Source organism: Schistocerca nitens, chromosome 3, assembly GCF_023898315.1.
Source record: "Schistocerca nitens isolate TAMUIC-IGC-003100 chromosome 3, iqSchNite1.1, whole genome shotgun sequence".
In the NCBI taxonomy this organism is placed as follows: domain Eukaryota; kingdom Metazoa; phylum Arthropoda; class Insecta; order Orthoptera; family Acrididae; genus Schistocerca; species Schistocerca nitens.
The window spans coordinates 536908952-536981040 of NC_064616.1; positions in this window are offsets into that span (position 1 = coordinate 536908952).

Consider the following 72089-nt stretch of genomic DNA (forward strand, 5'->3'; position numbering starts at 1 on the left):
TGTCATATAACTTGTCGAGCCAATGGCAGCACGGCATCTCTTGCCGCAATTGTCTCAAGTGTATCTGGCTGCTGAGGCAGGAGCAGTGGTAGCACTGCGAAGATTTTTCTGCGTTAATCTGTCTAACAAGCCTTCATCACGCTTCGACATTCCAGATGATATATCATCACGCCACTCTGGTCTCAAGCTAACCCGTGTCTTCCATCTGTTTGTGTCGATTCCAAAGCTCTCGATATCTCGTTTACAGGAGTCCTTGAACCTCAATACAGGACGTCCTACAGGTCTTTTGGCTATAGAGATCCCTCCAAGCATCACCTCAAGTGGTAATCTGTCAGCATCCATCATACGGTGGACGTGTCCCAGCTAGCGGAGACGTCTCTGCTTCAAGATATCTGAAATACTGTTGCAGTTAATTTTAGATAGCACTGCTTCGTTGGTCACTCGGTGCTTCTACGTTACTCCGAGGATGGATCTCAGGCACCGCATGTGGAAAGCATTAATGCGACGTTCTTGTCTGGCATAGGTAGTCTATGTTTCCGATGCATACAAAAGAATGATGAGGACGCAAGTTTGATATACAAGAATTTTGGTGGTTAAAGAATGTTTGTTGTTCTTCAAAACACGGGTAGAGAGTTTGCCAAAAGTTGTCGCAGCTCTTCCAATGCGAGCATCAATTTCCTTGTCAACAGACGTGTTTGATTCTATAATAGATCCAAGATAGCAGAAGTTATCCACGATTTGCAGAGTAGTGCCATCTAGTGTGATATTCGGCTTTGTGTTAGCACCCTGAACCATAATTCCGGTCTTAATGTTGTTTACACTCATCGAGAATAGGTGGCATGCTTGACTAAATCTTGATACTAGCTCTTGCAGCTCTTCTGCGGAGTTCGCAACAGCCGGCCGGAGTGGCCGTGCGGTTCTAGGCGGTACAGTCTGGAACCGGGCGACTGCTACGGTCGCAGGTTCGAATCCTGCCTCGGGAATGGATGTGTGTGATGTCCTTAGATTAGTTGGTTTAATTAGTTCTAAGTTCTAGGCGACTGATGACCTCAGACGTTAAGTCGCATAGTGCTCAGAGCCATTTGAACAAACTATTTTATGAGTTCACAACAAGTGCAGTATCATAAGCATACATGGGTTCACGAGCGACTATCTCGTAGCGCTTTGTCTTACTGTTCAGAGGACTGACATTGAAAAGCCTTCCATCTTTCCTAGTATGCTGATGTACTCCAACATTGCAGTTCTCGAAAGCCTCTTGGAGCAGACCCGAGAGGAAAATTTCAAAAAGTGTAGGTGCCAACACACAGCCTTGTCTTACGCCACAGTTCATATATCACGATATGCGTCACATTTATATATCCATTAGCCCCTTGGAGGAAACAAATATAGGGCCAGGCGGTTGTATTGAAAGTTCGAATATCGTCTTTCAAGCCTGCATACTCCTATTCACGAATACAGCTAAAACAAGTATTGTGGGGTGTTTCCTGAGATTTTGTTGTTTTTTTATGCCGAATCGGTCTTTGTCCGTCGGTACTTATTCACACGTCACGTATTAAACATAGTTAAAAACTAGAAGTTATAAAAACGCAATAAATTAATCTAGGAAGTGACATGAAGACGTATAACATACTAGACTAAGAGCGATTATAAAAAATGAAAAAAACTGGGAATTATCAGAAGACAAATGCAAAATTGCAGAACTGTATATTACCAAGAAAAAAAGGATTGTTGCCTGTAGGAAAGGGGCAGAGACTTCTGAACAAAAAAAGAGCAGCTCTATGAATTTCAAGACCTCAAATGTCAAACTAATTCTAAGCAATAAAGGAAAGACTGAAAGTCTGAAGGAATGTGTAGAATGGCTTTACAGTGGAAATTAACTTAAAGACAATACTATGCAAAGGGAAGAGGAACCAACTGAGCAAACATTGGGATATGTGATTCTGCGAGGAAAATGTGACAAAGCTCTGAAAGTCCTGAGCCGAAACGCTGCTTCTGGAGCACACGATATTCCCTAAGAATGTTTGAGATCCTTGAGAGAGCGAGCTGCGAAAATACTATTTCATCTGATGTGCAAGGTATATCAGACAGGTGGATACGCTCAGACATCAGGAAGAATGTAACAATTGCAATTCTGAAAATGGTAAATACCGGAATGTCTAAACATTACCTACCTATATTTAATCACACATGATTACAAAAAATTGCCCCTCCCCTGTGGCCGAGCAGTTATAGGCGCATCAGTCTGGAACTGCGCTGCAGCTACGGTCGCAGGTTCGAATCCTTCCTCGGGAATAGATGTGTGTATGATATCCTTAGGTTACTTAGGTTAAAGTAGTTCTAAGTCTAGGGGACTGATGACCTCAGATGTAAAGTCCTATAGTGCTTAGAGTCATTTGAACCATTTGAACAAAACGTTGATGTGAATTAATTGTAGAAGAACAGAAAAATTGCTTGACACCACACTTGGGGAACACGAACTTACTGTGCTAGACAAATGTCAGAACAGACTAGCCCCTACTGACGTTACGACGTATCTTACAAAGAGAACATCACCAACGTGACCTCATATTTTAAGGAGAAGAAAGCTACCTTGAGAGATATCAACCCCAGGGGTCGATCTCACACGAAAAGTTTGGTAGTAACAAATACAGTACCCAATTATCACCTTCTGAAAGTGCTGGATTTATACTTTCGTGCTTTGCGATTGATTTACAGTGAGGTAACACATTTATGAACTACTTTCTTAACATTTGTAAGATGCTCTGTTCACTGCGTCAAAGTGAGCAGTTCCTAACGTGTTGCTGATACCAGACAGATTTTTGTCTTGAACATACTTATGTTGTGATTCACAAATGTAGTGCATATGAATGAAACGATTGAGTCTCTCATTAAGTAAGCAGCGTATCAGTAACTGATTACTAACATCACTGTCACAGGTTTTTTTGTTTTGATTTTAAAGCTGGCAATACTGAAGTGAACAAAATCTGTAGGAGATGTGCTATTATTCAACACGAATGGCCTTACGAAACTGTAAATCGAAAATCACCAATTTCATTTCATAATAATTCTTCACTTCTTTTGGGTTATTCATTTTGATTTCGAGGCACATATCACCAGAGCATCAATACGAGAATATTGGTAAAATAATACTGAACTTAAGGTTGACATAGCACATACCCACATTAGTAACTACATTTAGCGTACAGTAATACAGGAACTCGAACAAAATTTCAAAACACGTAGGGCAGAATTGGTCACGTCCTCTCTCGACTTCAACATGCCACAACCTTGATAAATCATGGGATCCGGCACTTGGTGTAATAAACTTACAAATATGCCGTCATAGCGCAACTCACAATGATATATCGACATGCCAACACAGATCGACTGTGGAGTCATAGATGTAATTCGCGCATTGTTCACGTCTCTGCCGCCGACCAACGTCTCTGGCGCATGTGCATCTATGGCCATATGCGCAGTTGCGCGGTACACAAATATAAAGGGAAGAAGCGAGCAGTGGAGCGGCAGTCTTGCGGCTCACTCTGAAGATAGCTGAACGTTATACAGCCGAAATATTAGAAGAAGAAGAAGGAGAATTCTTGCGGTTGCATACCTGGAACTTAATGGAACAGTATTTGCGCCACCAAAACCTGAAGATTCGCTTAGGAGAATGTCCGCTGTAATGCGGTTATTCACATTCTCGAGGTAGCGGGAATAATACAAGGAGCAAAAACTATCTACAATTTGTGCACAAAGGAGACCGTCGTTATAAAAGCAGGATGCCTGAAAGCATGATAACGTCTCAGAAGGGAGTAATAGAGGATCGTTCTTTCTCTTGCATTTTATCCATTGTGTACATTCAAACCCTAATAAATAGTACTAGGGAGAAATTCGGCGAAGGAAATAATGTTCAGAGAGCAGAAAGAAAATCTTAGCTGCACGAGGATCACTTTTGAAATGATGTTCCCAGATGACCACAATCAAAAGTCAGTCAATGGTAATGGAATACAGTCGAAATACGTCGGGTGCTGCGGACAGAATTAAGTTGGGAAACTATACACTAAAAGAGATCAACGATTTTTTGCTGTGTGGACTCTAATTTACTTATAGTAAAAAAATTATTGACATGAAATATAAATTGAAGTATTGAGAATTTTCGCTGACAATTTTTCTAATAAGTTTAACCTAGTCTGGAAGAGAAACTTGGACGATAATTACCTCAGACAAGAAGACAAGGGCAGCTACCGGAATGGGGAGCTACAAAGTAATGCTGAATAACAAATGGGTAGACCATGTAACTAATTTGGAAGTACTGAATTGTATTTGTAAAAAAAAGAAACTTCTTATACAGTTTCACCAAAAGGAAGCATCGATTGAAAAGACACATCCAGGCTTCTAGGAATCGTCAGTCTGGAAATTCAGTATTTCGACACCATAAATGTCCAGAGTGTGCGGAAGATACCAGATTTCAGGCATTTCCTCTCAACACTGCCAACACAGTGGCTGGCAGCTTTCATTTAACGACCGCGAGCAGCGGCGCTTGCGTAGAGTCGTCAGTGGTAACAGCAAAGCAGCACAGCATATATCAGTTGGAGCAATCATTGTTGGACATAGGTCAGTGGGGCGAAATTCGGCGTTAATCGGTTATGGCAGTAGTTACCCATGCGATTAACTTTGTTAACAGCAGGTTGTCGCCTGCAGCGCCTCTCTTGGGCTTGTGACGATATTGATTGGATCCTAGACTACTGGAAAACCGTGGCCTTCTCAGATGGGTCACGATTTCAGTTGGGAAGAGGTGTTGGTAGAGCTCGAGTGTGGCCACAGAGCCAAGTTTTGAACAAGGCTCAGTGCATACTGACGGTGGTTCCATAACAGTGTGAGCTGTGTTTACATGGAATGGACTGGATCCTCTGGTCCAACTGAACCGATCGTTGTCTCGAAATTGTTATGTTTGGCTACTTGAGGACCATCAGCTGCTATTCATGGACTTCAAGTACCTAAAAACGATGCGTCTTGGTACTGGGCCTCAATTGTTTGTCTCTGGTTTGAAGAACATTCTGGACAATTTGATGGAATTATTCGTCAAACCATATCCCCAGATACGGAACGTAACTGAGAGTTCAATTTGTGCATAAAATCATGAAATGATGGACGGCTATAGAGGTAGGATTTCTCAATATTTATGCAGGGGACTCCCCACCATATTTGAAATCCATGCCACGTCTGGTTCATGCACTACGCTGGACAAAATGAGGTACCTGTGTGGTGTTATTATAAATATATTATAAGATGGATGTACTAGTACTGCTTTCCAAAAGTGTTATACAAACGTGCAAGTGGTATTTGTTTGCTGTTTGCTGCTTAATGGAATCCTTAATGAAAAAGATAACATACCATTGTCCACCTGTAGCTGAAACATACATGTGAAAGTCCGCTGTATCGGATTATAGATATTCATCCAAATTCACAAAACGCGTAATGAATAGTAATGAAGATGAAACAAACACAATGATTTTAAATATTTTGCGTGGATAGGCATGGTTACATAAGAAGCACTTCAGTTTTGGCGAAATAGTGGGTAGAGGGACTATGAGTATATAACACATACAAGGAGAAAAGTGAGGCACACGACAGACTGAATATTGAAATCAAGTGTCTCATTATGAGACATTTTCAAAGAAGCAAAGGTAATTGTAGTATGCTTTAAATCACTATTACATAAGATGATTACTCTCAAAAATTGCAAGTTTCGAATATTCCACTATACGCATCTGTTCACATTAATGCTTGTGTAGGAAAAATGGGCAGTCTGGTACTATCGCCAGATGGTCATTAAACATCAAAAATCTAGTATGAGTGATCTGTCGGTTGTAAAGGAACGTGTGACTGCTGATTGAATTATGGTGATTCTTTTCTTTATGTGCTGTTGTAGTCCATCCTCGTAAGCACAGAAACTATTCACTCAGTTACTGTACACAAAATTCACCATTTTCCGTTGTTACTGAAAACCGTTTTCCTGTAAGATAAAAAAAATGACACACACGTTTTGTATAACTAACTAGTATGATATGTACATAAACTTGTATTTGCTATTCTTTCACTAATACATTATACATGTTTTCAACATTTTCATTATTTCATCTTCGTTGGTCTTTCCTATAGTTATATAATCTGCAGAATAATTCTCGCACAGAGTTGAGGTCAGCTCCCCATCTCACACCTGTTGATATCCTGGATGAATTTCTGCTGGTGACAGAGCATCCAAAACAACGAATATAAAGAAACTAAGACAGCATAACTACCTTAAAACAGTTCAACGTGCCTAATTTTCACACCATCTTAATAGTGTTATATAACACTGAGCAACATACACCTTTAACACGTAAAAAATATTTTGTAGGTATAAAAACTGCAACAGATTTAGACTACGAAATCCCGCTTGTGTATGCCTACTTGTGATTCATGAAATGTGGAAGACTGTGTATTTCACTGTCTACTACAGCCACATCACTCTTTAAACGAAATAATATATAATGATGTCGATAATAACGAATTAAGCATGTATAGGTGAAACAGGAATAATGTAACACATCATGGTTAAACTTTTCCACTGATGTCTCTTAATTCTATTCCTCGTTTCAAAAAGCAGGTTATTTCCGTTTAAAAACCACTGTTTTCTTGTGACATGCAAGTCCCTTGTTGCAGAAAATTTGGAGGCCAGTATAAAAGAGAGCCCATGAAGGACTCACTTGGTTGATACCAAGATTATCCAAGAGATGGAGCTGGCGTCTCCGCGGGAAAGGCGACCTCTACTATCAGCCTTAGGCTCGCTCGCCAGCAGCCTACCGCTTCATTTGACCACGTCATCGAAAAGCCAGCGGTGACTCGCGTCATTCCCGAGCTGTCCATTGTGTAGAGGAGACGTGAGCTATTGGTTAGAGCAGGCCTATTTGTTTGATTTGCAAACTGACTACAGACATGGATCTTTTCTCTTCCTTGCTAAGTTTTTTTGGTAAGTACCATTACTCAGTGAATAATTTCTTTCTACTACTATCATTTTGATTTGAGCTTCCGAATTATTGGTTGCTTTTCATGGCTTATGAAATGTTTTGAATCGATTTCTCAGACTACTGCAGCTTATTTCAGATTCTCAAACCAAATTTGGTATGTAATGAATTTATTGGGTCCCAGTGAAGGTGAGCAACTATCGAAATGGTTTTGAAATTTTGGTGGCTGGTAGAATGCTCACAATAAATCTGCTAAAAATATAACCCTGAGACGAATTTTTAAAAAAATTTGCAGGTGATGAACTCGTTGATACCTTACAACATTTTTCGCCGTTTTAATATAGCTGAACGGTCATAATTCAATGTGGTCTAGTCACCTAAAGGATAGGCCAGTTTATGGTCCCCTATTACGAACAATGTTTTTATTTACAGTTTGTATTGACTGCTACAGTCACATTGTGATAAATTGTTAGGAAAGTGAAAAACGTTACCCAACTGTAATTTTGTGTTCGTACTTACAGACTTCCTTCTGTTTCAGTTTTTACAGCTGCACTTAAAGAACCTACCACAAACTCTGAGAATTTCACACCCATCGTTCCTGGATATAAGCTGTCTGATCGTCAATTTGAGTAAGTACTACATGGCATGTACCTACCATTTATGGTTCTTCTGCTAGCTTCATTTGAATCTTACTCAGTTTTGGACAGGAATGAATGGACTTTGAGATTAAGTGTACAATATAGATACTAAGCAAAGGTCTGTGTAAGGGTAGAGAATTCGCTGTATTTTTATTAGGTATGATTACCATGTTGGTTGTAGTCATTTTATTTTATTTATGATTTGGCATATGGCTAATAAGCAATCCCAGCTAGAAAGTTACAACCTCCTTTTAATATTAATCAGTGTTTAAGGTTACAATGTTTTATAATTTAATAACAACAGAAAATGATTTATAATTACTATCATACATAAAGTCATCACTATTGTTTGCTTGTCTTGTGTGCTACGACAATTATACCATACGATTTTCACTTCTGTTTATTACTAAAATTATCAGCCTAATCTTATAACGAATTTCTCATCAAATTATAGTTAATTGTTACAGGGAAACTATTTCTTAAAGGAAACTAAACTGATAGCTGTATACATACTACAAATAACAAAAACGCTCTAAAGCTACACACAGGCATTTGCTTCACTTCCTGCCATCTTAATTGACAAGACGATATGGGTGGTCCCATACATGGGATACTCATTACAAGAGTTTCTCATGGTTTGGTGCATTAATTCGAACATATACTACTTTATACTCTCAAACAAAGACAATGCCACTAGGTTTGACAGTCATGAGGGTGATCTATAGTTGTAGCTACCTCTATGAAAATACTCTTATGTCTAAGTTGTTCAAAATGGCACAGAACTATCGAAATTTTGTACTACTGTAGTATTATTTTTCAGCTACATTCTGTTTTATATAGAATGTTCCAATACCATTCGATAAGGAAATTCGTTTCCTAATTAATGAAGCTTCTTGACTGATTTTAAAGTTATCATTATGACACCACTGTTATTTATTTCATTTATTTAATAGCTATAATGATGTTTAGCTGCTGTGACATTTAAGTTAGCCAATTCCTCTCAAACATTACTAATAATTTTACTTTTCTGGGTTTCAGGAATGCTTCAGACTTCCGCCAAGTATCCAGAGTATCACTGACAGTAGATAATTACACAGTGTCTACTGACATGGGGGGCTTCACTAAACAGCATGATGAACTTGATTTCATCAAGGAGACTACTGTTATTCAGACCACAAACACACTGAGATCTGAAGCGGAAACTGTGGAACATATCCAACTGTATACCACACACACATTTCTTGCTGGAATGGGACACCTCAGAAAAGGGTACGATGAGTACAATGTGACAACAGATCAAGCTAAACTGGGCACACTTACCCCTCAATCAGAGCGCAATACAACAGTAGGGAATGACACATCAGTATTACAGTTGGAAAACATGCTCTTGTATGCAGCTACCACTCTTCTCAAATTAACCACAATCATGGTAATATTATTCGGTGCTGCTCTAATCACAGCATCCACGTGGAGAATATGGAGCAACTATTTTAGATCGCTCCCTATTGAGTATAATATTAAATACACAATGCGGTACAGTAATGGAGAGTTCCTTAGTGTCGAATATCATGATACAGTGCAAATGCTTAAAATGCCCCCTCCATGAACTTACCCAAAACACACCCAGAAACAAATATCTCCTCTCCTCTGGTCCATCACACTTAGTTTTTGATTCCTTTTCACCTTTTACCCTTCTTCCCGTATCCTTACTGTCTAAGTGATCCATTACTGCATATGTCAACATGCACACATCCCCTCCTCCCTACACACACACAAGAATTTACGAAATTCGAAAATGCTCTTCAGTTAACAACAGTGTCATAGTGGATACAGCTATGTACAAATTGACCCTTGTATCACAGAGAACAATTATACTTTGAAATCTGTATTCTACTAGCAAATTTAGGTGTATGTGAAGTGAATTATCATGTGAAGAGTGTAATTTCCTGGTGGTATCATAAGAGCTTCTGAGTATTATGTCTTGTCAATGATACCACATTCACTTTTGTAAATTACCCTTGTCCAGTTTATGAAAACTGAGAATATAGGTAAACTATCAATATCTGGTGACTATGAGATTGTCACACAATGTGTTTCACAAAGCAAATAATTGTTTTTCAAAAGTGGCTCAATATACAGTTTTGTCAATAAGATCACTCTTACTTTTATGTTGAATGTAAGCAACTTTTGTGTAGTTACAGATGCAAAATTTAGTTTATTCTTTGTATGAATATTATAATGTCATATATATTACTAATAACTTAGGTGGAACATGATAATGATTGCAGTATGTTTTACAGAATAAAAGATTGTTTTACAAAAGCACTAACCCAGGTTACCTGTTTTGCTTTGATATTTAATGTATACAACATTTGTGTAGTTACAGTTATGAATTTGTAGTAGATCTATATGAAAATAAATAACTTTTGAATAATATCTGTTGACTTAAGTTTCATAGTCTGCCTTCCTCTTGCTTTTGTTATTTGACTGCAATTCTTATTAAATGTATTAAAATTCCGTATGGGTTCTAACAGAACAGACATTATGGATGTAGTGAACATTGCTTATGAACGTACTTAAATAATGAAATTTATAATTTTTCTCTGATTGTGTGTGGAGTGGACATCACACAAAGTTCCAAATTAGCCTCAAAAATGGTGTTACTTACCAGGGATCAGTGAGGGGAATGGAATGTTAGGCCATTGATGGAATGAGCCAGAAAGGAAGAAACCGTTGTCATTTTATATAGTGCATATCAAGGTAAGCATTGTACTGCATGAAACTTATGTCATCAATCCCTGGTTCATGTAGATGTTAATGAAGTCATCATAACTATCTACATCCACTAAATGCACTCTTGCTGAATAACTATAATGAAGAAGTGGAACCATATAAACATCTGTCTAAACACTGTAAGCTAAATAATAATTTAATTATCTATCCTGGATTGTAGATACGAGCTGCAGATGTTTCTTTTACTGCAATGGGGATGATGTAAGTAACATCCACTTTATTGATTTGCTGACATGTTAATTTACTTATAAAACAATTCTCACTGTAAATTATTATATTCCTTCTACTTTTACTGTTATATACGAGTATATTACAGTTTTATGTTAGTGGTTACAATTATCTGTGAAATGTGTTTCTTTGGCTTATATATTCTATTCCTCATAGGATGTTTAATGCTTTACCTGAAAGATAAATGTTGGTCTTTCGCAACTTCCCTTAAACTTTATTTTATGATAATAACACTTAAGCAAAGGGATCAAAGATTGTTTCAGGAAGCCGGATTAGAGGAAGTTTTTGTCTTGAATGCACATCAATAACCTCAAATAAAAATGGAATGACAGCTGTAACGTAATTCCAATTGTAGGTAATGCATATATTACAGTGTGTCTACTGCAGTTTATGTGATTTAACCTGCATGATAGTATTAGCTTTAGCATGTGATGTTTGAATAAATAAATTGTTAATATCATGGGGCAAAGCTCAGTGCATACAGATCCAGAAACACAACACTACCAGACTAACATTTTATTATAATATTATGATGTAACGAACCATAAAGAATAGTGATACAATTAAATTACTAAGAACACACAGCTGTCTTCAAAATTTTGTATTGAGCAATCTTATGCTGAACGCAGCTGGCAGTGACTCTAACGTAGGTAGATGTATATTCTAGGAGCTCTCCAAATCTGAAATTATTCTCTGGCTTTCCCAATAATATTTGTAATTGAGAAATTTGTGTGGTATTTCTTTTCACAAAGTATATCTGTAATTGAGAAAATAATATGAGATTAATTTGTGAGGTTTCATACTGAGATTGGCCATATTGCTGTTTAACAATGTAGAAAATTTAGCTGCTGAAAAACGCAAATTCTTGTGCAACATTTAGTATTAACTTGTAGCTACTTATTAAATAGCAGCTCTAGGGTTAAGCATACCTACTCCAGAGAGAGAAATGTCATTCAGCTCTATGATAACGTATTAATTACTAAGGTTAGATCTCTCGTAGTGCATTAATGAAAACTGTGAACTATAGTCCTAATAAACTAAAGACTGTACCCCTTCTTGCAAGCACACAATGTTCTTCGTTTTGTATTATTTCCGAACGTGTTTCACCGAATTTGTGTTATCATTACTAGATGTTCTCTTTTATTCTGTCTCTTTCTACGTTTTACTTTAAGTGTATCCTTTGGCTGCCAATAGAAGGTAGCAATAAGTCTAAATTAGCACGGAATGTCAACATGGCTTCGGGCACCATGCCCTGAACTGTATATATTATTTAAGTGCTAAATGTATCGTTACAACTTTTTATTTAAATTAACTTTTCCTACTAAGGATTTGAAAATTCTGGATGTTATTTTCATTCTGTGACTTAATGCACTTCACACTGCAGATTTACATTCCAGCCAAAACAATGAAGCAACATTCATAACTTGTCATGACTATTACATAAATTCTCTATAAACGCAAAAATAATAACAACAACAAATTTATCAGGCAAGTAACAAACAAGATCTACTCAGGACAGGTCGGGTGTAGCAGTGATGATAGCCTTTATTAATACACACTTGTTGCTGATTTTTGTCGCCAGCCACAGGACACATATTACGCAAAAATTGAAAGAATGCAGAAAAAATCTGTTTGAGGTGAAATGGTAGTGGCTAAAACTCTTTGGAAACTAAACAAATTAAAGAATATTTTGTACTAGCAACAAGCGGTCTACAATTAATTCATTATTATTATCTGCAAGCACAAGAACTTAGCTCAAAACTCCATTTGGGTAGAGAAAAGTCAAGTGCCAAGTTTTGAATTTTGAATCTCCATTGCCTTGAGAGCCTACCATTAGGTAAATTTCTTTCCCTTTCCTCTATAGTAATTAAGAGTTTCCTAATCAAACTCACTATTTTTATGCATATGTTTTGTTCACTGTTGTTGCCTCACAAAATATATTCTGCTATGGACTATACCATCGTATTACTGAAAATACTTGAGACAAAAATTATAAATATACAAGAGCCTTATTAATTTGTATGGTGCCTGTAGCCGTGCGGAGTAGCCGCGAGGTCAGGGGCGGCATGTCACGGATTGCGCAACCCTTCCCGCTGAGGTTCGAGTCCTCCCTCGGGCATGGGAGTGTGTGATGTTCTTAGCATAAGTTGGTTTAAGTAGTGTGTGAGTCTAGGGAGCGATGACCTCAGCAGTTTGGTCCCTTAGAAATTCACACGCATTTGAAAATTCTTTTAGGTGTCTGTAGAAATTGAATAAAATATGATTCTGGTGCTCCTAAATGAATGGAAAGAGACTATGACCATATTTATCTCTGTTCTCCATTCACACGTAGTGTTAGTCCGTCAGAAATGCAACAACATCGTCAGGCGAGTGAAGAGCTAGGTATCGCAACACCATATTCCAGATTATTTGCATTGGCGAAACGTCAGGCTAATGTACAACCCACAGGTATTATGAATGTGCACCATAGATAAGAGTCAAACTAGGGAGTGTCATGCAGATGTGACACGTTGCATTTGTCCACGATAACACTTAATAAAGCAGGCCACCACTTTGTTATCAATAGACTAGAGTCGAACAAGTATACATTAATACAGAAGGAAATGTTGCAGTTGGGGTCGTCTAAAGGTCCCAGTTTTCCCCTCCCTTCAGGTCAACGACGATATTCACATGCGTCTCTAATATCTGCATCTGGTATGTGTGCCAGTGACGTAACATTCATGACGTGTTCATTAGAAAGTACGAGAAAAAAACAGAAAGTATCTGCATACAGAGACTTCAGACACATTAATCAGTATGAACTTGCAAGTGAGACGTTATAGTTTGTGGGACCATTTCTGTTTCCCTGTCTGACCCAAACGGAAAATTTCATGGATTTCTTAACAAAAACAATCAATTATAAGACGAATAAGCTCCCCTACACACCGGAAATAAACAGAAGCAAGCCTGTCCCGAGGTAACTGATGAACTGCAGAATTGCTGCACAGCGAGCGTAGGAACCACGCCATACACCTGAATGGTTGTCATCTGACCGTTGTTCAACGTTCGTTATTGCTAGTACTTCTAAACAAGGATTACTATCGATACTCTTCCAACCGCGAGTGCAGTGAAAACGAAGTACTTGACAGAAATAGAAGTTTACAGGGCAGCAGCATTTGAGGTTTGAATGCACAAAAACGCTGCTGATTGTGTACTAACCTCGCAAACAGAACAGGTCTGTTTTTTCTGCTGTCGCAGTACACACCACACAATATTTGTTAGGATTTTGAGATGAACGTGCCTTCGCTTCAATTAGGAAAATTTCACAAATCTTTGAAGCAATACTAGACTAATAGACAGTATGTTACTTAATGCAGCTCAGACTCGCAAATGTTCTGAAACAAATTTATAATTTTAATAATACAACTGGCGAAGAAAATCTCTTTGTCTTGTACAGCTCTCCGGGCTATTTGCATCATCAGTCACTAATCAATTGATACCTAGAACATCAAAATCTCTTTCTACTCGTACAAAATGTTGCATCTAATACTTGTGGGATAACTTATCCCATCCCAGCAGCTGTGTAATACAATCGGAGTAGTATCCGAAGAGTATACCCTCGGATTAGTATCGAAGATGGAGATATTTAGGGAACGTTCTTCTACGTGGCTTGCCTCTCAGGCAGGCCTCTATAGTGACATATGCGTTCAAGTGCGCCAACTGCTCATCTGGCAGCCCCCAACCACTGAACATGTACCTCAGTTCTCGTGAGTCATATTTGATTTACTCGTTTTTGAAAATAAACGAAAACAAACTAACTGGGACAGAGGAATCTGACTGATCAGATAGTATTTTGTGCTACTTCCTTTAGATTACTATTAAATACTTATTCTTAACCTGAGGGGTTAAAAACGTCCATGTGTGTTTATGTTGTTTATGGTAACTCTGTTTCCTTTATAGCAGGCTAGTATGGAGATTCACGTATGACGTAGCCATTCCACACGCTTTTAAGCTGACGGAAGTGTCTAGCCAGTCGAAGACTGTTCACAAACATTCGAGACGTGTTCTGTGTCCCCGTGTGACTACCTCAACTGTACGACTTGTGGCCGCGTTATTTTCGCACACTCCTTCTCTTGGCAAATCATCGCCTTCCATACATTACTTAAAAACGTCAGCCTGCCTAATGTCATCTGAAGCGCCACCCTTATTTTCATTTAAGTGCAACGTAAATAGTGAATTCACGTCGCCTTGTAGGCCTTATATGCCTGTGAGCTATTGTTGTTATTACCAAATGCAAGCAAAAAGAAAAACAGCGAAAGATAAATTCATACACTACTGCGTAGTGTAGTTGGTAAGTTACAATTTACTCACAAAATGCTGCCCATAGGTTTCAACCGTACGTGTGTTAATAGTACTTAGCTCACGAGTATATCCAGTGAATTTATTTGTATTTGTTTCATGCGTTAACCTAAGCTCTTCTTTTTCTACTGCAGATCTGCGGATGGCCACTGTAGGCCAAAATCTGTTATAATTGTGTCATAAAAAAGTGACTGCTTCAAAAATTAAGAGAACTTGTAATAAGTCGATCTCCAGTTCTTTAACGAATGTAGTTTTTCCGAAATATATGCCAAGTTACAGATGAAGCTTATTAATTCATTTGTAAACAAGTAGTAGTCAGCAGTATTCAATATTTAACATTCTTCATGAAGTTTATCAAAATATTAAAAATTATTATACATTAATTTTTCGTTTTGATGCAGTTTAACATGAAATGCGTACTAGCAGTTCTGGTAGAAACAACAACAACTCCTGCATTTTCACTAACACTCACTGAATTGTAAATTTCTTACATCTTATGGAACAATTTTTTTCAGAGTGTCTAAGTGCTTTTACTAGAGTAGTCTTAATGAAAAAACTCTGTTAATTACTATTTTTCTGTAATACTAACTGAATGGAAAGGTTCAATAGTTTGAACTATGCTTCTATATTCTGGTCTTATTCTACAGTATATCTTCATTTAGCTTTCTTAAATTGACAACGGGTGTTCTCAGCCGGTATTGCTGAGAAACGGCATCAATTATATAAATTTTATTAATTTTCCAGTCTTTTCTATATCCAGCTTCAGCTGTAGCCCTCAAGTGATAATGATCATAGCTGCAACTATACTTTACTTGGCATCCGGTACACTTAGAGTCGTGAATGACGAGACAGTAAGCCATTCCATGTTTTGGAAATGGTTCATTCCCACTATTTCGTCTTTCATATTGACGACCGAGGTATTCAGTTTTGATCTTAATATGAACAAAAAACAAATGGAACTTTCCTGGAACTCAGTATGGTTTAATGATGAATTAACTCTTTTCTTACATCCGAATTCACCATATTCCTGTTATAGATATCAAATGTTTTTGCAGTACTTTTCGTGCCAAAATTGACTGCAAACTTCTCCGCTGAAACATTACATGAATTTGCAAACATAGTCTAATCTTATATGTTTACTTTTCCGTAGAAATATTGGAACACATGATGTGATACTGACCCAATGACTTATGTTAGAAGCTTGATTAAGGAAAGGCAAACCTAGGTTTCTAGCATTTGTAGAATTAGAGAAAGCTTTTGACATTGTTGACAGGAATCCGTGCGGCTGGTCCTCGGGCATGGGAGTGTGTGTTTGTCCTTAGGATAATTTAGGTTAAGTAGTGTGTAAGCTTAGGGACTGACGACCACTGCAGTTAAGTCCCATAGTGCTCACAGCAATTTTTTTGACTGGAATACTCTCTTTTAAATTCTGATGGTGGCAGGGGTAAAATACAGGGAGTGAAAGGCTATTTACAATTTGTACAGAAACCAAATGGCAGTTATAAAGAGTCGAGGGCCATGAAAGGGAAGCAGTGGTTGGGAAGGGAGTGAGACAGAGTTGTAGCCTCTCCCCGATGTTATTCAATCTGTATATTGAGCAAGCAGTGAAGGAAACAAAAGAAAAGTTCGGATTAGGTATTAAAATCCATGGAGAAGAAATAAAAACTTTGAGGTTCGCCGATGACCTTCTAATTCTGTCAGAGACAGCAAAGGACTTGGAGGAGCAGTTGAACGGAATGGATAGTGTCTTGAGAGGTGGATATAAGATGAACATCAACAAAACCAAAACGAGGATAATGGAACGTAGTCGAATTAAGCCGGGTGATGCTGAGGAAATTAGATTAGAAAATGAGACACATAAAGTAGAAAATGAGTTTTGCCATTTGGGGAGCAAAATAACTGATGATGGTCGAAGTAGAGAGGATATAAAATGTAGACTGGCAGTGGCAAGGAAAGCGTTTCTGAAGAAGAGAAATTTGTAAACATCGAGTATAGATTTAAGTGTCAGGAAGTCGTTTCTGAAAGTATTTCTGTGGAGTGTAGCCCTGTATGGAAGTGAATCATGGACGATAAATAGTTTGGCCAAGAAGAGAATAGAAGCTTTCGCAATGTGGTGCTACCGAAGAATGCTGAAGATTAGATAAGTAAATCATATAACTAATGAGGAGGTGAAATGATAATTAATGGACACCCTAGCTGCAGACAGGAATTGATGTACTTCATTAGGGACATGTTGAAAATGTGTACCCGACCCGGACTCGAATCCGGGATCTCCTGCTTACATAGCAGACGCTCTATCCTTCTGAGCCACCGAGGGCACAGAGGATAGTGCGACTGCAGGGACTTATCCCTTGCACGCTCCCCGTGAGACCCACATTCCCAACATGTCCACACCACTACATTCGTAGTGCGTCGGGGCGCTCTCTGTAAAATGGTTATAGCCTGTTTATTAGTGTATGAACGAGGTTGAACTTGTCCAAACCTGTCGAGCAAGGTATCCCTGAATTATGTAGTCCGACAGATTCCCGCCAAATTAGTGGCACAGCTTGAGTCTGTATGAACTCTACTCTCACCACCCCCAGTCTAATTGTAATATCATTCGTTGGTGTCTGAGGTCATTGTCTTGTTCGCGTGTGCTTCCAGTTTTTATTTGTGGAAATGAAGTGTGGCAACAACATCGGCGGCAAAACCAGCGGCGAGAACCACCTGAGGCAATGGGAATTACCTGGTAAGTTAATATTCAAATCAGCAACTGTGACTTCTTCTTCCACTAATTTCGTAGTATTAAGCACATTTCGCGTTATTGTTTCATCATACATTGAGATATTTTTGGATGAATGACTGATCAGTCAGTGAATTCCTGCTGTTGTACGTGATTTCGAACATCAAAAACGATAATTGTAACTTTTTTTCTAAGAATTTCGCAGTATTGAACACATGTCGTCTTATTGTTTCAGTACATTTCTAACATGTAATCGGTGAGCAGCATGGAGAGCTGCATCAAACCAGTCTCAGGACTGAAGACCACAACAACAACAACAATCGGTGAGCTGGTTGCTGAAAGCCAGCAACAGTACCAGCATCAGCACTATAATAAGTGTACAGTTTACCTATTTTTGTTCTTCCTAGTACTGTGTATACGTAATACTCTCTGTTTTACAATAAATTCATCCTATATGTAATATAGTGCATATTCTTTGTTGTTATAGACGATTTTCTGATAGAAGAAATGTCGAGGATAAGCAGAGACAATTGCAGATATCCTGTAAATATATACTAAAAAAATTTTTTTCCTCATTGTTCTTGTGTGTGTCTACGTTATTATTACTAAACGAAATTTAAATATGGGTTTAGGTGATATCACTAAGATGAACATATGACTCTTCCCCTAATTCAGGGAAGGACGAAATGCCAGAATGGGTGGAGGAGGCGGAGGAAGACCATCATTAGGATGAGGGGATGCTGGATGACCTGAGAGAGATGCAAAGGAGCCAGAGCAATATAGACAACACATACTTACTCTGCTTAAAAAGTAATCAGTATTCTTTCTTTCCTTGCAGCAGTAACAGCAGCTACCGACGTATGGAACGTCATACTTAATTGTGTTCTTTATTCTCTCTCTCTACAACACCACCATTCATGCAATACGCCGAGGCGCAGGCACCAGGGGCAACAGGGCGAGGACCTGTGAGGCAGGCCTCGCCAGCAATGGCTGCTCGCACTCACTCGATACGCTAGCATCTCCTCCTCCTCCATGTTGTTGTGCTCGCCGATCTCCCAAGGTATCGCAAGTACTGCTCAACACCTCACCACAAGCTGCTTCATTCATCTAGTTGTAGTAGTAGCAGTAATAGAGACCATCCTGTGGCTACCTAGATGGAACTTAGGGAATAAGCTAAAGCACTCAGGCAAATACTACACCTGGACATCCATGCACATGTCTATGATCCAATAAATGGCAAGTCCAGCTATATTAACTTTCCTAAGGATGCAAATGACAAGATATCCTGCATTAATGTCGAAAATAAAACCGATCAGGCTTGTTTTGTATGGTCAGTTCTGGTTTGCGAAGGAAATTACACTTGCAGAGATCATCGTGAGCGTCGTGGTATAGACGCCTAAAAATACTATACTGTCTCCTGGGAATATAACTTCGACGATATCGAATTCCACGTTACACTCCAAGACATACCTAAATTGGATGCATGTTTATGGCCTGGAGAAACGCAAGTCCATGAGCAGAACAAACATACAGCAGTCGGTCTCCACTATTTCACAAAATTTGACAGTGAGCGTAAGATGCATGCAAACAAGCTCTCATTCTCTGATGAGAAAAATAGTGTTTGGATCAAAAACATGTTCCAACTCCTTTACTCTCAACTTAGTAACTACAAGTGTAAAAAGCAAGTTTGCTTAAAGTGTCTGAATTATTTTTCCTCAAACAAATAATCAGCAAACCATGAAGTAGACCGTTCTTCCTAGGACCCGGTACGTATTATTATGCCTTTTGAGAAAAACATATTCATAAATTTTCCAAATGTTCATCATTAGTAGCGATGCCTGTCTTCCAACTGTGAAGGTGATCCTACAGTCTCACACACTATATTTTCAGAAAAACACGTACAACATGCGGCAAGGCGCCAAATTTTATCGTTCTATTATTCAACTCTCAGCCGTTACAAATCTTATGTCGGTGATAGCTCTGCAGTTTGACTTCTAACTCAGCTTGAAAATTTTCATGGGAGGCTAATAAGCTTTACAGCGACAACGTTCCCATTACTAAACAGAAGGAGAATGAAGATTTCAATAGTAACGCTGTTGACTGTAATATTTATGGGCTTACGTTAGACTGAAAACCGGGATCTCCTCATAGGGACCACTGTTACTTTACTGGGAAGTTTCGTAGCGCAGCTCACAATACGTGTAATTTGAAAAAAACCTGTTACCCAGACACATGCCCGTGCTCTTCCATAATTTAAGCAGGTATGACGCTCACTTTCTTGTTGCTCACTTGGCAGGTTTCGGTATGTAGAATGATCAGGTCGATGTCCTACCTGAGAGCGTTGAGAAACATGTTTCATTCTCCAAACGAATTACGCCAAAAATTACGCTCCACTTCCTTGATTCGCTACGTTTTATGCAGGAACCACTCCAGACACTCTTTGGAGATCTACCGCGGGAAGATATGCATATCACTCGAGCTGTATTTCCCGATAAGGAAAAGTTTCAGCTTGCGAATGGGAAGGAGATTTTTTCATACGAATTTCTGGACAGTGTGGCAAAACTCAAAGAAACCTGGGTACCCGACATAACTGCTTTCTCCAGTAACCCTACAGGTGATGCCATAAGGGATACAGAGTACGAGTTATCGTAAGTGTCTGGTGGGAATTCATCTCCACTTAAAGAGCGTACGAACTGCTTTACATGGACACAGACGTGCGCTTGCTTGCAGACGTTTTCCAAAAATACCTGCGTCTAAGCATACCACTCATTATCTGGATCCCGCCATTTATTACACGGCTCCTTGGTTGTCTTGGAACGCAATGCTCAAGAAAGCGAAGTGCAGAATTGGACTAGTGACTGATGCTAACATGCTTCTTTTTTTCGAGATAGGGATCCACTGGGGATTTTGCTAGTGTGTCCACAGAGACGCCAAGGGAAATAATCCACGGATGGGTAACAGGTTCAGCGCATCCCTTTATTCGAGATACATCACGTATTGGGATGTTAATAACTTATGCAGGCACGCCATGCAACTATCAGTTCAGATTTGGAAGTTGCGATGGATGTCGTAAGTTGAATATCAGGGATTAGGCGGAAAAAATCATGGTTGGTATGACGACATATTCAGATGTGATGTGCGTGATGGAGGCAGACGTCACGTACCCTACTAGTCTGCATGATGAGCTTGCCGGTTTGCCACTGTGTCTAGAGCAACTAGTTCCGTGAAGAAGATACACCGCAAAACTGATGACAGCGGTGGGGAATAAGCGGAGATGAATTGTTCACTATCATAATCTCCAGCAGTGCCTCATCTAGGGGATGGAGCTGGTTAGAATCACTAGGGTTACCTCCTTCAAACTGTCCTCCTGGTTGAAGGACTATATTGATCTGAATGCGACACTGAGTTCTTCCGCGATGTTTGACTTGAGGAAGATTTTTATAAGTGAATTAATAAATTAATTGTCAACAAAACAATGTAGAATTTGAGGAAACAACGTGGAATTTTGATTAGAAATGAATGGAATGGACGCTATGGCGCAAGAAAATGGACTGTCAGACACAGCAACACTATTTGCACATCATCATCTTGAGTCAATGGAGAACAGGACACCCGTAGAATACCCGATTTTGAATAGCAGCGAACTTGAAGATTCAACGCAGCAATGAGATCGTCTCCTTCCCCTTCACGAAGATAATAGTACGCGTGTGGTGGAATAATCGAAGCGATCTCACCATATCTTGATTGGGTATCCCAGGATCATCCCAGTGAATTCCTTGGTAGAAATGTGATACCCACTTCGGATTCTTCTGTGTTTTAACACAATTAACATCCTTGAAAGACATCGGTAATACAATGTTTTCTGAGGATGTCTCTATTATACCGGCATCGTCTGTGTACACAACGAGAGCAAAATCGTAAATACCAACTATCTACACTCATCACCATATAAACCCTGAGAATCTGCAGTGATGTTCACACCTTAAGATACCATTGTGGAATGCTATGGGTATGATACAGACCCGATTCATTGATAAGCTCTTTGGACAACGCAGGTGAGTGTGCAGTAATTAATAACACAGTCGCGCAGAACTAGGACATACGCTGCATTGTGTTCTAGGAAATATGCCGAAGATTCAGATTCAATTCGTAGATCTACAGGTCCAGATTTAATGATCTCGTCTTGTTGTGAGCAAAGTGTTACGGTGACTGGCGAGAGCTCCTTCGAATTCCGTAAACTGAGTAGACATACTGCCTCTTCAAAGCTTGAAGCATGGAACCTGTGAGGTAACGGGCGAGTCGTCGCGCCCTGAAAATATTCTAAGTTCTGAGGAAGCGACCACGTGGTGCTAAACGTTAGCCGGACCAGAGGGGTGGCCGGAACACGTGATCCATGGGACTGCGTGGCTGGGAATTTCGCTGTGACGAGGACATTGTTTTGTGTCGATGGAGACATGCCAGGAGTGTCAAAGATCGCGGAATTTTGTGAAACCTTAGTGGCAGACATTACATAGTTCGTATCGAAAGCAATAGTAGCCAGATGAATCTTCATACCTCAAAAAGAAAAATGTGCATTAATATTATTTGAACGAGGATTCTGATGGTGTAATCAGATTTTCAATATCGTTATTAGTTTAAAGTTTAGTATATGATGGTAAATTGTACGAGTAACACCCAGCAACGAATTTCCAAAATCCGAACGGTTCATCTGATTTCTTCGATCTACACGTCTTTAGAAAGCTATTAGTGTAAACCTAAATTGTTATGAATTACAGGCATGTAACTTAAATAGTACATGAGTTATTGGAGGTCAAAGTAGCCGATTACTATCGATCGCGTCAGGCCAGAAGTACTCCACAGTTACACGGAAAAACGGTAACAGTATGCTTATAAAAATATTGATTCATCCATATCTTTAATATCCGATATGTACTATTCATGAAGAAACTGGTCAATTATTTACTGTATTCTAGAAAGCACAGACACATTAGGCTCCTGGCCTACCTCTTGCTTCCTTTCTTTTGATATATGTTTATTTATTTGTTTATGTATTTAATAATGTGTGTTAGAGCGTGTTTATGGTCAAGCCGTAGGAATATTTATTTAATTTCAAGTTATTTAAATGTAACTCCAGTAATTCGTATGTGTTTAGATATGTGTGTGTGTGTGTGTGTGTGTGCGTTGGCTTGAAGACATAGCGCGAGCGCTCTAGCCAATCACAGAGCTCGTGAGAGCGGAGACTGGACGAAGAGTTCCAGGCAGGAAGGCACAGGACACGGACAGTACCGGACAGGACACGGAAAGTGCTGGACGGCGCGGTGGACGCACAGTCACGGGAAAGATTTGGAGTGGAGCAGTTTATGCGTAATCGCGAGAGCTAGAAACATTTCGGAGTGCCGACGTGCGCTCTTGTGTGATTTCCGTAACTTCTGCAGTGAAAACGTAGCGTGCGTTTAGAAGTGAATATTTCGCCAGCTATGTTGTTGTTCATAACTAATTACGTGCAGTAGGAATCTATTGTTTCCATGATATTTAACTTATATTTTATTTAATTGCTGGATCATCGACACCAATAAGTGTTTTGCAGAAATTTACCGCATTCTCAAAAGTACTTCTACTATCGTACTCATCAAATAAAGTCGTTAAGATAGTTCCTGCAGATTTTATTTAATTACAATCTTTAGTTTATAAATTTCTGGATTAATTCGCAATTGCCAAGTGATAGGAACCTTCGACCATTCGATTGAAGTGTCTATTAATATTGTATACTGTAGACTCAGTAGTATTTGGCTTGTAATGCGGCAACTATGTATCCCAGCCCCTGAACAACGAAACCAGCCAGCACTTTTAATATTTCAACTCTGAGTAGGATGGTGTGTAGTTATTTTGAAAGCCCGTAAACCTCGCATACATGTCATATGCTAGACTATACATTTTCATTCCACTGCGGGTGCATATTACCATATGGGTACAGTTCAGATTTCAGATGGACTCGGACAGCTGATCCCGGTGGAGGTTCGAGTTCTCCCTCGGGCATGGGTGTGTGTATTTGTCCTTAGGGTAATTTAGGTTTAGTAGTGTGTAAGCTTTGGGACTGATGACCTTAGCAGTCAAGTCCCATACGATTTCACACACACGGACTCGGGCATTAGGTGACCTGCAATTATCAAATTTGGTGGAATCATTTGCTATATTCCCTCTTCTATTGGTCTACAACGCATGTATGATGAACCTGGGATATCCACCACGACTGTCTGCTTTCAGTTGGTAGCACTGTGAACTGGAAAACTTCCAATGAACAGGAAGTTAACGGTAAAAACACACCGGCAATCAGAACTTTTACAAGCTTAAAACCCTGCTCATCCGATTCTGTGATATGTGGTATTTTTCATATTATTTTATTGATGGTGGTCTCGTTCTCCTCTTGAGCTCCATAAATGTGTGAAGTGTTATCCGTCGCTCTCTGTACTAGAATAAGTTCCTGTTTAGCATTAAGAACAATTTGCCACATGTCCTCGAAGTATCCCATAAACAATTTTGTTCTATCCGCTCGCTCGTCAATGAATCTACCAACATTTTCTAAATGACACAAATCCGAGGGACAAGGAGAGACATGCGTTTTAAGAGTTGATGTTGTGCCTACATTGCGTCTACGGTCGATCTTCGTTAAGTTCATATCGTATGTAATGAAACAAGAGTGCTAAAGCATCACGTGTAAGGTTCGATGCTTCTTAAGCTGCACCAACCCTTTTCGGAAATGATCCTTCATGATGTAAGTAACTCTTGTATTGGAGGGTTAAACAGTCCAGGTGTTTGATGCCAATTCTTATTTAATCGTTCTAGTTAAATTTCGTTGATGCATAAGGTTATGCGAGAAGTAACCCTGGCGTATAATAGGCTACACCTGTCATATTGCAACGTGCTAGTTATATGGAACGACGTCATCGCGTGGCTTCAGACCCATTACTTTAATAAACTCGTAGTTTGTATTTGTCATCACCTTGACGTTCTGTTGGGAAGTGCCGCGATGAGCGTCGTGCACTTCAATTTGTACCTTACGCCCGTCCCTTCTACGTTGACAATACGAGGACGCTGCGATGGTTGAAGTTCGCCGCCGACTCTTTCGTTCCGGAATGTTAAATGTCGTCGATTGTGCCTCCAGCAAGTAGCGGCTGGTTTAAGGCCTCAATTGTTTTTGGGTCTCTGGAATTTCAAGTCACTGCTGGTTCTGCTTCAGTTGTAGCAGTGCAATGATTTCCTTGCCGCGAATGGCGACAAGTTGATAATCCTTGGTCGACAATATGCAGCTCCATATAGTCCAAAACCTGAACGCAGGTAAATAGCATTGGTAGGGGCACCACGATCTTATACCCTGTTCCCACTCATGGGGAGAATTGATCTGTTGTTAAGGTAAGAATGTGTTGCAATGTTACCCTCGACACGGATTGTATGCACAGCTTCGTGTATCCGCTGACTAGTCGGATCTGTAGAATTTATTAGGATCCTTCTTCAAAAACGGTCATTTTGTGAAACCCAATAGGCGTCCTATTGATCCCTTCTGATTAAAGACAGTCGTTGCAGTGCGCAGATGTTCGCTTGTAGCGCAGTCCCATTCGGAGCCCGTCATAAAACCATTTAAATCGTCAATATTGTATGTACCAGTTTCTTGTTAACACACATTCTTTTACACCATTAATTTCCAGATGAAGTTTAATTTTTAGCCTCTGTGATATTCGGAATGCTGGCGTACGTCTCCAGTCCAAGCAGCGCAATACCCTGTTGCTCAAATCAAGCACTGGGAAGTACATAATTCTCTAGTAATATTGACGATGGGTCTTTTAAATTCAGAGTATACGACATTACATCTGAACATCGACTGACGGGACGATGCTTAATGTATCGCCTTGCATCCTTGCTTCTTCGTAAACGGTAGGAGGAACATGATGCGCAGATGCCCACATAAGTAGGTATTAAAGACTAGGCAACGATGAAAATTTTAGAATACGCGTCTTCTGTCGGTGAAGTGTCGTTGTAACTCTTCTGGCATCTGCAAGTCTCCAAAAGAGTCGAAGTAGGAGACTTTAATTTTATTTTTCTTAACATATACCAGTGAGTGGATTCCTGGTCCCTCAGCATCATCTAAATCCACAATTCCTCATTCTCCGGATTTCCCCACAGTCTTCGGTAATGTATCCCGCATAAACATACCTCGGAATCTTGGAATTTTTTCCTTACTAACTTCAGCTGATCTGTATTTGTAAGTTGTCTGACCGTTGGGAAACTAACAGACTTTTTTGTTTATTGATGAAGAGACCTAGTATTTTCTTGTATGGTTTCAGGTGTGGCCCTTTTACGATAGCTGCTTCTTCCATCATGCGATTATGTGTTCTTGCTCCCTCTAGCTCCCTCCGGGATTTCTGTGCGTTCTTCACTGTACTGGCGATAGCCACAGCACCATCAGCCAGTAAACCAATCATAGATAAGCCTGCGAGTTACGATTAAGGAAGGGGATAATTCCACCTGATGTCTTGGGTGTCTGTAGAACCCGGGCTGCTTTAAACGGTCCTTTATGCTTCAGGGCACTTTTAACATCGCCGTCAGAATACAGTTTCTTTAACACCCCTGACCTAGCTACTTTTTCATGATCGCTGTCTTCTTCTTTTTCAGTGAACGACGTGCAGCATTCATATCGTGCTTCAAAGTCACATCCAAGCCCAACTTAATTTTGCCACACATGGTTTTATCAACTACAAATTTTACAATGCACTGTCCTATTCCAGTATCCTTTGCACGTACTGCCTTGGCTTTATCAGTTTAAATTCGATCTGTGTCATGACATCCTGCTATGTATGTAACGTAGTGTTCCAAACACGCCTCGTCAAGGAGGTTAACCGCTTATCACCACTAGACGAACGTCTTTGAAGCTTTGCGCCAGGACCACAGTAATTATACCCAGGAATGTTCAATTCGACGGAAGTCTGCCGAGAATACCACCACGTCCAATAATGCATCTCCTATCACGCATATTATGCTGCTGTGCCAGTTGTGCTCTGTGCACCCGATTACATATCAAATTGTCAGCGTCAATCCATCTGTTATGTGTAGCAGGAAAACCAAGCCCTTTAACTAGTGCTCTATTCCCCTTGACATCTTATAACACGATCTATGAGAAACATGTGTGGTTCTAAGCTTTTCTGCATTTACTCACTGTAAAAGCTATAAACAGGCTTCATTACATGAACAGAAAGAAACTGATACATTTTTTACACTATTTCCCGAATAACTGTTTCCTGTATGCACTAAATTTCGCATGTACTTCTCTCAAACTGATGTGTGGTTTCTTTATATTATTCTTTTGACACCATATCGATGCACTGTTCTTAATCATCTGCATTATCACTACATATATGGAGATAGTCCACAATGTCATTGTAAACAGTTTGACACTTTCAACACAAGGCAGCCCACATTTCAGTCTATCCAGCACAAGTAATAGCACCATCTGTAAGCCGAGCAAGTTAGTAGCGGTGGCATATTGCAGATAAATGTATCGACCTCCAGGTTTCACCATGAGTAGCATACCATCGTACAGTGATGTTACAGATAGCGTCAGACTAGCACAGTAATTGTCCGGAGATGGAGAATACTCGGAGGTGACCTTTCGGCTGATGTAGTGTTCTGCACAACACAGTTCATACTATCCCATCTCCATAAACTACACATGGACACTTCTCGTTACGTTTTCAATCTCTAACACAACATGCCAGTCACTGTCAACTGCTGCATCTATACCAATATTTAGTCGCTATGAACCATTAGCTATTAAATTGTAAGTTGAAGTGAAAGGCAGTATAGCACTGGTAGGAATTAGCAGTTTCTCGTACACCAAGTCACTGTCCTTCAGTACCATTGGAATGTTCTGCGATGATGCGTATGTAGGTGACCGGTAATGCCCCTCACCGTGTAGTGTAGAGGCCCCAGCATAGTTCTTCTGATAGTTGGGGACTTGCTGGGTGTCTAAATCAATAAGTGGGACAGATAATAAATAGCAACTCGTGGTCCTGCTCCAACATGCTGGTCAGGTTCGCCACAGAATCCTACAGAGCATCTACTGCTGATGGTGATGACACGCCAGAGGCCTCTGAACAAAGAAGAAGGATCAATAAGCGCCCGCATCTCGTGGTCGTGCGGTAGCGTTCTCGCTTCCCACGCTCGGGTTCCCGGGTTCGATTCCCGGCGGGGTCAGGGATTTTCTCTGCCTCGTGATGGCTGGATGTTGTGTGCTGTCCTTAGGTTAGTTAGGTTTAAGTAGTTCTAGGGGACTTATGACCACAGCAGTTGAGTCCCATAGTGCTCAGAGCCATTTGAACCATTTTTTTTTGATCAATAAGCATCCACATATGACATGGCTGAGCCGTGCGTGGCTCGCGTTCTCGCCATCATCTATTTTACACCCTGTTTTTAACGTACTTCCCCCTCACTAAGTTAATTTAAATTATTACTGTTGTAAGTAGCCTGTTTAGGTTTTTATATTGGTAACGCCACGTAGCGCTCTGTATGAAAATCACTGGCTGTGCTGCGTGCAGTCTGTGGCTAGTTTGCATTGTTGTCTGCCATTGTAGTGTTGGGCAGTTGGCTTTGAACAGTGCGTAGCGTTGCGCAGTTGGAGGTGAGCCGCCAGTAGTGGTGGATGTGGGGAGAGAAATGGCGGAGTTTTGAAATTTGTAAGACTGGATGTCATGAACTGCTATGTATATTATGATTTTTCAACACTATTAAGGTAAATACATTGTTTGTTCTCTATTAAAATCTTTCATTTGCAAACTATGCCTATCAGTAGTTAGTGCCTTCCGTAGTTTGAATCTTTTATTTAGCTGGCAGTAGTGGCGCTCGCTGTATTGCAGTAGTTCGAGTACCGAAGATTTTTGTGAGGTAAGTGATTTGTACATAACCTATAGTTAATGTTAGTCAGGGCCATTCTTTTGTACGGATTATTGATAGTCAGATTGTGTGTCAGTTTAAGGACAGTCATGCATAATTGTTCAAAGGGGACGTTTCATATATCGACCTTTAGCCGAGGATACCTCACTGGAATCTTCTGATTTTTTTCTTGTAGTTTGTGTAATTAGTGTAGCTATTGTTTATTGCTAGCGCGTAATCATAGAGAGAATCTCCTTTGTAGTTGTAGTTTACATTCCTGCACAGTAAAACAGTTGTGGCATGCATGTAGATTTATACCAAGTATTTCGCAGCTGCACTTGCGATTAACTAGATATTATTTTCAATCCTATGTTAATGTGTTTTCTTATTTTGCTCTTCAAATTGTGCTTTTCTGTGTTATCGTGTGAAATATTGTGACAATAATGGCGTGTGAAAAACGTAATACTAGGCTCCAAAGTAAACTGAGACATGACAGTGAAGACGAAAGCAGTGTGTAAGCGCCACCGTGTAATGAATTAACTAATGTTCAAAGTAGTAATTTGGTAACTGTGCATAGGGAAATGGAGCGGGCTGCAAATAATGGTGTAGGCAGTGAAACAATTAGTGAACAGGGAAGCATTATCGGTCAATCGGTCGGCAACAGCTTGCCTCAGGAATCCGAAATGACAGGACATAATATCGCAAATACTGTAGATTCGGGTTTTGGGTCCTCACCGTTTTCTCAAATAAGTCAAGACACATTTTCTGCTTGTCAAAATGTGAATGTTGCCGGTGCAAATTCACTGCCAAAAAGCACTGAGGAACATGTTTCAGACACCAATGCATTGTTATTACAATTAATGCAACAAATGGGACAAAAGCTTCAAAAGTTAGACACAATGGAACAAAATCAGAGACAAACACGGCAAAAGCTTCAAAAGTTAGACACAATGGAACAGAATCTTCAAAAGTTAGACACAATGGAACTAAATCTTCGGAAGTTAGACATCACACTTGAACAAGCACGTGAAGATTTAACTACTCAGTTACATAACATTGAATCGAAATGTCAAGAAGTCTGTAATGACGTAAAAAGACAAATTTGAGAGCATTTCCAACCTATTTTTTCACGTCATGAAAATGCATTACAGAATCACGAAGCAGCCATGAAAGAACTGCAAACTATTGTTCATGAAAATCACGACACCTTGCAAACTCATATTGACTCAGTTGCATCTACCGATTCGGTTACGCAACTTGCAAAAACTCAGGAAAACTTAAAGGACACAGTAGACACGATTTCAACACAAATGGACACTCTGAAACTTGGTTCAGAGAAACACACAGAGGAAATAATTTCACTAACGGATAAAGTAGCCGAACTTTCAGATCAGTTCACTAACTTATCTACAAAGGTAGATGATGATCTGAATGACACAAGACCTGTAGCCTTCACGGACACTGAAGAGTATGAACAAATTAGAAAATTCAAACAAAATCAAAATCAAATCAATACACAGTACTTCCTTTATCACGGCAATAAGTGTAATAACTAAGATATCTGTCCGCAAAGCATTTCACTTTTGTTTATCATGAGGTAAGTACATTGGCTTCTGCAGAACTTAGCTTTCGGAGGACAATAACTACGACACTTCCACAGAGAAGACGCACATTTAGCGCTACAGGACACGTATTTGAGTGAATAATTTTGTACTTAAATCAATTATTTTTAAAGATATTTGAAGTACAATGATACAAAGGTTTTCCGTGATACATTTCATTCCATTGCTGTAATCTGTAACACCTGAGGGTATAATTACATTAATCCTCAGGGGGGTACACGCTTACTTTGAGTACCATGTGTTTGGCAAGCACAAGGAGCCCTAGCTAACATGGTATTTGCTTATACAACTTTACACATTGGTACCATATTTCTCTAACACACAAATTACACCGCTATCTGATCATTTAACTGAGAGATAAACATCTTTTTTACTACATCAGTGACACATGTTTAAGCAATTACACAGTTGGGTAACTTCACACTTATGAAATTGTATTTCGTCTGTACTTTGTGAACTGTTCATATTTTTTCAGAACCATTGTGATACTATGAGAGCTCTGAATGATGTATTTGGTATGGGATCATGATTTTTAAAGTACATTTGAGGTAGATAACTTTATTGAAGGTCTTGAAATTATTGAAAGAAGCTGTGACGATTCTGAGATGTGATTGATCTGTTATGATGTTATTATTACGATGACTATGTGTATTATGCTGTTGAGGTAGGTTTATGAACAATAAACTGATGCTGTATGAGAAATTTGATTATGCTACATATTTATTATGATGAAATATTGAAGAAGTGTCGACGAATATGTATATGTGTAATAAGGTAAGGAATAATGAGTAGTGGTTAGGGACTCTGGTTTGTGAAAAAGGTTGTTGGAAACCAAGAATTGTACTTTAAGAGTTATGAAATGTATGTCAATGCGTGAATGTATTACAATGCCGACGAAAATTATTTGGACACTGTTATATCAATAGGATTTTGTTTCTACAGATTTGTAACGCAAATTCTTGACCTGTGAAATTTTTTATATGAGACTGCCACTGTAGCAGAAACTGCTGTCATAAATATTTCAGTAAGAAAGGTAAGTGACCTTGACGTAATGCCTTTTGGGCGCCCAGCTGAGAGATAGTCATCTGACAAAAGAAAGCCGTTAGGTGGAGAGAGAAAAAAAAGGCCATTATTCTCGCTATTGAGGTTCCTTTGTAGAAAGCATCGCAAATATGATACGCTCATTACTTGAAAACATACGATTACTCGTACTTTGTGCTACTTACTGAAATGCTTATGAACTGATGGGAAATATTCGTACATCTGCACACCTGATTATGACAAATGTCTTTCTACAAGAATTGAGAGAATTTCTACTAACTTATGAAACACGTCATGACTACTGAATGATATTTTTATGCTTTACTTTGTACATAGTTGCTTATTTTATTTGATATCTGGTTTCCAGCTGTGTTGCAACATTGGTTTTATAAAATAAAATTAAATGCATTTGCTAATGTGAACACTTTCTGCCAACAGATCTATTAAATAATAATTTTATGATCCACATTCTTCGAAAAAGGAGCACTTGGAATGGAAAGAGCTATAAGAAGGGATTAATAACAGTAACTGCATACATAATTTTCTTTTCAACTACTTGGTAATTTTTTTGGTAGAGTAAGTTATCGTGATGCATCACTCTAGTGTTAAGATGTGACATAGGTATTAAACATGGCCATTTTTACTGTAATATTTTTTATGCTTGAGCTTTGTCATGTTTAGATATAAGTTATTGCATTTGCTGCTGCTGTTTGCCAGGCATAGTGCTACTAAATTTCACTTTGTATTACTCTGTTAAGCTAGTTTTACTGCTGATTTATTTTTCTTGTTGCTGCACATTGGCTCATATTAGTGATGAGGTTGCATTTGCTCTTCAAATTTAGATTTACTGCTGCTAGCTTTGCCAATTTGTATTTTTTTGTCATTGATGTTTGTGTTAATTGTTTTGTGCTGCTGCATTGCCTCGTGCCTTAGTTTAGCATCTGAGCTCAGTAGATTTAAGTTAGCTTAAATTTTCAATTTATCTTTCAAGCTTAAACATTGCAGCCTCCTGCCTTTAAAGGATTATGTTAATATATCTTAAAATTTTGAAGTACAATTGTGGCCCTCAGCCATTGGTATTGTACTTAACATATTTTGTTTTTTTTTTAAATTTATTTTATTGCCATCTTAATTAGATTTTTATCTTCTTAAGGTTTCTTGTTGGAGATCTTCAGCCGTGAAAGAGTTGATAAATTACAATAAATGACAATTAGAAGCAGGAACTGACTTCAAACCTTGGCCCTTTCCGCAAACCTATTACCTGTTCTGCCCAGCGTGTTTAGCAGGCGTTTCAATGGCGTTTAAAAAAGAAAGGCAGTTTGACAAAGAAGAGGAGAAACTCCTATATGCGGTAATAGTAACAACGACATGTAATGAACACTTACTTTTTCGCTCCTTCAGCGATGGAGGGGCAAATGAGAACCTCAGCTGCTGTTCATTCTTCATAGTTCTTTTCCTTACGAAGACAAACTGCATCTGAGACTGGTGGGCTACAGCATTTGCTTTATATTCTCTACATTACGACTGCATAAGCAGAAACAAAACAGTCAATTAATTTATTGACTTCAGTAGTGTTTCTGGTTCGACAGTAAGTTAGGCATTTGCTTTCGAAGCAGTTCTCGTATGCACCTGTAACCAGCAGTGGAATGCTCTGGGGTTTTCCAAGTAAACACTTCCTTGCTTGCTGTTTAGTCCAGCCATGAATGACAGAGCATGTGGGCCCAGCAGGGGCACGTAACAAGAAGTGGCCACTTCAGATAGAGAGAGTAAGCGTCTCAACAGGAATTTCACAGGTATTATTACACAGCCGGCTCTGTGTACATGGTAACACGTGTGCCAGGTGAAGGTATGGCAGCTGACGGAGGTATTGTGACCGAGTGCGTGTAGTTAGGCCTCTCTCCCAACCTGCAGGCGTGGGCACACAGGAAGAGGCCGGCACGTCTGTTCTGTGGTCGGTACGAAGAGAGAGTTGAGAGAATTTTAACAGTGTAATTAGGTACGGTAAGTTATGATGACGTCGATTTCGTGACAGTATTCCTTATGCACTCGGAAAAAAGCGATCCGCTTCATTACTTATTTTTGATGTATTTTACAAGACTTGAACCTTCCGAAACAGCAGATAATTTTTAGCTGCTCCTGTCAAATAAAAGAGAGATCCAAGCCCCGCGAACTGAATTTCATAAATAAACGGTGTATGATTTGCTGCATAATTGACATTTATTTGAATTTCCTATTGTGAGATCCTTCTCCTCTAACACAGTCTGAATCCATTTCCCATCAATTTGCAGCAGAAGGAGGGGAGTGCGAGGGCTTGGGTATTTGCCAAAGTGGAGGGCTTAATTAGTTAATAGATTTAATTGATTAATGAATCAAATTGATAGGGTGGGAGGAGCTATTCGAATAACTCAGACTTGAAAGTGTGCTTGTATCTGGGAGGGAAAACGGGTAGGGTTCAAATGGTTCAAATGGCTCTGAGCACTATGGGACTAACTACTGAGGTCATCAGTCCCCTAGAACTTAGAACTACTTAAACCTAACCAACCTAAGGACATCACACACATCCATGCCCGAGGCAGGATTCGAACCTGCGACCGTAGCGGTCGCACGGTTCCAGACTGTAGCGCCTAGAACCGTTCGGCCACTCCGGCCGGCGGTAGGGTTGGAGGTTTCCAGAGGGATGAGTGGGACGGAATGTGGAGGGAGAGAGGTGGACAGGTTCCTCAGAAGGACAGATTATCCCCAGGGGGTCATAAATCAACCGTCAGGGGCATAAACCACTTAGCAGAACAACATTTTGAGGTCATAAATCAACCAGATGTCACTTTTTAATCTATTTTCATATCAAATGGATATCAAAATGGGGGAGAATTGCTGTTGCCCTACTTCTGTTGCATCACAATCATTTTGTCTAAATATGGACCGCGCCTACTACTTCTACAAACGAGCAGCCGTAAGTTTTTTCGATATCATTCATAGCTGTGTGTACACAAGCATCCTAGGCCTGCATTATCATTTGATGTTAATATCACAATGCATTCCACTGAAAGGTTCAGCACTGACGTTTTTGACAGAAACTCACACTGTTGGCCAAAGAGTTTGAGAGAAGGGATACAGGGGCAGCTCCGATGTTGCTTACACAGGTTGTACCGAATCTATTCATCCAAGTTAATACAGGAGGCAGAGAACATAAAAACAACAAATATATTTCGATAAGGAAGATACGGTCTCTGAGGTCAACTTGTAATATTAGGTAACATTTTGGTAACAGTGATGATGTAAGGTGTTGTGTCGGTGTCAATGAGAGAATAGGTGTTGACGTTCAAAACTCCTCTGCGTACAGATGCTTGGCTCTCAGGTGTGCTTGGATACACACCGATTAATTCGCGAGCAACTCAGCCTTGTGTTAGCAACGATGACTTCCTCGTTAACCCACAGGTTCACTAGCAATCATTACTGCTTGAACATGGAGTGGCTTACGTGTGCCGAAATGACTGACAAGTATCTCCTATTCGGGTTTGTGAATTGAAATGGGTGAACTGTAGTGAGGGAGTATCGACAGCACTTCTCCAACCGACAGGCTTGAGAGCATCAGATAATCAAACGTCTGCATCAACAGCTACGTCGAACACGCTCTTCCCGTGCACATACACATGATACAGGTTGGAATCGAACAGTGCGTACTCCCAAAACGGAGAAATAGGTTTTGCCACATTCCAAGACTGTTTATTCATGAAGGCTGTTTTAACGTCCATAATTCGTATCTTTGTGCACATGTGACTGCACGAGGTTCTCGACCTCCTGTTCATCAACAGAGATTCCGTGTTAATCTATGGGTCGACATTTGCTGATGGGTTGATTTACCCCTAGAATCTTGTATTCCGCATCATCATACGGACAACCAGTCCTGACAGATGTACTTCCAGCAGATTCTCGGCCAGGTCAGAGATTTTCTCTGTTCGGGGCTGTTTGTTGTAATGTCCTTACATTCGTATCATCATAACTGACATTGCTCTTGGGATAGCTGAATTGGCACGACCCGAAAGATAATAAATAGAAATAAAGTACATCCGGTATGAGGGGGTCTGGGCTCATTTATGTACTGTCATGAAGAATCTTCTAGGAGCCACCATAGGGAATTAATGGATGATCCGAATTGGCTCTGTGGTCTGGCCACCCAGGCAACCTGACATCACCTATCTGGATATGTTCCCTGGGGACATATGAAGCAGCTGATGTACGAATCCATTGTTACATTGTGGAAACAGAAGAAGACGACGTAGCTAGAGCTGCCGTCGTTGCTGGTAGCACTGCGGATGTGCCAGGAATCCTCGAACGAAAACGACAGTAGATGGTCTGACAATGTAGAACGTGCGTACAGGTATCTGGTCACGCACTTGATTTGTATCGGAACACCCTGTATATTGCCTCCGTTCCGACAGCAGCTCACCGTGAAACAACGATCGCTTCTAGAACGGCAGTGCCCCTGCTTCTGTCCTCAAAAAGCACCAGTTCTGTGTACTGAATTATTAATAAATACTCCAATTTGAATCATGTCCCTTCTATAACCTCCCTGTTACATATATACACAATAGTGTTGGTACATGTATACCACCGTCAGAGATATCAGTACGATTTTTGCATACATCTTTCCACTCGGTCGGTTCTGGGCCACAGCCCCTTACCTCAAGTTGATACATTTACTTCTGCCCATGACGTCTGAAAGATTTTAACAGTATCACGGAAACATCGTCAATATCGAGCTGTTCGAAGACTCATGCAAGAAATCAAGCAAACGTGAAACTAATCATCTCTTACGTAAAACGATCACGTTATAAAGATAATGAAAGTTGCCCGGTACATTTGAACTATTCCGTTGTTTTGAGAATTAGTTTCCACAAGTTTTGTACACAGTCCTTTTTCTGCGGCTAGTTATCGATTGCTACCAACTGCGAGATTACATTCCATAGATTTTCGGGCTCACATGCGGTTCCTCTTTGTCGACATGTTTTGGTTCAAACTCGCCTGGGGGCTGAACCGCACGTGTCGCATTACACGCCCTAAATTAGAATCTTCTGACCCTCTAGATAAATTGTCTGGCTGATGGCAACTTTGCGAAATAAAAAGCTAACGTAACATATAGTAACAGTAATAATACACTCCTGGAAATTGAAATAAGAACACCGTGAATTCATTGTCCCAGGAAGGGGAAACTTTATTGACACATTCCTGGGGTCAGATACATCACATGATCACACTGACAGACCCACAGGCACATAGACACAGGCAACAGAGCATGCACAATGTCGGCACTAGTACAGTGTATATCCACCTTTCGCAGCAATGCAGGCTGCTATTCTCCCATGGAGACGATCGTAGAGATGCTGGATGTAGTCCTGTGGAACGGCTTGCCATGCCATTTCCACCTGGCGCCTCAGTTGGACCAGCGTTCGTGCTGGACGTGCAGACCGCGTGAGACGACGCTTCATCCAGTCCCAAACATGCTCAATGGGGGACAAATCCGGAGATCTTGCTGGCCAGGGTAGTTGACTTACACCTTCTAGAGCACGTTGGGTGGCACGGGATACATGCGGACGTGCATTGTCCTGTTGGAACAGCAAGTTCCCTTGCCGGTCTAGGAATGGTAGAACGATGGGTTCGATGACGGTTTGGATGTACCGTGCACTATTCAGTGTCGCCTCGACGATCACAAGTGTTGTACGGCCAGTGTAGGAGATCGCTCCCCACACCATGATGCCGGGTGTTGGCCCTGTGTGCCTCGGTCGTATGCAGTCCTGATTGTGGCGCTCACCTGCACGGCGCCAAACACGCATACGACCATCATTGGCACCAAGGCAGAAGCGACTCTCATCGCTGAAGACGACACGTCTCCATTCGTCCCTCCATTCACGCCTGTCGCGACACCACTGGAGGCGGGCTGCACGATGTTGGGGCGTGAGCGGAAGACGGCCTAACGGTGTGCGGGACCGTAGCCCAGCTTCATGGAGACGGTTGCGAATGGTCCTCGCCGATACCCCAGGAGCAACAGTGTCCCTAATTTGCTGGGAAGTGGCGGTGCGGTCCCCTACGGCACTGCGTAGGATCCTACGGTCTTGGCGTGCATCCGTGCGTCGCTGCGGTCCGGTCCCAGGTCGACGGGCACGTGCACCTTCCGCCGACCACTGGCGACTACATCGATGTACTGTGGAGACCTCACGCCCCACGTGTTGAGCAATTCAGCGGTACGTCCACCCGGCCTCCCGCATGCCCACTATACGCCCTCGCTCAAAGTCCGTCAACTGCACATACGGTTCACGTCCACGCTGTCGCGGCATGCTACCATTGTTAAAGACTGCGATGGAGCTCCGTATGCCATGGCAAACTGGCTGACACTGACGGCGGCGGTGCACAAATGCTGCGCAGCTAGCGCCATTCGACGGCCAACACCGCGGTTCCTGGTGTGTCCGCTGTGCCGTGCGTGTGATCATTGCTTGTACAGCCCTCTCGCAGTGTCCGGAGCAAGTATGGTGGGTCTGACACACCGGTGTCAATGTGTTCTTTTTTCCATTTCCAGGAGTGAAATTTCGGGAACTAAATTAACGACTCATAAATGATGTACGCCACACAGTTGCGATTTGGTTAGAATAATGTTTATTCAGAAAGCAAACTAATAGCGAAATTGGTGGTATTCGGAGTTACTGTTACACTCGAGCTCATATTAATTAGACATAGTTCGAACATTTACAATCTAATCGCGAAATACAAGTTATCTACACGAAAAGTTCACCCCAGGTGCGGTGGTACTCACCTCTGAGAGAGCAGGTCCCGCGATACCACAAAACGTGAAATTTTTGGTGTCGTGTAACCTCCTAACTGCCTAAAGACCGACCCCAGGCTTACGCGTCTGCAAACCGAACTGTACCCTTTGGATTCGAAGGTTGGAATCCTGCCTCGGGCATGGATGTGTGTGATGTCCTTAGGTTAGTTATGTCTATGTAACTCTAAGTTCTAGTGGACTGATGACCTCATATTGGTAGTCTTTATTTTGCAGTCTGATTGCGCAGTCGAGTGTTTGGGGCACTTCGGCGTAGTTAGGGTAGTTTGGCTGGGTACAGGTGGAGCTCATTTTCCATACACGTATCTTATTCATTCACAAAGCTTTATGATTCATAGGTTATTATTTTTGTTTGTTCATATTCCTAAATTTAAGGTAGAAACTTCATTGAATGTTTCGTGATTTTACAGCATGTCTTCCTTGTAGAAGTAGGGTGTTCATGCCTTTGAGAAGAACATAGGTTTCAATGCGTGGTGCAGTACTTGCTTGCCGTGAATTCATCCGAATGGTAAATCATTTAAATTCGTCGCAATCCCTACAAAATTGCTTAATTCCATGTTTTTCGCTGAGTATAGATTTTTCCTTGACTCATTTTCTCATACGTTGAAAAATTATGTACCATGTGTTTCTGAGTTGTAAAGGTGTGCTGAGGTACTGTGGCTTAACTACATACTGGTGACAAACATGTAGCTTTTGCATTCAGATAGTTGGCAAAACAATTAATTTCTTTGTCACCACTCTGTTACTCAGACGAGCTTACGCCATTTTGGTCTTCGCATTTATCTCAAAATTTCTAAATGTAGTCTCAACTACTAGCCGTCAGCAGTGAGAGTAATATTGTAGGAGTTTTACTAGGATCAGATAATGTGCCTTTTTTTTATTTACTCGTGTCCAGAAAATAACATACATATATAGTCGATAAACAGCAATTTACAAACAATATAAGTGCATCACTAAATTCCATATATTATCAATTTACTAACAGTGTAAGTACATTATTAAATTAAATATGACAGCCAAAATTCCGCCTGTTGAACTGCTGTACCATTGGCGATAACGACATCGTCCATCGGGCATGGGTGTGGGAGGTTTACCAAAGTTTAGCAGTCTGTTGAGGGCCTTCCATTTTTTATATGGGAGGTGACGTCCATTAGCAAGCTCTTCTTTAGGGCTGTTCCAGTACCTCTCTGATGGTGAGTTACGCCAAAATTGTATTTCACGATTTACAGGTGACGATAAAAGTGGTGCTGTAGAACGGAGGAAACTCTTTTTTGATCTTAATCTTGGATGTATGTATTCACATCCGAACAAGGGGTTAATTCGATGAGTCTCCTGTTTCCACTTCTCTATTTCCGCTGTTGTTCTTCTTCCGATGTGTGTAGGTGCTATGCCCATGAGATGATATATTTTATTAATAGGAGTTTCCCACACGCAGGCAGTGACAATGCGTCCCTTTTTCATTAAGGGCATTGCCCACTTCTTTGGCATGGTTGGAGATCTGCCACACTTGTGCTGCATATTCAGCAGCGGAGAAGGATTTGGACAATGCAGATGTGCTAAGAACATGTGGTTGTGAGCACCAATTGTTACCTGTCAGTTTCCGAATGATGTTGTTCCCAGAAGATACTTTCATTTCTGTGTCCTTGCAGCGGACTTTGAAGGTGAGGGAACGGTCTAGCTTTTCTCTCAGGCATTTTGGGGTATTGCAGTTGGTCAGTTTTTGTCCTCTGCAGGTTACGTTTAGGTTTCTTCTAGACTCTCTGATACGTAAATGGAAAGCAAACACTTGTGTTTTAGAGGGATTTGGTCTCAGGTTATTGTGATCTTAATAGGCAGACCGTGTTTGAACACCTGTAGTTAGTTTTTCTTCCACGTCCTCAAAGGTTCTTCCTTGGGCAATAAATGCTGTATCATCTGCATAGATGAAAGATATTGTGACAGGTCCGTTTGGTTGGTCATTGGTACAGATATCATAGAACAATGGGGCTAACACATTGGGGAATGGCATTATTCTGTATCCTCGATCGACTTCTTTTGATTTGTAGAGTAACAAAGAAGCGTCCATTTTGTAACAGACATCTTATAAATCGCGTCACATGATAGTGTTTCGTAACAGCATAGTTCTTTTCTAATAATTTCTTATGGTTAATGGTGTAAGAGGCGGCAGTGAGATCGACGAATGCAACAGCAGTTACCTGTTTGCGTTCGTAGCCGTCTTCTATATATTGTGTCAAATTCAAGATCTGTCCACAACAGGACTTCCCTGGCTTAAAGCCTGCCTGTTACCTTATCAGTGTTTGGCCAATATGTACTGAGATGCTATGAAGTATCATTTTTTCTAGGACTTAATAAAGATTACACAGAAGTGACACAGAAGTCGGAAGTTTTTAGCTTATGTGGGCTGCTTTCCAGGTTTAAACAGAGCCACGATTTTGGATCTTTGGTATTTGCAGTCTTGAGACACATATGTTCATCATGTCTAGATTCAACTTCGTAGTCGCTGGCCCAAACAGTTTTATTTGTTCCGTTCTTAGGTCATGTAAGCCAACGGCTTTGATTTGCTTCATTGCGTGTATTGCGGTTTCTAATTCTCCCAGAAAGAAAGATGTGGCAATATAGTCGTTCTCTGCAGGAAATCTTTTATGTCTTTGGCTTACATATCTTTTCTTTATTTTCCCAATCAACAATAACTGGTGAGCTGTCTGAATAATCGTTACATAAGAAATAACTGTGGGAGCGGTCAATGGGGCATTGTTAAGGTTTTTCAACAGTTGCCATGCCTTTCAGCTGTTTTGTTTCATATCAAGTTCTGTCATAAGATTGCACCATTTCTCTTTTCTTGTAGCTGATATGGCTGACATAATATCTTCTCCTGTTTGTTTCATCGGAAAAATGATCTTCTCCGAAAAGGCGTCCATTTTTGTCCAAAATTATATTTGTACCTTTATTCAGTCCTAGTATGTAAGCTGTTCTACGTCCCCGAGGAATTTGATTACGGGAGATAGTTTTAACTAAATATATAAAAGATTCATAATATCCTGGGGAGGCGTCAAGGGCGAGAGTTTAGGAGGCAAGTTCCTCAGCAAATTTAATCCATTGTGCTTGTCTAAAATTAAAACGTCTTTTGAAAGGTACATATTTAGGTTCAATGACTGCTGTTACTTTACAGATAATTGCTTGCTGTTGTGTTTTAGGGATTGGATCTTCCAACTCTTTCCTCACTTGAGGGGCAATATTTCCACTGACAAAGATATTATCAGGGTTACATCCACGCTTCCAACTTCCACTGCTGAAAGAGTATGGCAATTTTGGATCATGTATGAGCTGTAGACCCATGCATTGTACCCATTTTTCAAGGTTTTCTCCACATTGATCTGTTTCTCTGAAGCCTGATGATACAGTATGGCGATTAAAATCTCCCATCACTATCCTTACTGCGTGTAAGTGAAAAGTATCTGGTTCTCTGAAGCTAAATTCATTATCGGAGGGTTTGTACGTGTTTGTTATTGTGCAAGAGTTTGTTGTTACAGTCAGAGTTTCTGTATCTATCTGTAGCTACGTCGACAGACGTGATGTTCAAATCTGTTTTAGCAAATATTGCCTGCCATATTGTGTGCTGCGTCTTGTAAAGTTTAATGTCATTTGGTCCTCTATGAGTTTCCTGTATGAGGACGAGGTCAAAGTTCTTTGTTTTAAACATAGTAGCTAACAATATTTCTTTGTCTACTGATATTGCATCTATATTGATGGCAATTACTGTAAGGTCTAGTTTTGAAGAAATCCTATTAGATGTAGTGTTTTGGTGATGGAAAGATTTACCGCAAAAATTTTTTGCAACGTTGCCCAGGTACGCCTGATCATTTGGTTTTTCTTGACATTAACAGAACGACCCGCGGGGAGGCTCTTTCAGTGTACCCCAATGTGCCATTCATTTATGGCCAGTGGGGAACGTTAGTCACACGTGGAACAATTAACAAGCTTGGTTTGCTATTCTGGAGGTGTTGACTATGTTACTATTCTTGATGCTGAAGTTATGTTACGTTAGAAGTTTTGGACTAGTTAATTCACTTTAAGAACATACCTCGGTGAACAGCGATCACGTTTATGCTCATTAATTCTGTGTACTTACAATTCTTGAGACTAAAAGTTCCTTCTTGTGCTGCATTATCCACTCATTACACAAAATATTACTTGATACATGTACAGTTTCCTGCCCATAGTTCTTGTATTTTTATGTCAATACGTGGAAATGTGTCATGAAGTCAAGTCTGTGGCTAGACTTGTTGCAGTGATAAGAGTGTACTAACACATTTATTTGTTTTCTTCTTGTGCTTAAATTAGAGTTAGACTTCTTCCTATGTCATACTGTAACGGTGGTTTACATTTTTTTGATTAGTTTTGTGTATTACAGATTATGTAGCCGCTATTGAGATTTATCCTTGCTTGACGAGCAGTCGTGATGAATGATTAGTAACAGAGTAAGTTTCTGGAATAGAAAGGCACTTGGGAATCTTCTTAGATTTATTTCATAAAAGGTATATGGAACACTGACTTTTTTTGAGAGAACCTTCCTTGTGTTAGACAGTGCATATGTCTGAGTCATGTTTTCTAAACATATGCTATTAATGACACCTCATTGTTCAAAGAATTTGCGTCCTTTTTTTGATATGTGTCAATGAGTATTGAATTTTCTGTTGGAATGTTTACTGCCGTTTTCTTTGTTTGTACCTAAGTGCGAGTTTTCTTCATAATTCCTGAGATGTGCAATATTTCTGTGAAATACATGTATCTGATTGTCTGGGCTGTAGGGTTTAGTGTTTTAATATTGGTCTGTTAGAATTATGTTTGTGCAATGGATTATTCTTGCGGATTTGCTATTTATACTTTTCCATTTAATGACCATAGGATTTTTAATGGGATTTATAACTGAGGATCACATGGCCTAACGCTACAGATAATTTAATTATACTAAGAATTTTAAAACGTATTTGCTTTACAATTCGATGATCATACTCTGTTGTAGAGCGATATGGTACCAGAGAGTGAGAATTTAAAATGTCTTCCACCCCCCACCCCCCCATATGGAGAATTTGATTACTATGTTTTTATTACATTTATTTATTCATGAATAGTGTATCTCAGGCACTGCAATAAATATTCCTGTCATATAGAGATATGAGGTACTGTTGACCATTTACTAATGAGAATTGAGATATTCTGGATTCTGATAATGGTTCTCCGTTGATTGTGATCAGTATTGAGCCTGTCTTGATTGATTACACCGGTCCACAAATTCATCACACTTTATATTAACATAAACGAAAATAGCTGTGGTTTATAGGTTTCGATGCTCTGAACACGAATTTCAAGCTAAAAGTTGTCTCCTAGCTCAGCTTCCTACATGCAGAGGCATTGGGGCAAGGCTCCCTCTACCATATGTAAGTTAGTTCGCCTCTTCCAATACAATTTTGTTGCACTCCTTTACATCATGACACCAGTCACGTTAGTTTGGTTGTATGTAAAAACCAGACGCGATTTTAACGGTCCTTTGTCACCGGTGCATTCTCTTGTGCTCCGTTAGTTCACTTGTTACCAGATCAAGCATAGTGGCGGTTTTCTAAGAATGTATGTGAACTGAGGTACTGAAATTAATGGACTGAGTCACTGTACGCATTCACAAAATTGTCCCGTAGCTACAGTAACAAAGCTGGTAACTTTTGTTACATCTGTACACTTGCTTTGTAGTTAAGCAAACCGAGCATTGCCAAAAGCAGTGAAATAAGCATCGCCTTCTATTACGGGTATGAGTTGGAGACCAAGATAAATTGTGGTCTCCACATGTGTGGAACATTTTATATTAATCTACACTGAGTGCTTGGATGCATGGTAACAACGTTTCCATGAAGTTTGGCGTGTCAGGTATTTGGCGTAAACTCTCAAATCGTGGATCGTATTGCTACTTTTGGGTGGTACCTGTCTTGAGGAAAAGAGTCAGTACCAAGAGGAAGAGGATTTTCTGTTCCATGACATCCAATGTGTCATTTGGCACTTGGGACACAAATACCACCACCAAGCATGGACACACAAAGCCGAAAAAAGCAATCGTCATTCAGTGACACTGATCCTACGTTTACACTAACATCGTCATCTGGAGAACCACACAAAATCATATAGTGCGAACTCAGTGATCTGATTAGGGATTTAGAACATCTACTGTGTAAACCCGCATTCTGGGCCTCATGACTGCAATAATGGAATCTCCTCGCTGGCATTGTACATGCGCCTGTGTTTTGGGAGAGACAGAAAAAATCTGAGTATCATTTCGGTACTTAGGGCGACATTACACGGTGCAGTGAGACTGGTGGTTTGTCTTAAGACCTCAACATTACATAATAACCAGACGAGTGGAGACTCTTTATCGATGACTCAGAAACAATCCTGAAGGCATTAACGTATCACAAGAGTAATGAAAGGTCATCCATCCCTGTCACATATACTGTCGTAGATAGACAAAGGTGTACCGCACTGAAATCCGCAATAAACTGTCTTAATTACTGGCTGTAAACTGTCTTAATGGCTGGTTTGTGAAGATTTCAAATTTAATGCGTTATTGGTTTTGCAAGGAGGTTACACTTATTACGGCTGCTACCTGTGCGAGTGGGATAGCCGGGAAACAGAAAAAAAAACTACGCACAAAGAGAATAGCCTCAATGAACAGCTCTGGTGCCTGGATAAAAGATATTGTCAAGAATTAATCACAACATAATTATTCTCCTACCATTGCACATTAAGCGGGAGTCATGGCAGCATTTGTAAGGTATGTGTAAGAATTTCAGTATTTGTATATACCTGGACTTCGCCAGATGGCCAACACCGGAACCAAATTGATTACATACTTTGTAATCAGAGGTGGAAGAGCGCGGTTCAGTCAGCTACAACAAGACCTGGGGCTGACTGCGGATCAGATCATGAGCTCCTGATTGCAAAATTTCGGCTGAAACTTCAGAATGTAGCAAAAAGTATCCCAACTTGCAGATACGACCTTAACTCTATACCCTCCGACTATGCTGCAGAGGTACAAAACAGATTTAATGTATTACAGCTGGAGGACAAAAGCTCGCAAGAGATGTGGACAGAAGTAGCTAATACTGTCAAAGAGGCCGCAGAAAAACACATTCCCAAGAAAAGGAACAGTAAGAAGGCTAGATGGCTATCAGTTGAGGCACTGCAAGTTGCAGAAGAACAAAGGAAAGCAAAAATCAAGGGAGATAGATCAGCTATGTTTGAATTAAATAAAGATTTTTAGAAATTAGCTAGAAGAGATAAAAATATATTCTTTAATGAACAGTGCAAGGAAATTGAAGATAGTAACGTAATGGGGAAGACAAGAGACCTTTATAAGAAAATTAGAGAAATTAAAGGAAAATTCCAGGCAAAAATTGGAATGATAAAAGATAGAAACGGGAAAGATCTGAGTGAAGCAGAGGATGTTAAGGAAAGATGGGCAGAATATGTAGAAGACCTATACAAGAAAGAACTGCATCATGACAGGGCTCCTACTGCTGATGTTAATGTTAATTTAGAACTAGAGCCAGATATTTTGGAGAGCGAAATCCAGTGGGCCCTTGAAAATATGGCTGATAACAAAACTAGTGGACATGATGAAATACCAGCAGAATTGTTTAAAGTCACTGGAAAGGATGCAGTGAAAGTGCTGCACTCAATATGTCAAAAAATATGGATCACGCAGCAGTGGCCAGAAGACTGGAAAAGATCAGTATTCATCCCCATTCCAAAGAAGAAAAGTTCTAAAGAATGCTCAGATTACCGAACAATCGCACTTATTTCACATGCTAGCAAAGTTATGTTGAAAATCTTACAAAATGGACTTCGCCAATATCTAGATCGAGAGCTGACAGAAGAACAAGCTGGATTTAGGAAAGGAAGAGGAACTAGAGATCAAATTGCTAACATTCGGTGGATTATGGAAAGAACGAGAGAATTCCAGAAAGATGTGTACCTCTGCTTTATTGACTACGCCAAAGCCTTTGACTGCGTCGATCACAACAAATTATGGAACGTACTGAAAAACATGGGTGTACCAGATCACCTCATTCATCTGATACGGAGTTTATACCCTGACCAAGAAGCCACGGTGACAACTATGTATGGAACAACGAAATGGATAAAGATTCAGAAAGGGGTCCGGCAAGGCTGCATACTGTCACCGTACTTATTCAATCTGTATGCAGAACATGTCATGAGGAATGCGAGGCTAGATGAAGGAGAAACAGGAATTAAAATAGCTGGAATAAATGTAAACAACCTCTGGTACGCGGATGATACGATCCTGTTGGCAGAAAGTGAAGAAGAATTGAGAACACTCTTACTGATGGTGAAAGACGAAAGTGAAAAGGCTGGTCTTATGCTGAATGTGAAGAAAACGAAAATTATGGCAACTACACCTACCAATTCGTGGGATATAGCAGGAGAAACCATGGAGGTAGTGACCACATTCAGTTATCTCGGTTCCCAGATCTCTGCTGACGGTGACTGCAGCCATGAAATCCGGAGACGCCTGTTGCTCGGTAGACAGGCGATGTCAAACCTTGACAAGGTTATAAGGTCCAGAGATATAACACTAGCAACAAAGATCCGTATTGTGAGGGCTATGGTCTTTCCAGTTGTGATGTATGGATGTGAGGCCTGGACCATTAGAAAGGCTGAACGGCGAAGAATTGACTCCTTCGAATTGTGGTGTTGGAGGAAACTTCTTAGAGTTCCATGGACTGCAAAGAGAACCAACAGATCAATATTGGAGCAAATTAAACCAGATTTCTCCCTGGAAGGTCTAATCTTAAAACAAAAGCTGACCTACTTTGGACACACAATGCGAAGGCATGCCTCGCTGGAAAAAACATTAATGCTGGGGAAGATTGAAGGAACTAGAAGAAGAGGACGTCAGAGGATGAGATGGATCGGTGGCATCACAGAAGCAATGTGTTCCAACCTGGAAGGTCTACGGGAGAAAGTGCAAGACAGGAAAAAGTGTCGTGATTTGGTTCATGGGGTCACGAAGAGTCGGAACCGACTAAACGAATAGAGAGAGAGAGAGAGAGATAAGAAGTTTCCAGGACTCAGGTGGGAGAAGATCGCAAACAGGATATTCAATGGTCCAAACATACTCCAGCTGAGGGGAGACACACTTCTTTGTGTCCACTCTAACTCCTGATTAGCGGCATGTGTGGCACTGTTTTCGTGACAAGATAGCATTGTTGTCAGGAAGCAGGAGAGCCGAAAATCACAGGGACCTTATGGATGAATTCATTCGTGCTTATAAGGTCACTGCCTGCAACATGACCCTGAAGATAAAATTTCTTTATATACATGTGTTCGCAGGAAACTGTGGTGAATTCGGTGATGTGGACGGCAAGCAATCCCTCCAATAAATCTCACTCAGGTAGCAGCGGCACACAGGTAGGATGCTACAGAGATAGGCTTTACACACCACCAATACGAAGAAGCCAAAAAAAAAAAACGTGAATACTGTGGTGGATCCCAACCACTCTTGCAACGGTACACGGGCTCACCACGTATCTTCTCAGTCCTCAACTATAAAATTTTTATAGGCACAGTCTCAGCACCTGTAATAAATAAACACACATATGGAACAATTTAGATGCACTCCTCAGCACATGTGGCTCACTGCGCGCAGACAACACAAAATGTTGATAAATTCTGTATCTATAAGTAGCAACACCAAAACAAGACAAAAATTTTCATCACCTCATAAGCACCATTTAATACACATACGATAAATAGGTTCATAAACAGAGTTTACAATTAACGTGCCATAAAGAAGAGAAGATGTTCCAGCGAAATGTGAAGAAAATATGAAAGAATAGAAAAATGGCCATGGAAAGGACATGAAAATAACACCTCACCGGTACAAGGCAGTTCCATTAACATAACAATCTATTCGTATACATAAAAATGTACAAAAATTACAAGGTACTAGGCAGCTCAACTGGATTGAACGATCGTTATCAAATCATCATTAACAATAATAACAAATGGAAACACTAATTCTACCACTATAAAACATAAAACTTTGTTAACAGACTAACATTTGGATTCACCAAATCACATTTGCGCCACAGTACGAAGGAAACAAAAACTCCAAACATACAGGATTTCAGTCATAGCTTGGTTGGCTACATACATCAATTATACCACTGGATAATATTTGTAGAATACAGTTTAAAAAGGCAACTTAAAGGATTTCACTTACTATTTCATCAGTCAATGCCCCATTTTCAAAAGTTACCCATATCTCACCAAAACTAAGGAAGGAGGGAAATATTTTCGTATTTATTTTTCATATTCCATCTCTTTAATCAACGTTTTACTTCCAGTAAGTTCCGATGTAAGTGGCTCTATCGCGACTGCTCTTAAATCTTCATCAGAAAACTTTGTGTATCTACATATTACAAAATATACTAAAACATCTCATATTCTGTAAAATATATTAACATTAGTATTCTTTCAGATTTATCATGATAGAATCCTAATGTGTGCTACATTACAATGAAGGGTGCTGTGTCGAATCAACCGTAGTCGTCTTACATTCTTTTAAATAACAAATGTCTTCATTTCCTTTGATACCAAGAAAATACCTCAAAAAACCACAAAATAGGATTTGGTTCTATTCCTTTAAGCACCAGACAGCGATTTGCACCTCTAATCATCAATATTGTAATAGGACGACCGGAGCGAATGATGTGGTCGTGGTTGTAAGGTGTGGCTGGGTAGAAGAAGGTGACTGTGCTTAGCAATCTTCCTCTTTATTGTTGGTTCTTCCAATACATTTTCTGGTAGCTCAGCGCCACCGCTCGTGTCGTGGTGGAGACGCGTTGATGTGTGCAGCCAGGGGAACGCGACGCCGTGCTCGGTCAGTGGCTGCGCAGGTGGTGGGAGGTTAGGAGCACGAGGCCCTGACTAGCACGCCTCCTGCAGACGCTGCGGCTCGTGACGACGCCGGGAGTCACCGGTGCAGTAGCGGGCAACGCCCTCCGCCGGCCAGTCCTCGGGAACAGCGTCACTGATGATGACGACGTAACAGCGACCGAACGCCCAATCCGTCGAACCGAATGCCGACGCCCACCTCTCATGCCCTTAAATAGTGCAGACCGCTGCTGAATCCACCGGTTACGTGGCGCTGTGTTTATTAGAATGTTCTCGATGAGTTGGCTAACGCAACCGCGCCACACGCGGCCCACACCTGTGTAATTCTCCTAATTCTGCGTTCTGGCTGTTGATGGCTGCGGCGCACATACACACGTACCGACGCTCGTTGCAAAACTGTGTCACCTGCATAACACGCTGGCCAGCCTTCGTCCGCCATCTGCCATGAGGCTGGCGCATCACGCACTGAAACACACTAAATCACAATTTCGCACCATATTTCCTAAAAATAACACCTTGTCCTCTACAATAACAGTAGACATAGGCACACTGTATTTCCTTCAGTTAATGACAACCGAAAAATCTCCATAACAAATCTATGTACAGAATTATCTTTTAGACAGCTTCTCAACTTAAATTGAGGACTACAGGACGAGCCGGCCGGAGTGGCCGAGCGGTTCTAGGCGCTACAGTCTGGAACCGCGCGACCGCTACTGTCGCAGGTTCTAATCCTACCTCGGGCATGGATGTGTGTGATGTCCTTAGGTTAGTTAGGTTTAAGTAGTTCTAAGCTCTAGGGGACTGATGACCTCAGAAGTTAAGTCCCATAGTGCTCAGAGCCATTTGAACCATTTGAACTACAGGAAGAGACATCGCCCAGCAAAGCCTTTAATTTGTGGGGAAACCAATGGTCATCATTTCATCTCTGACGACTCTTTAAAACAAAATGAAACTCAGAAAATAAAACTGTTTCATCCTCAGTCCTTCAAGGGAATCCGTAAATCCACAAAATCAATTCAAATAAGCTCATAAGAATTTACTGACACAGCCAATAACGAAGTAATCACATCATTCTCTTCAAAACATCTTTGAAACATTTCTACTCACCATATCAACCTGCAGAAACCATTATAAGACAATTAACATCTCTGGAACACATTCTGTTTCACATCTCACTCACAATCATTGATTTCCTTTGCTTTAATTTCAGATAAACATACACACTATCTAACAGATAATCAGACTCTTTGCACCACTCTGACACCAACAACACTGATAGTAAAAGATCCATTCTCTCGTAGACAAACGACCAACTCATTAGTAAGAAAACAGCACACAATTTAATGATAAAATTATGCAATACATCAGCTGAGGTAACCTTGTACTTGCTAGGCACATCATACACAGTGTTAGCGTATGCCTCTAAGGCATAAGATAGTAATCTCAGTTCATATTATATTCACATTCTTCCTCGCAGTTTACTCGCAATGATTCATTAATGGTGGAACAGAGAAACCATCCATCACATCGTATACTTGTGTCATACAAGAGACAACCAGTTGCAAAATAAAAATTCACTTTTCAACATACAAGAACAGAATAATGACTTCATCGAAACAAATGGATAATCATACACTGAAAATACAAAACTGAAAAAAATTCGAACTTTCAACACATCAGATCCTGCCTGCACGCATGCTGCATCTTGTACTGAACTTCACTGCTTAGAACCTATCCACTCATGATCACCTCTCATATCTCAAGACTCGCTATAAATAACATCAAAAGATCTTCATCCTGCATCAACTCACTATATCAAACAATCTACAAATTCATCCAATATTATTACATCTAATATTCATAAAAAATACATTAAAAAGCAACAGAAAGATGGAATTGCCAAAGGCATATTGAAGAATTACTTGATCACTGAACAAAAATATATCTAAGAAATTATACACATGTAGCAATCACACTCCTAATAATCTGACATGTGCCAGATCACTGGACAACAGTTCATTACACGTCAAGATTCATAAGTCACCACCCTAATCCTCAAGAATCGTAAATTCCGTAACATATATTGCCTATTATACGGAGAAAACTACCTCACATATTACTCTTGTTTTGTCAATAGAGAAAAATCTTATCACCTGAAAGGTAAACTTAGAAAGACTATAGAAGTTGCCTTCGACAAAGAATACAGATAAGATGCCTGTCTGTACAAAGAAATTCAACTACCACATAAACAGATGTAAATAAAAATTTTATAATTAATAACGGAGCGTCAGAAATATGGTACCACCACAATTTCTGACAAGGAACTTTGTACTGGGCTCTGTAGATCTTAAATCTACACACCTCACTTTTTGCTACTTGGTTTCCATATCTGTTACTAATGACTTGCAACATAATGCATTCCCTGTCAAAAAATTGGAAACCTCCCACCGCAAGCTCACTGACTCTCAAAGACATTATAATTACAATTTTCCTGGTGTTAGCACAAAAATTCAACTCAGTGAAGTATAAATAGCAAATCCCCAAGAACAATCCATTGCACAAACAGAATTCTAACAGACCAATATTAAAACACTAGACCCTACAGCCCAGACAATCAGATACATGTATTTCACAGAAATATTGCACATCTCAGGAATTTTGAAGAACACTAGCACTTAGATACCAGCAAAGAAAACGGCAGTATACTTTCCAACAGGAAATTCACTACTCATTGACACATATGAAAAATGGACGCAAACTCTTTGAACAATGAGGTGTCATTAATATCATATGTTTAGAAAACATGACTCAGACATATGTACTGTCTAACAGAAGGAAGATTCCCTAAAAAAAAAGTCACTGTTCCATATACCTTTCATGAAATATATCTAAGAAGATTCCCAAGTGCTTTTCTAGGCCAGAAAGTTACTGTGTTACTAATCATTCATCAAGACTGCTCGTCAGAAAGGAAAAATCCCAATAGCGGCTACATGTCCTGTAATACACAAAAACAAATCAAGCAAATGTAAATTCCCGTTACAGTATGACATAGGAAGAAGTCTAACTCTAACTTAAGCACAAGAAGAAAGCAAATAAATGTGTTAGTACACTCTTATCACAGCAATACGTCTAGCCACGGGGGACTGATGATCTTCGCTGTTTAGTCCCCCGTAAACATCCCAACAACCACCACCACCACCGTCTAGCCACAGACTTGACTTCATGACACATTTCCACGTATTGACATAAAAATACAAGAACTGTGGGCAAGAAACTGTATATGTATCAAGTAATGTTTTGAGTAATGAGTGGATAAGGAACTTCTAGTCTCAACAGTTGTAAAATACACAGAATTAATGAGCCTAAACCTGATCGCTGTTCACCGAGGTATGTTCTTAAAGTAACATATTATCTTTGACTGGTTCAAAACTTCTCACGTAACATAATTTCAGCATCAAGAATAGAAACATAGTCAACACTTCCAGAATAGCACACCAAGCTTCTTAATTGCTCTTAGTGTGATTAACTTTCCTCACTGTCCATAAATGAATGGCACATTGGGGTACACGGAAAGAGCCTCCCCACAGATCGTGCAGTTAATGTCATGAAAAACCAAACGATCGAGCGTACCCTGGGCAACGTTGGAAGATATTCCAGCGGCAAATCTTTCCACCACCAAAACACTACATCTGATAGGTTCTTTTCAAAACCAGACCTTACAGAAATTTCCTTCAACAATAGAAGGAATATCAACAGGGAAAGGAATATTGTTAGCGAACAGTTTAAAACAAAGAACTGTGACCTCGTCCTCATACAGGAAACTCATAGAGGTCCAAATGATAGAAGACCAAAGATTAATGGAATGACATTAACCATTGTCAGACCCAGCACACAATATGGCAGGGGAATATTTGCTAAAACAGTTTTGAATATCTACATCTATATCTACGTGGTTGCTCTGCTATTCAAAATGAAGTGCCTCCCAGAGCGTTCAATGAACAACCTTTAAGTTGTCTCTGTATTGTTCCAATCTAGAACGGCACGCGGGAAAAATGAGCACTTACATTTTTCTGTGCGAGCCGTGATATCTCTTATTTTATTGTGATGATCATTTCTTCCTATGTACGTGGGTGCCAACAGAATGGTTTCGTAATTGGTGGACAAAACTGGTGATCGAAATTTCATGAGAACATCCCGTCGCAACGAAACAAGCCTTTGTTTTAATGATTGCCACTCCAATTCACGTAGCATGTCTGTGACACTATCTTCCATATTTCGCTATGATACAAAATGAGCTGGCCTTCTTTGTACTTTTTTATGTCATCCGTCTGTCCAACCTGACGCGGATCCCACACCGCGCAGCAATATTCCAGGATAGGGTGGACAGGCGTGGTGTAAGCAGTCTCTTTGGTAGACCTGTAGCACCTTCTAAGTCTTCTGACAATGAATCACAGTCTTTGGTTTGCTCTACCCATGATATTATGTATGTAATCGTTCCAATTTAGGTTATTTGTTATAGTAATCCGTAAATACTTAGTTGAATTTACAGCCTTCACGTTTGTGTGACTTATCGCGTAATCGAAGTTTAGCTGATTTCTTTTAGTACTCATGTGAATAATTTCACACTTTTCCTTATTCAGGGTCAATTGCCACTTGTCGCCCCATACATATCTTATCTAAATAATTTTGCTAGTCGTTTTGATCATCTGATGACTTTACAAGATGGTGAATGACAGCATCATCTGCAAGCAATTTAAGACAGCTACTCAGATTGTCTCCTACGTCGTTAATACGGATCAGGAACAATTGAGGGCCTATAACACTTCCTTGGGGAAGGCCGGATGTTACTTTTGTTTTACTCGATTATTTTCCGTCTATTACTACGAACTATGACCTTTCTGACAGGAAATCACGAATCCAGTCGCACAACAGAGGCTATACTCCGTAGGCACGCAGTTTGGTTAGAAGACGCTTGTGAGGAACGGTGTCGAAAGCCTTCTGGAAATCTAAAAATATGGAATCAATTTGACATCCCCTGTCAATAGCACTTATTACTTCATGGGTATAAAGAGCTAGTTGTGTTTCACAAGAACGATATATTCTGAAACCGTGCTGATTATGTATTAATAAATCTTCATAATGTTCGAATGCAGTATATATTCCAAAACCCTACTGCTCATCGACGTTAGTGTGTACAGATCTGTAATCCAATGGATTACTCCTACTTCCCTTTTTGGGTATTGGTGTGACTTCAGCAGTTTCACATTCTTTAGGCACGGATCTTCCTCTGAGCGATAGGTTGTCTTTATATGCTAAATATGGAGCTATTTTATCAGCACAATCAGAGAGGAACCTGACTGGTATACAATCTGGACCGGAAGCATTGCCTTTATTAAGTGATTTAAGCTGCTTCGTTACTCCGAGGATATCATCTTCTATGTTTCTCATCTTGTAAGTTGTTCTTGATTGGAATTCATGAATATTTACTTCGTCTTCTTTGGTGAAGGAGTTTCAGAAAACCGTGTTTTATAACTCTGCTTTTGTGGCACTGTCATCAGTGACTTCGCCGTTGTTATCGCGCAGTGAAGGTATTGATTGCGTATTGCCACCGGTGTGCTTTATGTGTGACCAGAATCTCTTTGGGTTTTCTGCCAGATTTTGAGACAGAATTTCGTTGTGGAAATTAATAAAAGCATCTCGCATTGAAGTACGTGCCATATTTCGAACTTCCATAAAACTATTCCAATCTTGGGGATTTTGCGTTCTTTTAAATTTGGCATGCTTTTTTCGTTGCCTCTGCAGCAACGATCTGACCCGTTTTGTGGACCATGGGGGATCAGTACCATCACTTATTAATTTATGTGGTATATATCTCTCAATTGCTGTCGATACTATCTCTTAGAAAACATTCCACAACTTTTCTATACTTACATGATCAGATCGGAAGGAGTGAAGACGGTCTCTTAAAAAGGCGTTAAGTGCGTTTTTATCAGTTTTTTAAAACAGACATACTTTGCTTTTCTTTTTGATGGTTGTAGGTGTTGCGGTATTCAGCCTATCAGCAACTGCCTTGTGGTCGCTAATCTCCGTATTTGGCACAACACTCACCATTTGTCCAGGATTATTTGTTGCTAAAATGTCAAGTATGCTTTCGCAACCATTTACGCTTCGAGTGGGCTCATGAACTAATTGTTCAAAATAATTTTCTGAGAAAGCATTCAGTACAATTTCCGATGACCTTTTATACCTGGCACCAGCTTTGAACGTATAATTTTTCCAGAATATCAAGGGTAGAATAAAGTCACCACCGACTAATAATTATATAAGCGGGTTACTTATTTGAAATAAGACTCAAGTGCCGCGCGGGATTAGCCGAGCGGTCTTAGGCACTGCAGTCATGGACTGTGCGGCTGGTCCCGGCGGAGGTTCGAGTTCTCCCTCAGGCATAGGTGTGTGTGTTTGTCCTTAGCATAATTTAGGTTAAGTGGTGTGTAAGCTTAGGGACTGATGACCTTAGCAGTTAAGTCCCATAAGATTTCACACACATTTGAACATTTTTTTTTTGAGACTCAAGTTCTCTTTGAACTGTTGAGAAACTATATCTTCTGAGTCTTGGGGTTTGGTAAAACGATCCAATTAATAATGTAGTCCGGTTGTCAGATATAACCTCTACCCATACTATTTCACATGAACTATGTACTTCAATTTCGCTACGAGGCAAACTACCTCTGACAGCAATAAATATTCCACCACCAACTGTATTTCATCTATCATTTCGTTTGAAAACTTTCGGCTTAACTTATTTCCGGCTTAAGCCAGCTCTCGGTATCTGCAATTAATTGAGCTTTATAGCTTTCTATGAGGTTTTAATTTTAATAACCAACAGCCTCAGTTGTACCGTTTACCTAGAGTTTACCTAGTTTTCAGTCGGGATAACCCAACCTTCTTCAGAAGAACGGTAATTACCGTTTGTCCATAGTGGACATCGTCAAGCTAAAACTGCAAATCCATAAATCATCGTCAGACTGTAAAAACTTATTTGAAAGTGCCTCGGCCCCACTTCACAACCGCGATGGTGCAACTGAGGCTGTTTGTTATTAAAATTAAATGTAATATTTATACAGTTGCTGACAGGGCCGCGAAATGTTGAAGATATTTACTTTCTATTAGGGTTTGGAGCTCTGGTTCTTCCCAACACAGCTACGACAATTTACAACTACAATACAAATCGTTTCTACAACTGCCTTACTGTGTTTTACCTTCCCACTTACAGATGGACGTCTCTTCTGTGGTTCCCTGAGACCCTCTAACCTAAAAAACCGCCCAGTCCCTCCCACACAGCCACCCCTGCTACACGTGTAGCCGCGTCCTGTGTGTAGTGGACTCCTGACCTATTAAGCCGAATCTGGAAACCCACCACCTGATGGTGCAAGTCAGGGAATCTGCAGCCTACACGCTCACAGATCAGCCTGAGTCTCTGATTTAGACCCACCACTCGGCTCTGCACCAAAGGACCACGGTCGGTTCTATCGACGAAGCTGCAGATGGTGAGCTCCGCATTAATCTCGGAAGCAAGACTGTCAGTCTTTACCATTTCTGCTAGCCGCCCAAACCTAGACAGAATCTGCTCCAATCCAAATCGACACACATCATTGGTACCAACATGAGCCACCACCTGCAGTTGGCTGCAACCTGTACTCTTCATAGCATCTGAAAGCACCCTTCCCACATTCGGCATGACTCCTCCCAGAATTCACACGGAGGACACACTGGCTTCCGTCCCCTCCTTGACAGCCATGTTCCTAAGGGGCCCCATTATGCGCCTAACGTTGCAGCTCCCAACTACTAGCAAACCCACCCTCTGTGAATGCACAAACCTTGTGGGCCGAGAAGCTTCCTCTGGAACAGGGTGGATGACTGCATCCGGCTCAGAGACATCGTCAGCCACAGATAATGCCCGAAACCTGTTCATCAAACGACCCGGGTTGGCCCCACAATCGGCACCTCAAAAAGTTTTTCAGGGCATACTAGACTTTGGAATGATCTCCCACTAGACCACATGTGGGGAGTCAACCTCAGTGCAGGCAGTACCCAGGGCGCCCACAGCATGGGACCAATCGGAGGACATGTGGGACGTGAACGACATCCCCCACATCCCCGCACGCGATCTCCCACAGTGACGCCCCTTAGCAGCAGCCTCAAGCTATGTGATGGAAGCCATAGCAGCCTGGAGCTGTGAGTAAAGGGTCTCCAACTCAGCTTGCATTTGTACACAACAATCAGACTTCCTATCCATTACTGCAGTCGCTTCTGTTTCATGCTCATAAAAGTATGTAGCAAGCAAACGGTGTACTCGCCTTATTAGTAGCAGGAACTAGCAGTGCGCTCTCGCTGACGGTCTAACCGACATTGAGCTGTTCTAATCAAATAAAACAAAACCCTGTACGATACGAGGGTCGATACAGGAGTCGATAACAACGGCGATACTATACGCTATACAGATATTCAAACAAAAGGTTGTGCCTAGTAAGCACACAAACACGCCAGAAATTACAAAAATATAATTGTAACTACACAGGAAAATGAAAATAAGTCACTCCGGTTTCAGGCTCGTAAAAATATGTAACAAGCGAACAGTGTACTCGCCTTATTAGTAGCAGGAGCTAGCCGTGCGCTCACGCTGACGTAACTATGGATAGAGACACAGAAATTCTGAACATAACAACAAACTCTTATACAATAACATGTCTGTACAAATCATCAAAAAATGAATTTAGCTTCAGAGAACCAGATGATTTTCACTTACAATAATTTTCATTTACATCCAGTAAAGACAGTCATGGGAGATTTTACCTGTCACAGTGTACCATGGGGCTACAGAGAAACAGATCAAAGTGGAGAAGATCTTGAAAACTGGGTACAATGCATTGGTCTACAGCTCATACATGATCCAAAATTGCCACACTCTTTTGGCAGTGGAAGATGGAAGCGTGGATATAACCCTGATAATTTCTTTTTCAGTAGAAATATTGTCCATCAAGTGAAGAAAGGGATGGGAGATTCAATCCGTAAAACACAACATCGTGCAATTATCTGTAAAGTAGAAGCAGCCATTCAGCCTACATATGTTCCTTTCAAGAGAAAATTTAATTTCACACAAGCACAATGGTATAAATTTGCTGGTGGACTTGACTCTAAAATCCTCGCCATTGACCCTTCACCAGGAAATTATGAATCTTTTCTAAATATAGTTAAAACTGTCTCCCTTTGGCGCATTCTTCGGGGATGTAGAACAATTTACATACCAGGACCGAATAAATATAAAGACATGAGTTTGGACAAATATGTACGCCTTTTCGAAGAAGATCCCATTTCCGATGAAACTATCCAAACAGGGGAAGATATTATGTCAGCCATATCAGGAACAAGAAAAGAAAAATTGTGCAATCTTATGACAGAACTTGATATAAAACAAAATAGCTGAAAGGCATGGCAACTGTTGAAAAACCTTAACAATGCCCCATTGACCGCTCCCACAGTTATTCCTTATGTAACGATTATTCAGACAGCTCACCAGTTATTGTTGATTGGGAAAATAAAGAAAACATATGTAAGCCAAAGACATAAAAGATTTCCTGAAGAGAACGACTCTATTGGCACACCTTTCTTTCTGGGAGAATTAGAAACCGCAATACACACAATGAAGCATAAGAAAGCCGTTGGCTTACATGACCTAAGAACGGAACAAGTAAAACTGTTTGGGCCAACGACTAAGAAGTTGATTCTAGACATGATTAACATATGTGTCTCAAGACTGCATATACCAAAGATCTGGAGTTAAACCAAAATTTCCGGCCGAAGTGGCCGTGCGGTTAAAGGCGCTGCAGTCTGGAACCGCAAGACCGCTACGGTCGCAGGTTCGAATCCTGCCTCGGGCATGGATGTTTGTGATGTCCTTAGGTTAGTTAGGTTTAACTAGTTCTAAGTTCTAGGGGACTAATGGCCTCAGAAGTTGAGTCCCATAGTGCTCAGAGCTATTTGAACCATTTTAAACCAAAATTGTGGCTCTACTGAAACCAGGAAAATAGCCCACAGAAGCTAAAAACTTCCAACCGGTATCACCTCTGTGTCATCTTTATAAAGTACTAGAAAGAATGATACTTAATAGCATCTCAGCACATATTGACCAAACACTAATAAGAGAATAGGCGGGCTTTCGTCCAGGGAAGTCTTGTTGTGGACAGATCTTGAATTTGACACAATATATAGAAGACGGCTACGAACGCAAACAGATAACTGTTGTTGCATTCGTCGATCTCACTGCCGCCTATGACACCATTAATCACAAGAAATTATTAGAAAAGACCTATGCTGTTACGAAAGACTTTTATCTGGCGCTATTTATGAAATGTCTACTAAAAAATTGACGATTCTTTATAATTCTACAAATCAAAGGAAGTCGATCGAGGATACAGAATAATGGTATTCCCCAGGGAAGTGTGTTAGCCCCATTGTTAAACAATATCTATACCAATCACCAACCAACTGAAACTGTCGCAAGATTATTCATCTATGCAGATGATACAGCAGTTGCTGCCCAAGAGAGAACCTTTGAGGAAGTGAAGAAGAACTAACTACAGGTCTTCAGTCACTGTCTGCCTATTATGATCACAATAACCTGAAACCATATCCCTCTAAAACACAAGTGTGTACTTTGCTAAACATAACCTGGAGAGGACAATAGTTGGTCAACTGCGATACCCAAAGTCCTGGGAGTAAAGCAAGACCTTTCCCTCACCTTCGAAGTCCAGCGCAAGGACCCAAAAATGAAAGTATCTGCTAGGGACAACATCATTCAGAAATTGACAGGTAACAATTGGGGCTCACAACCAGATGTTCCAAGCACATCTGCATTGTCCTAAAGCCTCCCCGCTGCTGAATTTACAGCAAAAGTGTGGCAGAACTCGAACCATGCCAAAGGAGGTGACATTGCCCATAATGAAGCAGGAAGCATTGTCACTGCCTCCTTGCGGGCAACTCGTATTAATAAAATATATCATCTAATGGGCATAGCGCCTCCACATATCAGAAGAAGAACAGCAGCAGAAAAAGAGAAGCGGAAACGTAGGATAGATCCTAGATGCCTCTTGTTCGAATGTGAATACCAGCACCCAAGATTGCTGCGATTGCAGGTTCGAATCCTGCCTCTGTCATGGATGTGTGTGATTTCCTTAGCTTAGTTAGGTTTAAATACTTCTAAGCTCTAGGGGACTGATGACCTCAGATGTTAAGTCCCATAGTGCTCAGAGCCATTTGAACCAGCATCCAAGTTTAAGATCAAGAAAGAGTCTCCTCCGTTCAATAGAACCACTTTTAACGTCACCTGCAAATCGTGGAATAAAGCTTTGGCGTAACTCACCATCAGAGAGGTACTGGAACAGCCCTAAACTAGAGCTTGCTAATGGACGTCACCTCCCATATAAAACATGGAAGACCCTCAACAGACTGCTCAACTGTGGAAACCTCGCAGCCGCATGCCCGATGGACGATGTGATTATCGCCAATGATACATTAGTTCAAACGCGGAATTTTGGATATCAGCTTGTACTTATAGTGTTTGAAGATTGATGTCATATGGAATTTAATGATGTACATATATTGTTTGTAAACTGATGTCATATGGAATTTAATGATGTACTTATATTGTTTGTAAATTGCTGTCTATCGGCTATATATGTGCGCTATGTTTTGGACACGAGTAAATAAAAATATCGCACATTATGTGATCCTAGTAAAAATCCTAAAATAATACTATCACTGTTGATGGCTAGTACTTGAGACTACATCTAGAAATTTTGGAATAAATGCGAAGACCAAAATAGTGTTAGCTCATCTGAGTAACAGAGTGGTGACAAAGTAATTAATTGTTTTGCCAACTATTTGAACGCAAAAGCCACATGATTATCACCAGCCTGTAGTTAAGCCACAGCAGGGCAGCACAGCTTAGAACTCAGAAACACAGGGAACAGAATTTTTTAATGTGTGAGAGAATTAGACAAGGAAATATCTGCACTCAGCCAAAAACATTGAATTAAGACCATTTGTAGGGATTGTGACGAATTTGAATGTTTTACCATGCGGATAAATTCACAGTAAGCAAGTACTGCACCACACATTCAAACCTACGCTCTTCACAAATGCATGAACACCTTACATCTATGAGGAAGACATGCTGTAAAATCATGAAACATTCAGTGAAATTTCTACCTTAAATATAGCGATATGAACGAAAAAATTATAACTTACTCATCATAAGGTCTTTGTGAATGGATAACAAACTTATATGGAAAATTATCTCCACTTGTACACAGCCAAACTGCCCTAATTACGCCTAAGTGCTCCAAACATTGGAATGCGCAATCAGACTGCGAAATAAAGACTAGCTGCTAGGCAAAAACTATTGTGACTTTTTCAGACATGCTAACCCGGTTCCACTGGGAGTCGTACTGGAACCTGATTCAACTGCAGATCGGGTAGTTCTCGAGTCACAGACTGTGCAAAGGGTGAACTGTATTGTGTGAGGTAACGAGGAATTCGCTCGCATTTAAATATATGGCCGAAAGAGTCAGCCTACAGCCATTGTGAAACGAACCCTGTCGTCAAGGACCAAGTGCCACAAATGGCGCAGATTGAACACGTGATGGGGAAATTCACAGGTATCTGTTGTCTATTGAAGCCTAAGCGCTGTAGTGTACGAGAGAGACAGACGAGAACCTAAGTTATAGGTAAACTCAGTAGAAGCCGTTTGTGGCTGAAGAGATGTTGCAGTGTTAAATATGGTAGACTTAAGATCGGCTTAAAAGGGAAATATTTATGGAAACTATTCAATTTTGTAGTAATGCAGGGAATCAAGCCATAGTAATTTTAATCTGCCATCCTCCATAAAGTTTGATGGTGATCCCAACAAAACTTGAATAATGGTTCAAATGGCTCTGAGCACTATGGGCCTTAACATCTATGGTCATCAGTCCCCTATAACTTAGAACTACTTAAACCTAACTAACCTAAGGACATCACACACATCCATGCCCGAGGCAGGATTCGAACCTGCGACTGTAGCGGTCACGCGGTTCCAGACTGAAGCGCCTAGAAATGCACGGCCACACCGGCCGGCAAAACTTGAATAATGATCATATCTACCGTACTTTAAGAGTTACTTTTAAAGCAAAATTAACAAGTTTTGTAGCAAAGACCTGAATGCTAAAATCTGAACGCTTTGGTCGGTCTTAACGATCGTGATTTCATATAGAAGCGCATCATCAAAATAACAAACGTTGTAAATAACAACTCTGTAACTTCATGTGTTTCAGAGATATAGTAAATTTAAATTATCGGCATTTTCAGCTAAGCATCAGATCATCATTTCATTCACATAAAACACATTGAACGATGGCAGCATGACACCTTACTGAATCGTTAGGTAACAGAATATTTATTGTAAAGTTTAATGCATAATAGTTACTTTTGTTCTTTATTTATTTATCACTAAACACATTGGTACAAGGCTACTGGACGTGACAATCAAAGATAGGAAGGTAATTGTGTTGATTTTATGTAAAAAATTTAACGTTTATTATGTAATGGATATTATTTTTATTTATTGAGAACCTGAAAGGGGTCAGGTTTTAATTATTTAAATATATTAAAATGTAAAATAATGTAGAATAATCTGCAGCCAATCAGATAGACGGGTTCAGGAAAGGGAACTGCCGTAGTCAGTTGAGCGAGGATATTCAGCGTGCGGGAAAAGCGACCGGGGCCGGGCAGAGAGAGTGTTGGTGCAGACGCGAAAGCGGACAGTTCGGCTGGAGCCACCAAAGGGTACAGTTCGGCTGCAGACGCGTAAGCCTACGGTCGTTCTTTAGGCAGCTAGAGGTGAAACAACATAAATGATTTCACGTTTTGTGGTATCACGGGACTTGCTTTCTGAGCGGTGAGCAGCACCGCGCCTGGGGTGAACTTTTCGTGTAGATAACTTGTATTTCGCGATTAGATTGTAAATGTTCGAACTATGTGTAATTGATATGAGCTCGAGTGTAACAGTAACTCTCAATACCACTACTTTCGCTCTTAGTTTGCTTTCTGAATAAACATTATTCCAAACATATAGCAACTCTGTGTTCTACATTATTTATGAGTCGTTAATTTAGCTCCAGAAATTATTATTACTGTTACTATATGTCACGTTATATTGGTATTTCGCAAAGTTGCCCTTAGCCAGATAATTTAACCAAATGGTCAGAGGATTCTAATTCATGGCGTGTAATGTGACACGTGCGGTTCAACCCCCAGACGAGTTTAAGCCAAAACATTTCGACAAAGAGGAACCACATGTGATCCCGAACATTTTTGGGATGTTAGCTCGCAATTAGAAGTAATCGATAACCACCCGCAAAAAAATCACTATGTATATAACTTGTGGAAAGTAATGCGCGAACCAAATGAATAGTGCAAATGTACCGGGCAACTTTCGTTATCTTTATAACGTGATCGTTTTACATAAGAGATGGTTAGTTTCGAGTTCGCTTGATTTATTGCAAGAGTTTTAGAACAGTAACGATAGCTCCATATCGATGATGTTTCCGTGATCCTGTTAAAAACTTTCAAAGATCATGGAGAGAAGTAAATGTATGAATACGACGTAACGGGTGTTGCAGAAAAACGAACGTGTTGAAAGACGTAAGCAAAAATCGTTCTGATACCTCTGACGGTTGTATACATGTACCAACACTGTTGTATATATATGTAACAGGGAGGTTATAGAAGCGACATGATTCAAATTGTAGAATTTATTAATAATTCAGTACACAGAACTAGTGCTTTTTGAAGACAGAAGCAGGGGCACTGGAGTTCTAGTAGCGATCGTTCAGTTTCACGGTCACCTGATGCCGGAACGGTGGCAATATACAGGGTTTTCCGAAACAAGTCAAACGCGCGACCAGTTACCTGTATGCATGCTGTACGTTTCCAGACCATTGACTGTTGTTTTCGTTCGAAGATTCCTGGCACATCCGCAGTGCTATCAGCAACGACAGCAGCTCTAGGTACCACTTCTTCTTCTGTTTGCACAATGGATTCATACATCAGCTGCTTCATATGCCCCAGGGAACACATCCAGATAGGTGAGGTCAGTTTACCTGGGTGGCCAGAGCACAGAGCCAACTCGTATCATCCATTAATTCCCTATGGTGGCTCCTAGAAGATTTCACAGCAGTACAGAAATGAGCCCAGACCCCCTCATACTGGAAGAATTCTTTTTCTACTTATCGTCTTTCGGGTCGTGTCCATTCAGCTATCCCAGCAGCAATGTCAGTTATGATGACACGAATGTAATGGCATCACAACACCCAACCCCGAACAGATAAAATCTCTGACCTGGCCGGGAATCTGCTGGAAGTACGTCTGGCAGCACAGGTTCTCCACCTGTTGATGCGGAATACAAGATTCTAGGGGCAAATCAACCCATCAGCAAATGTCGGCCCACACATTAACCCGGAATCTCTACTGACGAGCAGGAGGTCGGGAACCACGTGCAGTCACATGCGCCTAAAGATTCGAAATGTGAGACACTGAAACAGTTACCGTAGCGGTCGCGCGGTTCCAGACTGAAGCGCCTAGATCTGCTCGGCCACACCAGCCGGCAGAAGAGCTTAGAACCACATGTGTTTCTCATAGAGCGTGTCATAAGATGGGTAGGGAATGGAGCACTAGTTAAAATGCTTGGTTTTCCTGCTACACTAAAACAGATGGAGCCGGCCGCGGTGGTCTCGCGGTTCTAGGCGCGCAGTCCGGAACCGTGCGACTGCTACGGTCGCAGGTTCGAATCCTGCCTCGGGCATGGATGTGTGTGATGTCCTTAGGTTAGTTAGGTTTAAGTAGTTCTAAGTTCTAGGGGACTAATGACCACAGCAGTTGAGTCCCATAGTGCTCAGAGCCATTTGAACCATTTTTTTTAAAACAGATGGACTGACGCTGACTAATTGCTATGTAATCGGGTGCACAGAGCACAACCAGCACAGCAGCTTAATATGCGTGTTAAGAGATGCGTTACAGGACGTGGTGGTATTCTCGGCAGACTTCCTGTCAAATTTCACATTCCAGGGTATACTTACTATGGTCCTGGCGCAAAGCTTCAAAGACGTTCGTCTCGTGGTGATAATCGGTTAACCTGCTTGACGGGGCGTGTTTGGAACACTACGTTGCATACGAAAAACAAGATCTCCCAGGATACAAGATCTCCCAGGATGTCATGACACAGATCGAATTTTAACTGATAAAGCCAAGGCAGTACGTGATAGGGATACTGGAATAGGACAGTGCATTGTACAATTTATAGTTGACAAAACCATGTGTGGTGAAATTAAGTTGGGCTTGGATGTGACTTTCAAGCAAGATATGAATGCTGCACGTCGTGCGCTGAGAAAGAAGAAGACAGCGATCATGAAAAAGTAGCTAGGTCAGGGGTGTTAAAGAAACTGTATTCTAACGGCGATGTACGTAGCTAAAAGTGCCCTGAAGCATAAAGGACCATTTAAAGCACTTCGGGTTCCTTAGACACCCAGGACAAGAGGTGGAATTATACCCTTCCCGAATCGTAACCTAGCAGGCTTATCTACGATTGGTTTACTGGCTGATAGTGCTATGGCTATCGGCAGGACAGTGAAGAAATCCCAGGTGCAGCTAGTGGGAGCAAGTACACATAATCGCATGATGGAAGCAGCAGCCATCGTAACAGGGCCGCTCCTGAAACCATACAAGAAAATACTAGGTCTCTTCATAAATAAACAGAAAAGTCTGTTAGTTTCCCAACGGTCAGACAACTTACAAATACAGATCAGCTGAAGGTAGTAAAGAAAAAATCCGGCATTCCAAGATTCCGAGGTGTGTTTATGCGGGATACATTAGCGAAGACTATGGGGAAATCCGGAGAATGAGTAATTGTGGATTTAGATGTTGCTGAAGGACCAGGAATCCACTCAGTGGTGTATGTTAAGAGAAATACAAATAATGTCTGCCACTTCGACTCATTTGGAGACCAGCAAAAACCAGAAGAGTTACAACGACACTTCACCGACAGAAGACAAGTGTTCTACAATTTTCATCGTTACTAAACCTTTAATATCTACTTATGTGGGAATCTGCGCATCGTGTTCCTCCTAACGTTTACGAAGAAGCAAGGATGCAAGGAGATGCATTAAGCATCGTCCCGTCAGTCCATGTTCAGATGCAATGTCGTATCCTCTGACTTTATAAGACAGATCGTCAGTATGACTTGCGAATTACGTACTTCCCAGCTTTTGATTTGAGCAATAGGGAGTGGATTATTGCGCTGTTTGGATTGGAGACGTACAACAGCATTCCGAATATCACAAAGGTTAACAATAAACTTCATCTGGAAATTAATGGTGGTAAAGAAAGTGTGAAATAAAGAACCTGGTACATACAATACTGATGATTTAAATGGGATTGCACTAGAAGCAAAAATCAGCGCACCCAAATCTAAAATAAAGACAACGAGTGCAACGATTGACTTTAACCAGAAAGGATCAATAGGACGGCTATTGGGTTTCACAAAATGACCGGTTTTGAAGAGGGATCCTGGTAAATCCTACAGATCCGACTAGTCAGCGGATACACGAAGCTGTGCGTACAGTCCGTGTCGAGGGTAACATTGCAACACTTTCTTACCTCAACAACATATCGATTCTCACAATTTACCGATTGTTCCCATCAATGGAAATAGGGTATAAGATCGTGACCCCTATCAACACTGCTTACCTGCCAGTAACAGTTCAGTTTTGGACTATATGGAGCTGCTTATTGTCGTCCGGGTATAATCAACTTGTCAATTTTCGCGGCGAGGAAATCATTGTATGGCTACAACGCTCAGCGCGGCATTTCCCAACGGAAGTTCAAGGTAATAACACGTACAAACTAAGATTTTATTAAAGTAATGGGTCTGAAGCCACGCTATGACGTCGTTCCATATAACTAGCACGCTGGAATATGACAGGTATATCCTATTATACGCCAGGAATACTTCTCGCATAACCTTATGCATCAACCACAAAAAAATTGGTTCAAATGGCTCGGAGCACTATGGGACTCAACATCTATGGTCATCAGTCCCCTAGAACTTAGAACTTCTTAAACCTAACTAACCTAAGGACATCGCACAACACCCAGCCATCACGAGGCAGAGAAAATCCCTGACCCCACCGGGAATCGAACCCGGAAACCCGGTCGTGGGAGCATCAACCACATTTAACAAGAACGATGAAATTAGGATTGTCATCGAACGCCTGGACTGTTTAACCCTCCGATACAAGAGTTACATACATCATGAGGGATTATTTCCGAAAAGGGTGGTGCAGCTGAAGGAGCATCGAACCTTACACGTAATGCTTTAGCACTCTCGTTTCATTACATACGATATGAACTCAACGAGGATCAACTGTACATGCAATGTAGGCATAACATCAACTCTTAAAACGTATGTCTCTGCTAGTCCTTCGGATTTGAGTGATTTAGAAAATGCTGGTAGATTCATTGACGAGCCAGCGGATAGAACAGAATTGTTTATGGAATACTTTGAGGACATGCGGCAAATTGTTCTTAATGCTAAACAGGAACTTATTCTACACTCCTGGAAATGGAAAAAAGAACACATTGACACCGGTGTGTCAGACCCACCATACTTGCTCCGGACACTGCGAGAGGGCTGTACAAGCAATGATCACACGCACGGCACAGCGGACACACCAGGAACCGCGGTGTTGGCCGTCGAATGGCGCTAGCTGCGCAGCATTTGTGCACCGCCGCCGTCAGTGTCAGCCAGTTTGCCGTGGCATACGGAGCTCCATCGCAGTCTTTAACACTGGTAGCATGCCGCGACAGCGTGGACGTGAACCGTATGTGCAGTTGACGGACTTTGAGCGAGGGCGTATAGTGGGCATGCGGGAGGCCGGGTGGACGTAGCGCCGAATTGCTCAACACGTGGGGCGTGAGGTCTCCACAGTACATCGATGTTGTCGCCAGTGGTCGGCGGAAGGTGCACGTGCCCGTCGACCTGGGACCGGACCGCAGCGACGCACGGATGCACGCCAAGACCGTAGGATCCTACGCAGTGCCGTAGGGGACCGCACCGCCACTTCCCAGCAAATTAGGGACACTGTTGCTCCTGGGGTATCGGCGAGGACCATTCGCAACCGTCTCCATGAAGCTGGGCTACGGTCCCGCACACCGTTAGGCCGTCTTCCGCTCACGCCCCAGCATCGTGCAGCCCGCCTCCAGTGGTGTCGCGACAGGTGTGAATGGAGGGACGAATGGAGACGTGTCGTCTTCAGCGATGAGAGTCGCTTCTGCCTTGGTGCCAATGATGGTCGTATGCGTGTTTGGCGCCGTGCAGGTGAGCGCCACAATCAGGACTGCATACGATCAAGGCACACAGGGCCAACACCCGGCATCATGGTGTGGGGAGCGATCTCCTACACTGGCCGTACACCACTGGTGATCGTCGAGGGGACACTGAATAGTGCACGGTACATCCAAACCGTCATCGAACCCATCGTTCTACCATTCCTAGACCGGCAGGGGAACTTGCTGTTCCAACAGGACAATGCACGTCCGCATGTATCCCGTGCCACCCAACGTGTTCTAGAAGGTGTAAGTCAACTACCCTGGCCAGCAAGATCTCCGGATCTGTCCCCCATTGAGCATGTTTGGGACTGGATGAAGCGTCGTCTCACGCGGTCTGCACGTCCAGCACGAACGCTGGTCCAACTGAGGCGCCAGGTGGAAATGGCATGGCAAGCCGTTCCACAGGACTACATCCAGCATCTCTACGATCGTCTCCATGGGAGAATAGCAGCCTGCATTGCTGCGAAAGGTGGATATACACTGTACTAGTGCCGACATTGTGCATGCTCTGTTGCCTGTGTCTATGTGCCTGTGGTTCTGTCAGTGTGATCATGTGATGTATCTGACCCCAGGAATGTGTCAATAAAGTTTCCCCTTCCTGCGACAATGAATTCACGGTGTTCTTATTTCAATTTCCAGGAGTGTAGTACAGATAGCACCGGATAAAATTTTACAGATTCACTGAGCTCAAGAGGAGAACGAGACCACCATCAATAAAATATTATGAAAAATGCGACATATCACAGAATCGGATGAGTAGCGTTTGAAGCTTTTAAAAGTTCTGAATGCCAGTGTATTTCTACCTTTAACTTTCTGTTCATTGGAAGTTTTCCAGTACGCAATGCTACCAACAGAAAGCAGACAGTCGTGGTGTATTAAAACCATCACTCAGATGGAGATCCCAGGTTCATCATACTTGCGTTTCAGACAAATAGAAGAGGGAAGATAGCAAATTAGTCCACCAAATTTGATAATTGCAGGTCACCTAGTGCCTGAGTCTATCTGAACACTGAACTGTACCCATATGATAGTATGCACCCGTAGTGGAATGGAAATCTGTAGTCTAGCAAATGACATGTATGTGAGGTTGCATGCTTCAGACTGTGAAGGTAAAGTATTTCTACTCAGTTAGCGAAAATTATGGGACCTGGCGCCAGTCACCGTAATACTTTGCTCACAACAGAACGAGATAATTAAATCAGGACCTGTAGATGTACGATATTAATCTGAATCTTCGGCATATTTCCTAGAACACGCGGCGTATGCTCTGGTTCTGCGCGACTGTGTTATTAACCACTGCCCACTCACCGGTGTTGTCCAGCGACCTTAACAATGAACCGGGGTTGAATCATACCCATAGCATACCACAATGGTATCTCAAGGTGTGATCATCACTGCAGATGCTCGTTGTGTACACAGAAGATGCCGAAATAATAGAGACATTCTCAGCAAAAATTGTATTACCAATGTCTTTTAAGGATGTTAATTGTGCTAAAACACAGAAGAATCCATAGTGGTTATCACATTTCTACGAAGGAATTCACTGGGATGATCCTGGGATACCCTATGAAAATATGGTGAGATCGCTTCGGTTATTCCACCACACGGATACTATCATCTTCGTGAAGGAGAAGGAGAAGATCTCATGACTGCGTCGAATCTTCAAGTTTGCTGTTATTCAAGATCGTGTATTGTACGGGTGTCCTGTTGATGAAGAAGTGTGAAAATAGTGTTTCTGTGTCTGACAATCCATTTTCATAGGCCATAGCGTCCATTCCATTCATTTCTAATCAAAATTTCACGTCGTTTCCTCAGATTCTACATTGTTTTGCTGAAAATTAATTTATTAATTAAATTATAAAAATCTTCCTCGAAGTGAAACCTCACGGAAGTGTCACATTCAAATCAATATAGTCCTTCAACCAGGAGGACAGTTTGAAGGAAATAACCCAAGTGATTCTAACCAGCTCCATCCCCTAGATGAGGCACTGCTGGAGATTAGGATAGTGAATACTTCATCTCCGCTTATTCCCCAGCGCTGTCATCAGTTTTGCGGTGTTGCCTCTTCACGGAACTAGTTGCTCTGGGCACAGCGACAAATCGGAAAGCTCATCATGCAGACTAGTAGGGTACGTGACGTCTACCTCCATCACAAACCACACATCTGACTAAGTCGTCATACCACCCATGATTTTTTCCGCCTAATCCCTGATATTTATCTTCCGACATCCATCGAAACTTCCAAATCTGAACTGATTGTCACATAGTGTGCGTGTATAAGTTATTTACATCCAAATACATGATGTATCTCGAATAATGGGATGCGTTGAACCTGTCAAACATCCGTGGATTATTTCCCTTGGCGTCCCTGTGGACACATTAGCAAAATCCCCCGTGGATCCCTATCTCGAAAAAAAGAAGCATGTTAGCATCAGTCAATAATTCAACACTGCATTTCGCTTTCTTGAACATTGCGTTCCAAGACAATCAAGGTACCGTGTAATAAAAGGCGGAATCCAGATAATGAGAGGTATGCTTAGACTCCGGAATTTGATGGAAAACGTCTGCAAGCAAGCGCACGTCTGTGTTCATGTAAAGCAGTTAGAACGCTGCTAAAATGTGGACACTTAAGGCAAACTCGTACTCTGTATCCCTTATGGCATGGCCTGTAAGGTTGATGGAGAAGCAGTGACGTCGGGCACCCCGGTTTCTTTGGGTTTTGCCACATTGTCCAGAAATTCGTATGAAAAAAAACCCCAAACGTCCGCTGTGGCCGAGCGGTTCTACTCCCTTCAGTCTGGAACTGCGCCGCTGCAACGGTCGCAGGTTTTAATCCTGCCTCGGGCATGGATGTGATGCTCTCCTTAGGTTAAGTTAGGTTTAAGTAGTCCTAAGTCTAGGGGAATAATGACCTCAGATATTAAGATCGATAGTGCTTAGAGCCATTTGAACCATTTTTTTTAAACTCCTTCGCAATTTGAAACTTTTCCTCATCCGGAAATACAGCATATCTTACCGAGGTAGAATTTCAACGGGTGTCTGGAGTGGCGCCTGCATAAAACGTTGCGAGTCAAGGAAGTGGAGCGTAATTCTTGGCATAATTCGTTTGGAGAACGAAACATGCTTCTCAACGCTCTCATGTAGGACATCGATCTGATCTTTCTCCATACCGAAATCTGCCAAGTGGTCAACAAGAAAGCGAGCGTCATACCTGCTTAAATTATGGAAGAAAACGGGCATGTATCTGGGTAACTGGTTTTTCACGTTACACGTATTGTAAGCTGCGATACGGAACTTCCCACTAAAATAACAGTGGTACATATGAGGAGTTCCCTCTTTTCAATCTAAAGTCAGCCCATAAATATGACAGTCAACCGCGTTATTATTCAAATCTTCATTCTCCTTCGGTTGAGTCATGGGAATGTTGCAGCTATAAAGCTTATTAACCACCCACGAGAGATTTTCAAGCTGAGTTAGAAGCCAAACTGCAGTGTTATCCCCAAC